The sequence below is a fragment of the Dendrobates tinctorius genome, unplaced genomic scaffold (assembly GCF_039654945.1).
Source record: "Dendrobates tinctorius isolate UK_male_01 unplaced genomic scaffold, ASM3965494v1 ptg000203l, whole genome shotgun sequence".
In the NCBI taxonomy this organism is placed as follows: Eukaryota; Metazoa; Chordata; class Amphibia; order Anura; family Dendrobatidae; genus Dendrobates; species Dendrobates tinctorius.
Window position 1 is genome coordinate 2480096 of NW_027361870.1, and position 72089 is coordinate 2552184.

The following is a 72089-nucleotide window of genomic DNA, read 5'->3' on the forward strand; positions in this document are numbered from 1 at the left end:
CTGCTGTGCTAACCGGTGGGCTTACAGTGGGGGAAACAATGTAGCGTTGCTGACTACCTTCGTTGTGATCAGTTGCACATGTGGCACTTGAGGTTTGGTGTTGTGTCCACGCTTGCAAGTGCATGCTGGTTAAATGTCTAAGCATGCAACTGGTATTCAAATTTTTCAGATTTTTCCCTCGGCTAAAGGTCTTTGCGCACTTCTTACAGATAACCTTGGCCTGATCATGAGGATTTTGTTCAAAAAAGTGCCACACTGCACTCTTCCTACTTTGGCAGACATTTTGCGGCCTAGCACGCTGTGATCTTTTGACCCTCTGGACAAGCTGTCCAGCAACTCTTTTGATGTTTGGAACCTGTCTTTGGAGTGCTCCGGGCCTGCCAGATAACAGCTGTTGCGATGTCGATGTCTGCTGTGGATGCTCCTCATCTGAGCTATTGGAAGCAGCACCCTCTTCCCCCAATGGATGCCAATCTGGGTCAACAACTGGGTCATCCATCACCTCCTCTTCTATGTCATGTGCACCTTCCTCTGTGTCACCGTGTATGGTGGTATAGTGTGCGGGAAGGGGCACCTGAGTCTCATCAGGGTCAGAATCTGGCTCTGTACACTGCGAGGACAATGTAGTGCTCTGAGTGAATGTACCAGCAGAATCATCCATCAGCGGCTGTGCATCAGTGCACTCCATGTCAGATTCATCTTGGCCTGGGTAATTCACCATTTGACTTGATAATCCAGGCATGGTATGTGAAAACAGCTCCATGGAGTAATCAGTAGTATGGCCTGCATCATCCTTCAATCTTGGTTGGGGTGAAGGACACAAGGAAAGGTGTGGTTCATGAACATGAGCCTCCAATGACGACTCAGTGCTTTTACTTTTTACAACTGAAGAAGAGGAGGCGATAGAGCTGGAGGCTGAGTCAGCAAAGTAAGACAAAACTTTTTCCTGATGCTCTGGCTTTAAAAGTGGTTTGCCAACTCCTAGAAAACTAAGCGTTCGAGGCCTTATGTAGCCAGACGATGACGCAGGCTCAACACCTCCTGCATTCGGTCCTATTTTGCTCTTGCCACTACCATCAGATCCACCACCAACACCATCATTACCAGCTGCCAACCCCCGCCCAATTCCACGGCCTCTTCCACCAGCCTTCCTCATTTTTGGTAGAAATGTAGACAAAATCCAACAAACTATATAGTATGTAAAACAAGGTGTCTATAGGACAGGGGAGATTTTGAATTTCTGCACACACTTTTGGACACTGGACACTTTTGGATTGTGTGAGGCCCACTGATATCTGAGCGCTATGTGACAGGCTCAATGGCACAGCTGTGACCTAAGTGACTAGAGAATAAGTGAGATTTTGAATCTCTGCACACACTTTTGGACACTGGACACTTTTGGTTTGTGTGATGCCCAATGAATATCTGAGCGCTATGTGACAGGCTCGATGGCACAGCTGTGACCTAAATGACTAGAGAATAAGTGAGAGTTTGAATCTCTGCACACACTTTTGGACACTGGACACTTTTGGATTGTGTGAGGCCCAATGAATATCTGAGCGCTATGTGACAAGCTCGATGGCACAGCTGTGACCTAAGTGACTAGAGGATAAGGGAGAGTTTGAATCTCTGCACACACTTTTGGACACTGGACACTTTTGGATTGTGTGAGGCCCAATGAATATCTGAGCGCTATGTGACAAGCTCGATGGCACAGCTGTGACCTAAGTGACTAGAGAATAAGTGAGATTTTGAATCTCTGCACACACTTTTGGATACTGGACACTTTTGGATTGTGTGAGGCCCAATGAATATCTGAGCGCTATGTGACAAGCTCGATGGCACAGCTGTGACCTAAGTGACTAGAGGATAAGTGAGAGTTTGAATCTCTGCACACACTTTTGGACACTGGACACTTTTGGATTGTGTGAGGCCCAATGAATATCTGAGCGCTATGTGACAAGCTCGATGGCACAGCTGTGACCTAAGTGACTAGAGAATAAGTGAGATTTTGAATCTCTGCACACACTTTTGGACAGTGGACACTGTTGGATTGTGTGAGGCCCAATGAATATCTGAGCGCTATGTGACAAGCTCGATGGCACAGCTGTGACCTAAGTGACTAGAGGATAAGTGAGAGTTTGAATCTCTGTACACACTTTTGGACACTGGACACTTTTGGATTGTGTGAGGCCCAATGAATATCTGAGCGCTATGTGACAAGCTCGATGGCACAGCTGTGACCTAAGTGACTAGAGGATAAGTGAGAGTTTGAATCTCTGCACACACTTTTGGACACTGGACACTTTTGGATTGTGTGAGGCCCAATGAATATCTGAGCGCTATGTGACAAGCTCGATGGCACAGCTGTGACCTAAGTGACTAGAGAATAAGTGAGATTTTGAATCTCTGCACACACTTTTGGACACTGGACACTTTTGGATTGTGTGAGGCCCAATGAATATCTGAGCGCTATGTGACAGGCTCGATGGCACAGCTGTGACCTAAGTGACTAGAGAATAAGTGAGATTTTGAATCTCTGCACACACTTTTGGACACTGGACACTTTTGGATTGTGTGAGGCCCAATGAATATCTGAGCGCTATGTGACAAGCTCGATGTCACAGCTGTGACCTAAGTGACTAGAGGATAAGTGAGAGTTTGAATCTCTGCACACACTTTTGGACACTGGACACTTTTGGATTGTGTGAGGCCCAATGAATATCTGAGCGCTATGTGACAAGCTCGATGGCACAGCTGTGACCTAAGTGACTAGAGGATAAGGGAGAGTTTGAATCTCTGCACACACTTTTGGACACTGGACACTTTTGGATTGTGTGAGGCCCAATGAATATCTGAGCGCTATGTGACAAGCTCGATGGCACAGCTGTGACCTAAGTGACTAGAGGATAAGTGAGAGTTTGAATCTCTGCACACACTTTTGGACACTGGACACTTTTGGATTGTGTGAGGCCCAATGAATATCTGAGCGCTATGTGACAAGCTCGATGGCACAGCTGTGACCTAAGTGACTAGAGAATAAGTGAGATTTTGAATCTCTGCACACACTTTTGGACACTGGACACTGTTGGATTGTGTGAGGCCCAATGAATATCTGAGCGCTATGTGACAAGCTCGATGGCACAGCTGTGACCTAAGTGACTAGAGGATAAGTGAGAGTTTGAATCTCTGTACACACTTTTGGACACTGGACACTTTTGGATTGTGTGAGGCCCAATGAATATCTGAGCGCTATGTGACAAGCTCGATGGCACAGCTGTGACCTAAGTGACTAGAGGATAAGTGAGAGTTTGAATCTCTGCACACACTTTTGGACACTGGACACTTTTGGATTGTGTGAGGCCCAATGAATATCTGAGCGCTATGTGACAAGCTCGATGGCACAGCTGTGACCTAAGTGACTAGAGAATAAGTGAGATTTTGAATCTCTGCACACACTTTTGGACACTGGACACTTTTGGATTGTGTGAGGCCCAATGAATATCTGAGCGCTATGTGACAGGCTCGATGGCACAGCTGTGACCTAAGTGACTAGAGAATAAGTGAGATTTTGAATCTCTGCACACACTTTTGGACACTGGACACTTTTGGATTGTGTGAGGCCCAATGAATATCTGAGCGCTATGTGACAAGCTCGATGGCACAGCTGTGACCTAAGTGACTAGAGGATAAGTGAGAGTTTGAATCTCTGCACACACTTTTGGACACTGGACACTTTTGGATTGTGTGAGGCCCAATGAATATCTGAGCGCTATGTGACAAGCTCGATGGCACAGCTGTGACCTAAGTGACTAGAGGATAAGGGAGATTGGATTGCTTTTAAAAAAGCAGTTTGCGGAGCAGTGGGTAAACAGCAATGCCAGCCTGTCAGGAAGCCTTAAAAGGCAGCCCAACAACCAACACCACTGATACACCACTATATAGCCTCCCCTTGCACTGCACACAGTGACTGGTGTGTTGTGCAGGCCAAATTGCTATCAGCAGCAGAAGCAGTTTTTTTTTCTTCTCAGCAGGACAAAAAAAAAAAATTGGGATTGCTTTTAAAAAAGCAGTTTGAGGCCCAATGAATATCTGAGCGCTATGTGACAGGCTCGATGGCACAGCTGTGACCAAAGTGACTAGAGGATAAGGGAGATTGGATTGCTTTTAAAAAAGCAGTTTGCGGAGCAGTGGGTAAACAGCAATGCCAGCCTGTCAGGAAGCCTTAGAAGGCAGCCCAACAACCAACACCACTGATACACCACTATATAACCTCCCCTTGCACTGCACACACAGTGACTGGTGTGTTGTGCAGGCCAAATCGCTAGCAGCAGAAGCAGTTTTTTGGTCTTCTTCCCTGCCTAACGCTCTCCCTACAGAATCAGCAGCAACCTCTCCCTATACTGAGATCGGCAGAAGTAAGATGGCGGTCGGCGTGCACGCCCTTTTATACCCCCTGTGATGCCCACCAAAGCAAGCCAATCACTTGCATGCCCTTCTGAAAGATGGTGGTGACCCGTGCCTATGTCATCACGTTGCCCACAGTGTCCGTGGATCCTGATTGGCTGAAAAAGAGCGCAAAACAAACTTTTGAAACGCGACTTTGGCGCGTAAGTCGCCGACCTCGTGGCCGACCTCATCCTAGGGTCGGGTTTCGTTTCATGAAACCCGACTTTGCCAAAAGTCGGTGACTTTTGAATTTTTTCGACCCGTTTCGCTCAACTCTAGTTGCTGCTGTTGGGAAGGTTGGGTAGGGGGAGGAAGGGGATGAGGTATAGGCCCACGTATTTGAGGATGTTCAGAACCTGCTTGACCAAGCATCTGTGTGGGTGGTCTCATGCGCATTAGATTTCTGGGGGAAAGCTGCCACCTCTCCAGATATTCGAAAAGCTCATATGGGGTATTGGGGGGGTACTTGCATCAAGCAGGATCTGAAAACATCCCCGAATACGGAGCCTGACCTCACGGGAAAGGGCACGGAGATAAAGGGCCAGGCTATGTGAGTAGGCCTCCTCCCCATCATCTTTAGTGACTCGAGATAAATAATTTAGGACCCCTGTGTCCACATTGGTCCTGCTATCTTGAACAGCGACCTGGCGCCTTCTTCGGCCTCGCCGGGATGTAACAGCAGCCTGTGGGGAGCCCCGGATCTGGGCAGTTGGGCTGCTGCTCAAGTTGCCCTGCTCCTCCAGGATGGGTGATGGGGCAACAGCAAACGGTCCTAGTGGTGTGGTTTGTTGGGCAGCCAATGGGTTCTCCTGTGATGACTCATCTTCACCCATGCTTCTTGTAGGGGGAGAAGATGGGCCAGCCACCTCATCTCCTACAGGATCAATTATGGGCTCTGTCTCTGAGCCCGTTCCTCGATCCGTAAGGTTGGAATGAGTTCTGTTATGAAATAGAACAGAGACAAAAATACATCAACATTTTTGGCCCTTTAAAGTATCGGTGTAATGTGGTGTGAGGTATGTACTTACGGTCTCAGATCCAGAATAGGGGCGAGGGAGGAGAGGCAGTCATAATACACATATTTGCGTTTCACGTAGCCCGCATCCCCACTCCAGGACCGCTGCTGACGTTCCCGGCGGTATTGGTCCCGGATGCTTCGCCAGCGTTTCATCACATCTTCCACAGCAATGTGACAGGAAATATTCTCACATATTTGATCGGTCACATTTGCTACCAGTAGTCTAGGCATGTGGCCTTCTGGGGTGTGCTTTCTAGCCAGGCTGGCATATCTAATTGGCCCATCCAGGCCAGATACCCAGGGTCAGAATAGTTTATGTATCAAGTAACTACACTTAATACCTTGGTTGGCTAAGAGGAAGAGGAGCTTGTGGCCTGGGCAAAATTATGGCAGTGTGAAACTATGTGTCACATCAAAATCTACCCGCCTCATGAGGCAAAAAGGAGGACAGGAAGGGGAGGGGGCAGAATCTGTAATCATTATTGTTTGTGAGGTAATTTAAATCATTTTTGGGCCTTGTACTTACTCAGTTTCTGCTGCTCCTCACGTGGCCGATCACCAAAGTCATGGAACATCTGGCGACATATGCGCCTCCTTTCTTGCCCGGTTGGCATAATTGGCATCCCTTTGGTCCCAAAGTTCTGGCCGCTCCTGCACTAATACTAAAAGCATCTCTCCACATTAAGGAAATATGGCGCCATGACGCTGCTGTACTCCATGGAGGCTGACTTCCTGGATGTCTGGAGCGCTATTTGAGCTCATTTGCATGTCTAGGCTTCCTGATGATGGATTGGGGCATTTCCTGTCACCAGCCAAAAGACCTGTGTATTTCTCGCAAGTCACACGTGTGGTCCGTGTGTAATCCGTATTTTTTGCGCACCCATAGACTTGCATTGGCGTATTACGGGCGTAGTACGCTGGCAATCACAGCATGCTGCGATTGGCACGGACCGTAGAATACGGACGAGAAATATACGGCTGTTGGGAGCAAACCCATAGAGAATCATTTGTCCGTGTGTAATGCGTGCTTTTAACGCCTCTCACTAGTCCGTATTCCTCGCTAGTGTGACCCCGGCCTAAGTACCAGAAACAGCAACACTGGCCAGATTTAAAAAATTTGGCCTGGTCATTACGGTCAAAATTAACTCCATCACTTAGAGCAGGGTTTCCCAACTCCAGTCCTCAAGGCACACCAACAGATCATGTTTTCAGGATTTCCTTTGTATTGCACAGGTGAAGCAATTATCACCTGAGCAATACTAAGGAAATCCTGAAAACATGATCTGTTGGTGTGCCTTGAGGACTGGAGTTGGGAAACCCTGACTTAGAGGTTAAATTATTTGGACGACTCTTTTGCCATCCCAAGAATATTAGTGAACTGAAGATCTTTACCAATAAGTAATGGACTAAGATTCCTTAAGAACACTGCCAGAAACCAGTGTTTGGCTACGCATCACATTTCCAGCAGGTCATAACAGTCAAAGGTGTTCTACCTCTTACTAAAGGTACCTTCTACTAAAAGTGCTTGTTATAAAGGGGTTGAATAATTCTAAGATTGCAGTTGTCATTGGAAGTGTCACTTTGTGGTGAGTTTGGATAAACCACTTGTTATTCAAGTTCTTTCAAACTCTTAAAATTGTTCTTGTGTCAGTGGTTAAGCTTATTCATTTTGCTAATAATAAAACTAATTTTCAATGGGGTTTGAATAATTTTGATTGCAAATGAATATTGATGGAGAAAATTCCAATTTATCATGCATTATTAAGTTTTTCCTATAACGTTAAGATAGTGTACTGGGGAAATGATGGTGTAGATTGAAAAAAATTAAACTTGTGATTAAATTACTAACGCTCATAGATACAGGTGATTCTCACAAAATTTGAATATCGTCAAAAAGTTAATTTATTTCAGTTCTTCAATACTCATATATTATATAGCATTATTACAAGCAGAGTGATCTATTCAAGTGTTTATTTCTGTTAATGTTGATTATTATGGCTTACAGTCAATGAAAACCCAAAAGTCATTATTTCAGTTTGTTAGAATACTTTATAACACCAGCTTGAAAAATGATTTTAAAATCCAAAATATTGGCTTACTAAAATGTATGTTCAGTAAATGCACTCAATACTTGGTCGGGGCTCCTTTTTTTGCATCATTTACTGCATCAATGCAGCGTGGAATGGATGCGATCAGCCTGTGGCACTGTGTTATGGAAGCCCAGGTTGCTTTGACTACAGCCTTCAGCTCATCTGCATTGTTGGGTCTGGTGTCTATCATCTTCCTCCTGACAATACCCAATATATTCTCTATAGGGTTAAGATCAGGCGAGTTTGCTGGCCAATCAAGCACAGTGATACTGTTGTTTTTAAACCAGGTATTGGTACTTTTGGCAGTGTGGGCAGGTGCCAAGTCCTGCTGGAGAATGACAAATCCATCTCCAAAAAGCTTCTTGGCAGAGGGAAGCATGAAGTACTCTAAAATTTCCTGGTAGACGGCTGTGCTGACTTTTGTCTTGATAAAACACAGTGAACCTACACCAGCAAATGACATGGCTCCCCAAACCATCACTGATTGTGGACACTTCACACTAGACCTCAAGCAGCTTGGATTGTGTGCCTCTCCACTCTGCCTCCAAACTCTAGGACCTTGATTTTAGAATGTAATGCAAAATTTACTTTCATCTGAAAACAACACCTTGGACTGCTAAGCAACAGTCCAGTTCGTTTTCTCCTTGGCCCAGGTAAGATGATTTTGGCATCTATTGGTCATGAGTGGCTTGACACAAGGAATGCGACACTTGTAGCCCTTGTCTTGGATACGTCTATGTGTGGTGGCTCTTGAAGCAATGACTCCAGCACCACTCCACTCCTTGTGAATCTCGCCCAAATTTTTGAATGGACTTTTCTAAACAATCCTTTCAAGACTGCGGTTATCCTGATTGCTTGTGCACCTTTTTCTAATACACTTTTTCCTTCCACTCAGCTTTCCATTAATAAGCTTGGATACAGCACTCTGTGTACAGCCAGCTTCTTTAGCAATGACCTTTTGTGGCATAGCCTTCTTGTGGAGTGTGTCAGTGACTGCCTTCTGGACATCTGTCAAGTCATCAGTCTTCCACATGATTGTGGAGCCTACTGAAACAGACTAATGGACCTTTTTAAACACTTAGAAAGCTTTTGCAGGTGTTTTTTGTTAATTATTCTAATTTACTAAGATAATGACTTTTGGGTTTTCATTGGTTGTTAACCTTAGTTAAACAACATAAACAGAAATAAACACTTGAAATAGATCACTCTGTTTGTAATGACTCTATATAATATAAGGTGTTTCACTTTTTGTATTGAAGAATTGAAATAAATGAACCTTTTCATGATATTCTAATTTTATGAGAAACACCTGTATATGGCTTTTTCATATCTGACAGATAAGAAAAGAGAATGACCCAAGTCTATTTATGTTGAAATTTGGCAGCTAGCCATTCAGTCTTACATTTTTACTTAAATCTTCTATTTTTAAATGCAGCAGTTTCAGCTTTATGCTTATTTTTTACAACAGTAATGTCCCATATCAGATTTATTGTGCATGACATCACTTTCAAAACCCCCAATATTGTTCCCGTAGCTTCACTTCTGCATGTTCCTTACTTACAGCCAGAATCTCACCAGTTGATTGTAAATATATGTCATTCGGTCATAAATTTAAAATATGACTTTAAAATAAATTTACGTTTATTGAAAAAAATGCTGTAAAATAAGTTTTGGGTGAATGTTGCTTTTTCATGTTTAAGCACTTTGTCGTAATGTTATTTTTAAGTTTATGAAAGGTTTCCCATTATTTATTGCGTTACGGTAAACAATATATTTTTAAGCCTATTTTTATATTTTTTGCTTACTTTATATGGTTTCTATAATATATCTATATTTAGCCATGCTGTAGTTTATTTCTCTTGCAGAAGGTCCCAGATCAGCATTTGTGTTTCTGTCATCTGGGTAGTATTAACCAGTTCACATTATGCCATTAAACACATTTATGGTTTCTTTTTCTTTTGTATTCACTAAGCGCTAAGATGGAAATTGATGTATGTCTTGGTAAAAAAGGTGCTAAAGTGGTCAGCAATGTTATCTCAAGAACTGGTGTCTTTCATGAGTTACATGAGTTTCTGGTCTTCTTCAATTTTTTTTCTATTTTCCTTGTATTCATGTTTTCTCCTAGGCAATCATCAATCATATACAGTGGCATGTAAAATTTGGACACCCCTGGTCAAAATTACTGTTATTGTGAACAGTTAAGCAAGTTGAAGATGAAATAATCTCTAAATGGTCTAAAGTTAAAGATGACACATTTCCTTTGTATTTTAGTCAAAAAATATATATCTTTTACATTTTACAAAATGGATAATGGGCCGATGCAAATGTTTTGGCACCCTCCATGGTTAGTATCCAGTAGCACCCCCTTTTGAAAGTGTCACAGCTTCTAAAGGGGACTGTGAAGGCCATTGTAGAACTTTCAGCTTGTGCCTTTTGAGGTACTCTATTGTGGATTTTTACGTGTGTTTAGGATCATTATCCATTTTTAGAAGTCATCCTCTTTTCAACTTCAACTCTTTTACAGATGGTACAGATGGTGTTATCTTTGCATTAAGAATTTATTGAAATTTTATTGAATCCTGTCTTCCCTCTAATCTTGAAATGTTCCCCGTGCCATTGACTGCAACACAACTCCAAAGCATGATTGATCCACCCCCATGCTTAATGGTTGGCGAGATGTTCTTTTTCTGAAATTCTATGCCTTTTTTTCTTCATACATATCTATGATCATTGTGGCCAAAGAGTTCTTCTTCAACCTCATTGGTCCATAGGACTTGTCTCAATAATGCATCAGGCTTGTTTAGATATTCTTTTACATACTTCTGATGCTGAATTTTATGCTGAGGATGCATGAGAGGTTTTCTTCTGATGACTCTTCCTTCAAGGCCATCAAGTTGTGGTACAGAGCAATGTGGTACAGGACAATGTACCACAACTCCAGAGTCTGCTCAACTTTTTTGAAGGTGTTTTGCAGTCAAGCAGGGGTTTTGATTTCCTTCTCTAGCAATCCATTGAGTAGCTCTCATATTAAATTTTGTTTGGTCTTCCAGACCTTAGCCAAGCTGAGCCATAATCCTAGCAGACTACATATTGTTATCGCTCATAAAATTACAATTCTAAAAACTCTGTGGCCGATTCATTAAGACTGCTGTTACACATGCCATTCTTAAGGAGGGGCGTAGTTGAGTAGAGTTTTTCCAAATGCCAGCACAGGCACATGTCACTTAATACATTCACTGCATCTTCTCACTGACATGTGCCTCTGTTTGCCTTCGTGAGAAATGCTACTCCTCTCAGGGACTGGTATAACATTTCTGGCATAAGTAATGGGGCAATTGTCTGCCCTCATGCAGTTATGCACTAAAATGCATGAGGGCAAACAATAAAGATTGGCTTAGCTCAGGCGCTCTAAGGGGGAATTTCAGATGTGGCCATTGTTCTTTTTGTTCTCAACATGTCACGGGAAACACTCTTAAAATAGGTTCCATTTTTCATAAAATACATGATTTTATATCGTGCAGAACGAATTATGTGATGAATGTGTTGTTTTGCCAGTGTGGTTTTTCTACATTGGTAAAACGATTTGGCCCTTTTTTGTTCGATTCAGAGAACATGTTAATTCTACAAGGATTAGTAAGGTGGTTCCACGTCTTATTAATCATTTCAAAGAAATTCATGGAGGGAATCCCAATGTTTTATGTTTTGCTGGTTTAGAAAAGGTAACCTTACCACCACAAGGAGGTGATTTACATAAATCACTTCTCAGAAGAGAAGCTAGGAGGATAATGCGTTCTCACGCAGTAGGGCCAACAGGTTTCAATGATAAATTGGACATGTTGGTGTTTTTGTGATTTCTTTTTTTTTTGTTAGAGTCTTGTTGATGTATAATCTTGTAGTGTTACAAATTAAGATTTGTTTTTATTCATTTTTTAATTTTGTTGAGTCCTCTAAATATAGCTGTCTGTGCATGCTTAGAGGTTGATAGCCATTTAGACAGGAGGTGGGTGAGGATAGGGGGAGGTATTCGACTTTATATTAAGTACATCTACCTTGTATATATGTAAAAACTTAGGAGGGCACTACTGAATAAGATATGCGGATCAACCAGCAGTCAGTATAAACACAAACTGAGAAAATGGAGAAAAAGCTACTGACCAAATTGCAGGGATCACTGCAAAATTACAAATTTTATTGGTAACAAAATGACAACATCCATGTAAAAACATTTAAAAAGTCATACAATGACATGAAACTATCACAAAGGCTTATAATAAAGCCCAAAGAGCTCCCTCCAGTAAATGGACATATATAAAAAAGGCTCTAGAATATATCACATACAATAGCATACCTGCAATGAAGAAATGTTCAGAGATGAAATACTAAACATAATGATCCATTGAATAATCCATCCAAATAGACTATAGTACAATAATGAATGCAAGTGATAACAAATGTAAGCAACTGAGCCATGAAAATAAACACCATAGGGTGCTGAGCATAGATGAAAAGTATAGCAATCATGGTGTAGCCAAGAGGCTAAAATGACCAAGATTAAATCCTGCCTGCATAGTCCCTATATAATGCCACTTACAAGGGGGAGCTTGTGGAGTGCCCTACGCGTGTCGCACACCAAAAGGTGGCTTCATCAGGGGCTAGAGAGTCAGTCTGTTACACTTATTTAAATATGCTAAACAATCAGTACATATGTGCGGCAGCTGCAGCCACGTACCTAATTAGCTGCAATGGAGGCCTGAATGCACATGCACACCAGAGGAAAGAGAATAGTCCATGACTCACAGGTTATTTCCGGGTTTGGAGCAGTGTGACGAAACACTACACACTGCAGGTGCAGACAGGAATGACTCATCACATAATATAGGTTTAGAGCAGTGTGAACGTCACACCGCCCACTGCACCAATGCAAGCAAAGTAACGGAATACAAAAAGGTTGTGTGACATAATGAATGCCAAATGCACAAGTGCGGTAGGCGCAAGATAAAATAAGCGCGATTCCACTGTTTGCCATGTCATTTAGCATATAAGCGGGCATACCTAAACATATAAGTGAGTAAAGTACATCAAAGGGAAACATATGCTATAATAAATCCCCATATGTAGGCGCCGTGGCACTGATCATCACAGTCTCAACAAATGGAAATTTCACAAAGTGTAAAAATGAGTGCAACTAATACAGACTATGCACCCATAACCAAGTAGAGATATACAGTGCTCCCAGCCCACGGACACGCAGCCCTTACAAAGTATATGGCTAAATGCAATGTCAGATCGCACTATGCTAAACGCACCAACTAAGCACAGTATAACACTGGTAACGGAATTAGGTCAAATTTAGTGTTGCAAACACAAAGAGAACAAACAATATACCATTTTAAATCCACTGATTGAATGAGATTGAAACAGGCCAGAAAGATCAAGCCTGTGCAGAAAAAAAAACAAAAAACAAAAAAAAAAACTTACTATATAACCTGTCATTTAGTATGTGTGCAGGCATACCTATAAATAAATAGAGGGCATCAAAGGGAGACATATGATATAATAAATCCCCATATGTAAGCTCCGCGGCACTGATTATCACAATCTCAACAAGTAGATATTATAAAACATACAAAATGAGCGCAACTGATACAAAACTGTGTACCATATCAATAGATACTATATAGATGCAAGCACGCATGGCTCATAGCGAAATAGAGATATAAAATGAAAAATGATATCAGCCCGCAGACACGCAATCACACTATGCAAACGCGCCCACTGAACACAGTGGAATACTGATGCCAGAATTGGTTAATTTGGTATTGAAGACGCAGCAGGAACATGTAATGTACCAAAAAAAAAAAAAAAAAGTAGATTGCAGCTTTATATTAGTGGTTATACTAACGAAATTTCTTCCCCGATTGGTAAATAAACCAAGCGAAGGAAGATAACGCTCCACAAGCATCACCCCTAATTAAGTATGCACTATAACTAAGTATTTTAATGTATTAGAAAGATGGATCAGAGAAAATTAATTAAAACTCAACAAGCTCCACCTCAGGGTCCACTGGACTTCAAAAAAGTAACCATTATAGACATACAACATGGATAGAACATAAAGCAAATCCAGAAATTGGAACAAAAAAATCAAATCTAAGTCCATGTTAAAGTCCGAATATCTTCCAGGGTACTGTTTTATTATTTGAGTCCAGCGAGGGATAGAGTGAAGGATGAAATCCAAGGTGGGCGATCCAAGAATAGACTATTCCAAAAGTTGCTAGAGAAGTAGACTCCCATAGTGGACAAGTCAGACCTTGAGAAGCTGCCAAAAAATGGAGATCTAAGCTACTATGTTCAAAAAGATATGAGTCGATCAACCTATGAATGGAAAAAGAAGGGAAGAAGAACTTGATTATCCAATCGGTCAGATTTGTTTATAATAGCCAGTGAATAAAAGCTCCTCATTTAATCCCAAAGGGGATCGACTCCGAAGATCATAAATCCACCTAGATTCACGCCTCAGTAATTCCAATGAAACGTTCCCCCCTCTTATGTTAGTCTGTACTGCCTCAAGACCCAAAACCCCATTGTGTTCGCACAAAAAATGCATGGCTACTGAAGTGAGGGGTTTACCTTTTTCACGATCTGCTCTTGCAGTATTAATATTCGAAAGGTGCTGTTGGATCCTCTTCCGTAATTCCTGTGTAGTTTGTCCTACATAGAATTTTGGACATTGGCAGATAAGAGCATACACAAGATTCCTGGACCTACAATTAAAGAATGCCTTAGAATCTACAGGAAAGTTAAGAGTAGGGATATTAACCCCTTCACTGCCTGAAGTTAGATGACAGATGTTGCAATGGCCGTAAGCAAAGGTTCCAAGCACACGTACACCCCTGTTAAGATTGCATACAGGTCGGTTAAAATGGCTGTGGCACAAAGAATCTTTAAGAGATTGGGCCTTTCTAGCAATAAGAGTGGGATATGGCGCTAAATGGGGTGCAAGTTTAGGCTCATTGGCCAGCATACCCCAGTATTTTGTCAAAATGCCCCGTAAATCACGCCACTGATTATTGTAAGTGGTTATCAGACCCAGGGTTTTGTTAACTTTAGGAAGTCGAGGACCAAGTAGGTCTACACGATCCCTATCTCTGGCTGACTGGAAGGCACGAGATATTACCTTACGTGGGTATCCCCTGTTTTGAAAGCGTCTTGTCAGATCCTTGGCTTGTAGCAAAAAATCTTGCTGTTTTGAACAATTTCTTTTTAATCTGAAGAATTGTCCTTTCGGAATTCCGTTTCTCAGATGTTCTGGATGGAAACTCGTATAGTGTAAAATACTGTTAGTAGAGGTCGGCTTCCGATATAAAGTAGTTGTGATAGACGATCCCTCAATAACCAAATTTAAATCCAAAAATTCTGTCACCAAACCTGCAAAATTAGTCGTAAGATGTATGTTTAAAGTGTTGTCATTAAGGCCATCTACAAATTCCTTACACTTATCCAAAGGTCCCGTCCATAGCAACAGGACATCATCAATATAGCGCCACCATCTAAACACATGATCTTTAAATTCAGGTGACACATATACTCGAGTCAACTCCCACCACCCCAAAAATAAATTTGCATACAAGGGTGCACGACGTGCACCCATCGCAGTCCCAGACACCTGTCTATAAAATACCCGATCAAACACAAAATAGTTTTTATCCAAAATGAAGTGCAATAAATCCACTATAAAGGAATCATGATGTCGATCACCCGTGGAGTGTTGCTCCAGAAAAAAAGCAACCGCTTGAATCCTCAAATCGTGTCGGATATTGGTGTACAAGGATTCAACATCCAGGGTAACTAAAAAAGTGTCAGGGGGAATGATCAAATCTTTCAACAAAACCAATAAATGTGAGGTATCCTTGACATAAGAATGCAAGATGGAGACCAAAGGCTGAAGAAAGAAATCAACATAAACACAAGGCTTTTCAAAAATCCCACCAATACCCGACACGATTGGACGACCCGGTGGGTCCACAATGGACTTGTGCACTTTGGGTAGCATGTAGAAAGTGGGAATTCTGGGATGGTGGGAGGTCAAAAACTCTCTTTCTTGTTTAGGACATGATGGGTATGTGCCAAATTCAAAAGATGGTCTAATTTGGAGTTGAATATTGCAGTGGGATCAGATGGAAGTACCTGATAAAAGGAGGAATTGCTGAGCTGTCTTTTAGCTTCTTTGACATATAGATCAACCGGCCAAATCACAATATTACCTCCTTTATCAGCCTCTCTGATCACTAGCTCCTTATTCCTACCAAGTGCCTTAATGGCAATCCTTTCAGAGTTTGTTACATTACTAAAAGCACTGGGTTTGCTATCTAGGGTCTGTAAATCTCTACATACCGCATCAAAGAAGATTTGGACCACCGGAAATAAGGAAAACTTAGGAGTTGCTTGAGAAGGTAAACGTCCAGTAAAATGTGTTCTCGTGGAGGGGTTCGCATTCTCCTCCAGGAGTGAGAGAAGGTCTCTAAATATTTGTCTGTCCTCAATAGGCATAGTATCGACAATGGAAGGTTGATGATACATAAGTTTAAACGTTAATTGTCTGCAAAATAAATAAAGATATTTAACAAAAATGAATTTGTCAAGAGTATTTGTAGGACAAAACGATAAGCCACACTGCAAAATAGACACTTCAGTAGGCGATAATTCATAAGTGGACAGATTGATAATGGAAAGCTTACCCCCTTCATTCCGAGAGCAGTCCAACGAACCAAATTGAGAATCAGTAGGGTAAATCAATATCTGCGGTTCTGTCTCGTGTTCCTCCGTTGTCTGGGGGACCACTGACGAAACCTCCTGGCTCTCCTTAGGGGCTCTTGTACCACGTCTACCCCTCCTGCCGCGCCTTCTGGGTCGCTTTGATTCTGGCATCAGTATTCCACTGTGTTCAGTGGGCGCGTTTGCATAGTGTGATTGCGTGTCTGCAGGCTGATATCATTTTTCATTTTATATCTCTATTTCGCTATGAGCCATGCGTGCTTGCATCTATATAGTATCTATTGATATGGTACACAGTTTTGTATCAGTTGCGCTCATTTTGTATGTTTTATAATATCTACTTGTTGAGATTGTGATAATCAGTGCCGCGGAGCTTACATATGGGGATTTATTATATCATATGTCTCCCTTTGATGCCCTCTATTTATTTATAGGTATGCCTGCACACATGCTAAATGACAGGTTATATAGTGTTTTTTTTTTTTTTTTTTTCTGCACAGGCTTGATCTTTCTGACCTGTTTCAATCTCATTCAATCAGTGGATTTAAAATGGTATATTGTTTGTTCTCTTTGTGTTTGCAACACTAAATTTGACCTAATTCCGTTACCAGTGTTATACTGTGCTTAGTTGGTGCGTTTAGCATAGTGCGATCTGACATTGCATTTAGCCATATACTTTGTAAGGGCTGCGTGTCCGCGGGCTGGGAGCACTGTATATCTTTACTTGGTTATGGGTGCATAGTCTGTATTAGTTGCACTCATTTTTACACTTTGTGAAATTTCCATTTGTTGAGACTGTGATGATCAGTGCCACGGCGCCTACATATGGGGATTTATTATAGCATATGTTTCCCTTTGATGTACTTTACTCACTTATATGTTTAGGTATGCCCGCTTATATGCTAAATTACATGGCACACAGTGGAATCGCGCTTATTTTATCTTGCGCCTACCGCACTTGTGCATTTGGCATTCATTATGTCACACAACCTTTTTGTATTCCGTTACTTTGCTTGCATTGGTGCAGTGGGCGGTGTGACGTTCACACTGCTCTAAACCTATATTATGTGATGAGTCATTCCTGTCTGCACCTGCAGTGTGTAGTGTTTCGTCACACTGCTCCAAACCCGGAAATAACCTGTGAGTCATGGACTATTCTCTTTCCTCTGGTGTGCATGTGCATTCAGGCCTCCATTGCAGCTAATTAGGTACGTGGCTGCAGCTGCCGCACATATGTACTGATTGTTTAGCATATTTAAATAAGTGTAACAGACTGACTCTCTAGCCCCTGATGAAGCCACCTTTTGGTGTGCGACACACGTAGGGCACTCCACAAGCTCCCCCTTGTAAGTGGCATTATATAGGGACTATGCAGGCAGGATTTAATCTTGGTCATTTTAGCCTCTTGGCTACACCATGATTGCTATACTTTTCATCTATGCTCAGCACCCTATGGTGTTTATTTTCATGGCTCAGTTGCTTACATTTGTTATCACTTGCATTCATTATTGTACTATAGTCTATTTGGATGGATTATTCAATGGATCATTATGTTTAGTATTACATCTCTGAACATTTCTTCATTGCAGGTATGCTATTGTATGTGATATATTCTAGAGCCTTTTTTATATATGTCCATTTACTGGAGGGAGCTCTTTGGGCTTTATTATAAGCCTTTGTGATAGTTTCATGTCATTGTATGACTTTTTATATGTTTTTACATGGATGTTGTCTTTTTGTTACCAATAAAATTTGTAATTTTGCAGTGATCCCTGCATTTTGGTCAGTAGCTTTTTCTCCATTTTCTCAGGTACATCTACCTTGTCAGTTCACAGGACCCATAGAAGTGCAGGTGCGTGAAACGGCCGTCATCCGATTCTTATTCACTTGTTCTCGCCCTTACTGTTTGAAGATATTTTAAGGTTGTACTAATAAAAGACTGGATTTTAAGAACAGTGAGTGCCACCTTTTTTCTTTTTTGTTTTGTATGGATTTCCTGGACTGTTCGCATTGGGTTGGCACCTGTAAGTTCACGTGCTAATGCTCTGAGTGAGGTGATTCAATATTGTGGACACGGGGCTCTGGCGAGATAGTACTGCGGATTTTTTTCTGTGTGATATACACAAAAATATAGACATATAGACAAATGGAAAAACCGTGGCTATCACCTGTGTTGCTGTAACAATGATCCAGGCAAATAAATGATGAACGATGGCTATTTATTTCTCATTTCTCTACGCATTTCGAAGTCAGAGCGACTTCTTCCTCAAGAGATGTACCTATCCATTTTTCTGATTTGTGAGCTCTGATGTCCTCTCATTATCCTAAATTACCCTAAAATTGGTTCTGCATTCCCTACCTTGGTTTTTATACAGGTTACAATAGAGCCTCCCTATTGGCTATGATACACCATGGGATTTGCAAGGTTTTATGGAGAAACCTGTGAGGTCATGTCAGCCATCCTTGGTTGATGCAGTCTTTTTTAATGTGTAAAAGAGAGCAAGCATGCAAATTCTACAAAATTTGACAAATTTGATTCTGGTCAAATCGGTTCACTCATCTTTATAAATTTCATCTTGGTATAAATTTTAGTACATGTACATACAGTTTAATACATATTTCTGGGCAGAACTCATAAGAGAATAACTACATAAAGAAAGTCTAATCAATTATTATCAGTTATTTAAATTGTGGGAAGCAATGAGACTAGTGTATTGCATTAATGTTAAGTTATCTCTGGTAAATCCTTCTAAAGCTTCTGTATGCACTGTAATTTCCACCATTCATAATCAATCGCTGCTGTGCTCCAGCGGTGATCACACTGACACATCTTCTGTTCCTGTTTGATTACCGTGATGTATATACTGTATAACATGATGCCTTAAGACATTACTGGAGTTAATGACATAAAAAAGGTGTGAGCCAGCTCACCCCGATTGAAGCTTACAGGATACCTCAGCATGGAAACAGCACTCCTGCCCAATGTGGCCAAAAAGCTAATCAAAGATTAAAAAACTTTATTTGAAAAGTAATAAAAATGACAATCCTGATACATCCAAGAAATATGCGATTATTTACTATCTCTGGCAATAAAGCTTCCTGAATGATGCCATAGCAAGGAAAAAGCCACAAACTTGCTCCACATTGGGGCAGGGCAAATATTGCTCCACATGTGGGGTAGCAAGGTGGCTCAGTGGTTAGCATTGCAGCCTTGCAGTGCTGGGCTCCTGGGTTCAAATCTCACCAAGAACAACATCTCCAAGGAGCTTGTATGTTCTTCCCATGTTTGCGTGGGTTTTCTCTGGGTTCTCCAGTTTCCTCCCACACTCCGAAGACATACTGATAGGGAATCTAGATTATGAGCCCCAATGGGGACAGTGTCAATAATATCTGTAAAGTGCTGTGGAATTAGTTGCGCTGTATAAGTGAGTAAAATAAATAAATTAATAATTAATATTAGAGGTGATGGGTTTGAATGCACATCTAGTGTCACACAGTTAAAATATAGGATATCGCAGTTCAGCCTCCTGACTATACATTGACTTAAGAAAATATAGATAAGAAGATAATCATCCTGTTACCACAGCAGGTAGAGGCGCTAAATGGTCTTGTGATGTGCTGATGCATCAAGAATTGACAGCAGAGCAGAGAGTGGAAAGAAGAAAAGTAAAATTTGAAATTTCAGAAGGAATGTTAAGAGACAGGGCTTTAAAGTGCATAAAGAGAAGTTTAAAGTATGATAGGTTCAAGGATGAAAAAAAAACAAAACTCAAAGTGCTTTTAAAAATTTTATCAGTTAATCCCAATGTTAATACAGTATATATTGTAAGCGCTGTACAGATAATTTGCTTGATGTTTTGCTTTCATCAAGCATTGAAATGTATGCATTTTTAAAAACATTTGGTTGTGACTTTCTCTTAATGAGTCACATAATTTTTCAGAATTCACTGAAATCAATAAAAACTAGTTGATAAAATTTTAAACAATCGCTTATAATATTTAAAATGCATATTGTCATATGCAACTTACATGTTTAGATTTGTTGCATTATGAAATCACATTTAGTATTTCATTTATCAAATAATCTACTTTTTCTAATACAACAAATGGCATAATTTAAAAAACCCGAGTTTCAGCTAAGTGTGGCTCCAGGTTTTATTGCCTCATATTTTGTTAATAACATGGCCTTTTGAAGGCATCCATTAAGATCAGAAGAATTAAATTACCAGGAATATAATGTAACACAGTTGGAAATTTCCTGTTAAATTAGCTTTACTTACTTTTAATGGATGCTCTAATTGCCTATAGTTATCAATGAAAATATGACTGAGAGAACTTATATCTCTCTGTAATGCTTGCTCATCTCAGCTTTAATTTTTTTTTATGTAAACTTTTCAGAAAACTTACACTTTTTTATGACAAGAGTAATATGTTCATTAAAACCTTTGATAATTTGCTTTTATTATACAATTAATTACTCTCCATGTATATTTAGTTGTTTTGTTATTTTGTATTAATTTCTAAGAAGTTATATATTGGGGAGTAATTTACTAATGTTGAAAAAAATAAACATCCATTTTGTTTTTATGGCTAATATTAAATTAATTTGTCACTGCAAAAAATTTCCAATAACATTGTCAATGACTACTATCCAGCAGACACCTATCGCACTAATTGAAATGTACTAACTGATAAAAATGACTGATTAAGATCCAGATCACCCACTTCTAAGAAGCATCATTGTCAGAAGCTCCATGTTCTGTCCAACAGCTTCAGGAACCCTTCACTGCTACCAGAAAAATTGTAAAACCTGTTAATTTCTAATTACCACCAAGCAATGGAAAACTAGAAGGCTTATAAACCAGTCAATGACGTGGATCACATTATGAAAGAAGTATGGCAGTGAACCACCTCATTGACTGGTTTATAAGCCTTCTAGTTTTCCATTGCTTAGATCAGAGTACCTTTCTATGCCTCACATTGTGTCCCATTGGACATTCTCTATCAATTTGGGTATTGCCATTAGCTGTGCACTTCATCACTTGCACATATATTTTTTGTAATTCTTATGACTTGGTTCGTATTTCTTTATTTTGTTAGCAATACATGAGACATGGGATCAACACCATGTTACTTTATTTTGTTGGCATTATATGGGGCATAGGTCTGCTGGTGATCATTTTTTAATGCATTTATTATATGCTACATGCACATTTCTTTACCTCGGTTTCTTTACCAGGCCATTACTTACAGCTTTGCATCTCATTCTTACTTAGATTTATGCTATCAAATTATTAGGTAATTGTATGTATTCAGATTTTTGTAGTTTACAAACTGGAGGTGTCTATTTTGTTCCATTGCCTATTTTTACATATTTTTTGCTAGCACAATGGAGGAGGTTAGCTTTAGGTCCTTACATGGATCTTTTGGGGTGTGGTATATGGCCAATTTTTGGCCTTTTTTAACTGTTTTTAATTTTTGTCTTTGTGTGTCTTTTTGCATTAATAAAAATTATTGTTTTTCTATGAGACAGTGTGGTTTTCACTGTAGGGGTGATCGTGACCTTTCATACTCACTACTTTTTCTAAGTCTTATGTTCATGTACAATAGGATAGGACCCATCAGTGGTAGGTCACCTTTCCATGGTTGATGGGCACCCATGAATAGGCAAATTTATGTGCTAAGAACCTTCATTTTTGTAAGTACTTCTTTCTAAGTAGTAACATAGTTTAGATTTAATGTATTTAGTGTTCACATATATCTTGGCTCATGCAGAGTGCTTCTGTGTTTTCCTTTTCTATATAAATGCAGTCATCGTAGTTTCTACCTATTCACACTTAGGAGATGCTGGTCTATATCTATCCATATATCTACCCATCTATAAGATTGTTTTATTAGTTACAACACTAGCTTGAAATGACAGAGAAATACTGTATGTAAAAGCTGATGTAAAAAATGCATTGCATATGGATTGCATACGCATGTCATACAGATGTCATATGGATGGTACGTGATAAAAAATGCATTGTACTCACATGTCACTCGTATGAGACTCATCCTACTTTTCAGGAACAGCATCTCACCATTTTTATTTACGCAGATGAGTGTGAGTCGTAATAGTCACTGCTACGCATAAAAGGTTTCCATAGCTAACAGACTCAGAACTTGAAATGAGCAAACCTTTCAAGGTTTGGTTTGGTTCGATTTGCCAAACATTTAGGCATTCGCCGAACATGTTCGCCAAACGGTTTGATGAACGTATCCAAACTCCATTAGATTCAATGGGAGGTCAAACCAAATGAATACACGACACCTTAAGCAGAAACAAAAAGCTTCCCAAACAACTAAAATTAGGGACAGACACCAGGAATAGTGGCATCAATTCACCCACAGAAGAAATTTGCAAATGGCACAGCAGCAGTCAGTCTTGGGCCATGCATGAGGTATCAGGGTCTGGGCCAGTATTTATAGCCTGGAATTATTATTGTTTATTTATATAGCACCAATGATACCATGGTGCTGTACATGAGAATGGGTTACATACAAATTACAGATATCACTTGCAGTAAGCCACCTAACAGTAACAGACTGACACAGAGGGGAGAGAACCCTGCCCTTGTGGGCTTGGATTCTATAGGATGGTGGGGAAGGAGACAGCAGGTTGAAGGGTTGCAGCCGCATCGGTGTTGGTGAGGCGGTAGCTACAGTAGTGGTGAACAGGCAGTGTGGTCATTGCAGGCTGTAAGCTTTCTTCAAGAGGTGGGTTTTCAGGTTCTGTCTGAAGGATTCGAATGTGGTTGATAGTCGGACATGTTGGGGCACAGAATTCCAGAGGGTGGGGGATATTCGGGAGAAGTCTTTTAAGGTTATTACTGTTGTGGCCAAAAGTATTAACACCCCTGCAATTCTGTCAGATAATACTCAGTTTCGTCCTGAAAATGATTGCAAACACAAATTCTTTGGTATTATTATCTTCATTTAATTTGTCTTAAATGAAAAAACACAAAAAGAACTGTCCTAAAGCCAAATTGGATATAATTCCACACCAAACATAAAAAAGAGGGTGGACAAAAGTATTGGCACTGTTCGAAAAATCATGTGATGCTTCTCTAATTTGTGTAATTAACAGCACCTGTAACTTACCTGTGGCACCTAACAGGTGTTGGCAATAACTAAATCACACTTGCAGCAGGTTGACATGGATTAAAGTTGACTCAACCTCTGTCCTGTGTCCTTGTGTGTACCACATTGAGCATGGAGAAGACCAAAGAACTGTCTGAGGACTTTAGAAACCAAATTGAGAGGAAGCATGAGCAATCTCAAGGCTACAAGTCCATCTCCAAAGACCTGAATGTTCCTGTGTCTACCGTGCGCAGTGTCATCAAGAAGTTTAAAGCCCATGGCACTGTGGCTAACCTCCCTAGATGTGGACGGAAAAGAAAAATTGACAAGAGATTTCAACGCATGATTGTGCGGATGCTGGATAAAGAACCTCGACTAACATCCAAACAAGTTCAAGCTGCCCTGCAGTACGAGGGTACAACAGTGTCAACCCGTACTATCCGTCGGCGTCTGAATGAAAAGGGACTGTATGGTAGGAGACCCAGGAAGACCCCACTTCTTACCCCAAGACATAAAAAAGCCAGGCTGGAGTTTGCTAAAACTTACCTGAAAAAGCCTAAAACGTTTTGGAAGAATGTTCTCTGGTCAGATGAGACAAAAGTAGAGCTTTTTGGGCAAAGGCATCAACATAGAGTTTACAGGAAAAAAAGAGGCATTCAAAGAAAAGAACACGGTCCCTACAGTCAAACATGGCGGAGGTTCCCTGATGTTTTGGGGTTGCTTTGCTGCCTCTGGCACTGGACTGCTTGACCGTGTGCATGGCATTATGAATTCAGAAGACTACCAACAAATTTTGCAGCATAATGTAGGGCCCAGTGTGAGAAAGCTGGGTCTCCCTCAGAGGTCATGGGTCTTCCAGCAGGACAATGACCCAAAACACACTTCTAAAAGCACTAGAAAATAGTTTGAGAGAAAGCACTGGAGACTTCTAAGGTGGCCAGCAATGAGTCCAGACTTGAATCCCATAGAACACCTGTGGAGAGATCTAAAAATGGCAGTTTGGAGAAGGCACTCTTCAAATATCAGGGACCTGGAGCAGTTTGCCGAAGAAGAATGGTCTAAAATTCCAGCAGAGCATTGTAAGAAACTCATTGATGGTTACCGGAAGCGGTTGGTCGCAGTTATTTTGGCTAAAGGTTGTGCAACCAAGTATTAGGCTGAGGGTGCCAATACTTTTGTCTGGCCCATTTTTGGAGTTTTGTGTGAAATGATCAATGTTTTGCTTTTTGCTTCATTCTCTTTTGTGTTTTTTTCATTTAAGACAAATTAAATGAAGATAATAATACCAAAGAATTTGTGTTTGCAATCATTTTCAGGAAGAAACTGAGTATTATCTGACAGAATTGCAGGGGTGTCAATACATTTGGCCACAACTGTAGGTGCGGAGTGAACAAGTGTGGAGGAGAGAAGGAAGTCATGGGAGGACCTGAGATTACGTGAGGGAAGATATCGGGAGATTAGTTCAGAGATACACTATATGGAGGAGAAAGGTTATTGATGGCTTTGTAGCTGGATACTCTGAGGTGAAAAGATTTGCAGAGGAGAGAAGCAGAGGAGTAATGAGTAGAGAGATGAATTAGTCAGGCAGCAGAGTTAAGGAAGGACTGGAGAGGTGCGAGAATGTTAGCAGGGAGGTGACAGAAAAGGATGCTGCAGTAAAGGTGAGAGATGATGAAGGCATGCACAAGCATTTTAGTAGATTGACGGCTGAGGAAAGGACGGATTTGGGAGATATTTTTGAGCTGGAGGCAACAGGTGGTGGAAAGGGCTTGGCTGTGCGGTTTGAAGGACAGTGCAGAGTCAAGGGTTACTCCGAGGCAGTTGACTTCCGGTACGGGGGAAAGCGTGATGTCATTAACTGTGATAGATCAGGTATGAAAGATCTGTAAGATGGAAGAAAGATGATGAGTTCCGATTTATCCACATTGAGTTTGAGGAAGCGAGAGGAGAAGAAGGAGGATATGGCTGATAGACACTCAGGAATTCTGGACAGAAGAGAGGTGACGTCTGGGACAGAGAGGTAAATCTGAGTGTAAATCTGAGTGTCATCAGCATAAAGGTGGTACTGGAATCCATGAGACTTTATGAGTTGTCAAAGTGAACATATAATCCCTATAAAAACTATTTTATTTCATAGATATAAAAAACACCAATTTCCCAGTGAAACCATGGCAAATGCCACAATAAAAGACCTGAACTGAGATGCTGCAAAGCCCTGCAATAAGTCTTTCTGATACCTTCCTAACTGTGGAGGCTGGCACCCTAGGGATCCCGATTTTGGCACCCCCACTCAGCAAGGACTGTCCCTTACTGCCCTACCTGTCCCTGATATCACAGGTATGAAAACAATGACCAATAGTGCAGAGAAGATTGGTAAAAAATGCACTAAACTAATGCAGACAATCCCAGAAATATAGAATAACAATTACCACATCATGACATCAGGGTCCACAATAAATGTAGAAAGACATACCCTCACAATGGAGCATATATATAAATAAATAAAGTGACCACTTATTATTTGTGGAGTACCCCAACGCGTTTCCCCGCAACAGCGGTTCATCAGGAGGCAAGAAAGATAGAAACGGTGTCCATCATGTCAGATGTCAAGATGACTTTATGAGTTGTCCCAGGCTAAGTGTATTGATTGAGAAGAGTAGGGGTCCTAGAACAGAGCCTTGGGGGACTCCAACAGAGAGAAGGTGGGATAATAATAATAATAAAAAATTTTATTTCTATAGCGCCGACATATTCCGCAGCACTTTACATTTCAGAGGGGACTTGTACAGACAATAGTCACTACAGCATAACAATAATCACATAGCTCATAACAGATACCAAGAGGAATGAGGGCCCTGTTCGCAAGCTTACAATCTGTGAGGAAAAAAGGGAGACACGAAAGGTGGGTGTTAACAGTTGCCCTGATTGTATGGACCAGCCATAATGTTAAGTGTGTAACAGTACAGACACAGAGGGCTAATGGATGCATAAAGCATGTGGGAAAATGATACGGGGAACCTGGTTATGGTAAAACTTTTGGCTGTGCCACCCAGGGATAGATTAGGCTAATGTGTTTAGGCGGTAGGACAGTCTGAATAAATGAGTTTTCGGGGCACGCTTAAAATTGTGGGGATTGGGGACTAATCGTATTGACCAGGGAAGTGCATTCCAAAGAATTGGCGCAGCACGTGTATTGTCTTGGAGACGGAAGTGGGAGGTTCTGATTTTTGTGGATGCTAACCTCAGGTCATCAGCAGAACGGAGGGTGTGGGTAGGATGGTATACTGAAGCAAGGGAGGAGATGTAGGGTGGTGCTGAGCCATGAAGAGCTTTGTGGGTGAGGGTAATAAGTTTGTACTGGATTCTGGAGTGGATGGGTAGCCAGTGTAATGACTGGCACAAGGTAGAGGCATCGGTGTAACAATTGGCGAGGAATATGATCCTGGCAGCAGCATTCAAGACAGATTGGAGGGGGGAGAGTTTGGTAAGAGGGAGACTGATTAGAAGAGAGTTACAATAGTTGAGACGAGAATGAATAAGAGAAACAGTAAGAGTTTTTGCGGAGTCAAAAGTAAGAAAAGGTTGAATTCTAGAAATGTTTTTGAGGTGCAGATAACAAGAGCGAGCCAGTGATTGTATGTGGGGGACAAAGGAAAGCTCAGAGTTAAGTATGACCCCAAGGCAGCAGGCATGTTGCTGGGGAGTAACAGTGGAACCACACACGGAAATGGCAATGTCGGGTATAGGAACATTAGTAGCAGGAGGAAACACAAGGAGTTCAGTCTTTGACAGGTTCAGTTTCAGATATAGTGAGGACATGATGTTAGACACAGCGTTTAGACAATCGCTGGTGTTTTCTAGAAAGGCAGGCATGATGTCAGGAGAGGAAGCATATAATTGGGTGTCATCAGCATAGAGATGGTACTGGAAACCAAATCTACTGATTGTTTGACCAATAGGGGCAGTGTGCAAAGAGAAGAGGAGGGGGCCTAGGACTGATCCTTGAGGAACCCCAACACTAAGGGGAAGATGAGAGGAGGAGGAGCCAGCAAAAGATACAGAAAAGGAGCGGTCAGAGAGATAGGAGGAGAACCAGGAGAAAACGGTGTCCTTGAGGCCAATGGAACGGAGCATAGTGAGGAGGAGCTGATGATCCACAGTGTGCTGCAGAGAGATCCAAGAGAATTAGCATGGAGTAATGACCATTTGATTTAGCTGTTAGTAGATGATTAGAGACATTGGTGAGAGCAATTTCAGTAGAGGGTAAACAGCGGAAACCGGATTGGAGAGGGTCGAGAAGAGAGTTATCAAAGAGATAGCGGATAAGACGGGAGTGGATCAGGCGTTCCAGGAGTTTAGAGATGAAGGGAAGATTAAAGACAGGTCTATAGTTCGCGGCACAGTTTTTGTCGATGGAACGTTTTTTAAGTAGTGGATGTATGATGGCATGCTTAAATGAGGAGGGAAAGATACCAGAAGAGAGAGAGAGGTTAAATATTGTAGTTAGGTGAGTGGTGACAGCAGGGGAAAGGGACTGGAGGAGATGTGACGGAAATGGGTCACTGGTGCAAGTGGTTGGGCGAGAAGAAGCAAGGAGCCTGCTTACTTCTTCTTCTGTGACTGGTTCAAAATCAGAGAGTGAGCTAGATGCAGTGGGGGAGGGAGGACAGTGCATTGTATGAGGTGATTGGGAGATAATTTCCTGTCGGATCTGGTCAATTTTTTCTTTGAAGTAATTAGCCAGATCGTCAGCTAGAAGCTCCATGGTTGGGGTCTGTATTCTTGGGTTGAGTAGAGAATGAAAAGTGTCAAAGAGACATTTAGGGTTATTGGACAGTGATGTGATGAGGGTGTTGAAATAGGTTTGTTTTGAGAGGTGAAGGGCAGTGTTGTATGTTCGAAGCATAAACTTATAATGGATGAAATCTTCGGATAGGTTGGATTTTCTCCACAGACATTCGGCGCACCTGGAGCGCCGCTGCAGGAAACGTGTTTGCAGGGTGTGCCAGGGTTGTCACCAACTGTGTTGTGGTGTTCTATGTATAGGAGGTGCAAATTCATCCAGGGCACTTTGAAGTGTTTCATTGTAATGCTTCAATGCAGAATCAGGACATGAAAGGGAGGAGCAATGAAGATTGCAAGTTCTTCATAAGTTTCTGGGTGCTAATGGCCTATATGTTTCTATAAATATGGACAGTGGGGGTGACCTGAGCGACCTGGCAGCCTGGGATGAGGAGGTAGTGTGAGAGTGGGAGACGCTGAATGTGCGGTTGGAAAGGTATGAGGAGATCCAAGATAGGGCAAGGTCTTTGATGCCAAAGGAGGGGAGGATCTGTAGTATGAGACAGTGGTCAACTGTGTCGAAAGCAGAGGACAGGTCTAGAAGGAGGAGTACAGAGTATTGTCCGCTAACTTTGGCTGTAAGTAGGTTGTTAGTAATTTTGGCCACCACAGTCTCAGTGGAATGATGGGACGGAAACCAGATTGTAGATTGTCAAAGAGCAAGATAGATGAGAGGTGGGAGGAAAGTTCAGTGTGGACATGCTGCTCCAGGAGTTTGGAAGCGAATGGGAGCAGCGATATTGGGTGATAGCTAGACATAGCGGTTGGGTCAAGGGTTGGCCTTTTAAGGATAGGCATGAATGTGGCATGTTTGAAAGCAGAAGGGAAGGTACCAGAAGTTAGTGATAGATTGAAGAGGTGGATTAAGGATGGGATAAGTATGGTGGCGAGGTTGGGGAGGAAGTGGGATGGGGTCTAGTGCAAAAGTGGTGAGGTGTGATTTGGAGAGGAGACCATTAAGCTCCCGTTCAATGATGTTGGAGAGGGAGGTTAAGGGGTTTGGGCATTGGTCTGGTATACAAAGGGTTGTGGCAAAGTCCTCAGCAGAGATGAAGGAGGTTGGAGGGGCAGTGGTGGGTGGACCAGGGAGTTAACAGTTTTGAATAACTGAGGTTGTAGGATAGGGAAGATACAAGGGTTGTGTAGTAGGTCTGTTTAGGAGAGATGAGGGAAAATTTGAAAGCAAGGGTTGTCTGTTTTAATGCAGTGAAATCATCTTGCAAATTTGTTTAATTCCAAAGTTGCTCTGTAACTCTGGACAATTACCGGAGCTTTTCAATGATGTTATTGTGCCAGGGTTGTCTGTTGATACGTCACACTCTGCCATGAACAAGAGGGACATCCGTGTCAATAACTGATGTGAGAGTGGCATTGTAGAAAGCAGTGATACGGTCTGTGTCATGGAGTGAGGATATGGATGTCAGTGGTAGAATAGAGTCAGAGAGTGTCTGGGTGTCTAGGTGTGCGAGGTTTCTGTGTGGCGAGTATGTTGCTGGACAGGGCGACAACCCTGGCACACGCTGCAAACACGTTTCCTACAGCGGTGCTCCAGGTGCGCCGGACGTCTGTGGAGAAAATCCAATCTACCCGAAGATTTCATCCGTTATAAGTTTATGCTTAAAGGGAACCTGTCACCCCCTGGGTGTTTTTAAGTTAAAGAGCCACCTTCAGCAGCACTAAGGCTGCATTCTGTGAAGGTGGCTCTTCTGTTTCTGACCCCTAGTAACGCTGAAATATCGACTTTTATAAATAGGTCCTCATACCTGTAATGTGTCCCATAGGTTTAGTGTGTTCCCCTGTATCAGCCGCCTACCAACTGCGATGTCAGTTCTTGGGCAGCGCACGCTGCGCATGCCCGAGAACTCTTGTCACAGCGCAGGCACCGGAATACAAAACAGGAGGAGGCAACGGCGCACAGGGGCATGATGGACGGATGGTAGGTGACTGATACAGGGGGACACACCATACATATGGGACACATTACAGGTATGAGGACCTATTTATAAAAGTCGATATTTGCGTGTTACTATGGGTCAGAGACAGAAGAGCCACCTTCACAGAATAAAGCCATAGTGCTGCTGAAGGTGGCTCTTTAACTTCTAACAGCTAAATCTAATGGTCACTACTCCTTGCTAAATCTCTTGGATCTCTCTGCAGCATTTGACAGCTCCTCCGCTGTTATGAATTGGTCACCGAGGAGAAAAAACAAAGCAAGCTAAGTCACAGAAAACCAGAGAGGTTGGTAACTATGCAAATTGCAGATCCCTGATCCTAACCACACAACTAGCAGCAGCCGTGGAGCGTACCTACGATGGTCCTAGACGCTTCGTCACAGCCGGAGGACTAAATAAGCCTGAAGCAAGAAAAGGGGAAAACTAACTGCCCCAGAGCAGACCCCAAAGGAAAGACAGCCCCCTGTGAAGCAAGATGAAAGCACAAACACAGGCAGGAAAATAGGCTGAGCAAATGATGGGGCCCAAACTAACTAGAAAGGATAGGAAAGGAAAGACACTGTCTGCAATCTGCAAAAAACCCTACAAAAATAAAGTCCAACACTTCTGATAGCAAAATTAACCCTGAAGTCACTAGACTTCTCCCACTATATCAGCACTCTGAAATATTCTGAGACAGAGCAAAAAGAGGCCAATCTAATAAGGGACAAAAAGCAAATTGGCAAATACAGATAAATAAGAGTGGAAATTTAGCGCAGCCCCAGCCGGGGCTGGCTGACTACACAAAAAACTGAATAGACCAACAAAATCAAGTGTGAACATTAGCAGAAAAAACTTAGCTTTAGATGACTGGAACAGAGCTGAAAACAAAGACCTGACAAGCCAGAAGGAATCACCAGCACCAGACTAGGGCGTCGGCTGTCTTAAATCCAGTCTGAGATCCCTGAGGACCAATCGTCATCCTCATTAACAGGTGGCAGATTTCTACTGATTAAATCAGCCTCACTACCTCCAGTTACCACCAGAGGGAGCCTGGAAGGAGAACTCACAACTGGTGGACCGGAAAATGAACTCACAACACTCCGCTCCATAGGCCTCAAGGACACCATTCTCTCCTAGTTCTCCTCCTATCTCTCTGACCGCTCCTTCACTGTATCTTTTGCTGGTTCCTCCTCCTCTCATCTTTCCCTTGCTGTTAGGGCTCCTCAAGGACCGGTTCTAGGCCCCCTCCTCTTCTCTTTGTATACTGCCCCAATTGGACAAGTAATCAGTAGATTTGGGTTCCAGTACCATCTCTATGCTGATGACATCCAATTATACACTTCTCCTGATATCACGCCTGCCTTTTTAGAAAACACCAATGATTGTCTTACCGCTGTCTCTAACATCATTTCCTCCCTCTATCTGAAGCTGACCCTGTCAAAAACTGAACTCCTCATGTTTGCTCCCTCTACTATCCTACCTTTGCCACACATTGCCATTTCCGTGTGTGGTTCCACCATTACTCCCCAGCAACATGCCCGTTGTCTTTGGGTCATACTTGATTTTGACCTTTCATTCACCCCCCCACATCCAATCACTGGCTCACTCTTGTTATCTGCACCTCAAAAATATTTCTAGAATTTAACCTTCTCTTACTTTCGACTCTGCAAAAACTGTTTCTCTATTCATTCTTGTCTGGACTATTGTAACTCTCTACTAATCGGTCTCCCTCTTACCAAACTCTCCCTTCTCCAATCTGTCTTGAATGCTCCAGAATCATGTTCCTCACCAATCATTATACCGATGCCTCTACCTTGTGCCAGTCATTACACTGTTTACTCATCCACTCCAGTATCCAGTACAAACTTATTACCCTCACACACAAAGCACTCCATGGCTCAGCACCACCCTACATCCCCTCCCTCATCTCAGCCTACCACCCTACCCATTCCCTTCATTCTGCTAATCACCTGAGGTTAACATCCTCAATAATCAGAACCTCCCATTCCCATTTCCAAGATTTTTCACGTGCAGTACCAATTCTTTGGAATGCACTACCCAGGTTAAAACTATTAATCCCCAATCCTTACAGTTTTAATCGTGCCCTAAAAAGGCATTTGTATAGACTGGCCTACTGCCTCAACGCATTAACCTAACTATCCCTGTGTGGCCCATTCAAAATTTTTACCATAACCAGGTTCCTCGCATCATGTTCTCACATGCTTTAGGCATTTAATAGCCCTCTCTGTCTGTACTGTTAACTGATTCATGCAGCATTACATGAACACCCGATTCCTACACTATGGCTGGTCCAAACAACGAAAGCAATTGTTACCATCCACCTTTCGTGTGTCCCCTTTTTTCTCATAGATTGTAAGCTTGCAAGCAGGGCCCTCATTCCTCTTGGTATCTGTTTCGACCTATGTGTTTATTTTTAGGCTTCATTGTCTATTGTCTGTACAAGTCACCTCTATAATGTAGAGTGCTGCAGAATATGTTGGCGCAATAGAAATAAAATTATTATTATGGGTGATAGGTGAGGAGGACAGGGATGAGAAAGTGAGTAGGGAGAGGGGAGGTTGTGAAGTTAGATAGAGAGGTATTAGGGTCTGGCCTAGCATTTCCAGCTTGGAATTTAAGTTTCAATGAGGACCTGGTGGTTAAGGGAGCAGAGTAAGCCTTCTTACCTAGGAACCCTGATACCTCATGCAACACCTCCAATTTTTTTTGTGTCTTCCAGCCATACTCAGATGGCTCAAACATCAGTTTCATACAGTAATATTGGTATAAAAATGTAAGGAAAGTAACACAGATAGTTGAGTGAAAGTAAGTGCAGGCCTGCTTGTCTTGGAGCCCTACTTCTACAGGCAACATACATGAAGGAGACCTAACTTGGAGTCTCCACATTTTAAAAAATCATTGTCACACGCAACTAATGTGGCATCAATTTCCACAGAGTATAAATAGTATAATGGCCCTTTGACACCCCTTCCACTACATGCAACCCACCTGATAGAGACTCAACTTGGATTCTCCATATTTCAAAAAAATATTGACACACAACACTAAAGTGGCATCAATTTCCACAGAGTAGAAATAGTATAATGGCCCTCTCTACCCCTTCCACTACAGGCACCCCACCAGATGCAGACATAATTTGGATTCTCCAAATTTCAAAAAAATATTGTCACACATCACTAAAATGGCATCAATTTCCACAGAGTAGAAATAGTATAATGGCCCTCTGACACCCTTTCCACTACAGGCAACCTTCCAGATGGAGACACAATGTGGATTCTCCACATTTCAAAAAAGTTATTGTCACACACCAGTAAAGTGGTATCAATTTCCATAGAGTAGAAACAGGATAGTAAGCCTCTGACACCCCTTCCACTACAGGCAACACACCAGATGGAAACCCAACTTGGAATCTCCACATTTCAAAAAATTATTGTCACACACCACTAAAGTGGCATCAAGTTCCACAGAGTAGAAACAATATAATAGGCCTCTGACACACCTTCTACTACAGGCAAACCACCAGATGGAAACTGAACTTAGAATCTCCACATTTCAAAAATTGTTTGTAACATCAGCAGCCGTAGCAACAGCAGACAACAGAAGCCACAACAAAGATGACACAGACTGCAATAATGCAAGATCATTGCATGACAGTAAAAATGACACCATTGCCCAGTCTTCCACTTGGGTGCAAAAGTTACTGGAGGTCCATGACTTGTTCATTTTGTTGAAAGTTATGCAGTCTACACTTTCAGAGACAGCCGGATGCTCTTATCCATCAGGACACCACCAGCAGCCGAACACTAATTCTAATGTGCTATGTTTGTGCCGAATTTGAGATTGCTGAACGTTTTCCGAACAAGTTTGCTAATCTCTAGCCTCAGAAGCTTCAGATTGCCATGATAATAATTGGCATGCTGTGATAACATTGCATTTGGTGAGGAATTGAGGGGATGGATAGCGGTAGCCCTCTCTCTCTCTCTCAAAACCATTTAGAAGCAGCAGTTGCTATTGACTGCGACACTTAAATGGTTAAAGTGTCTGGATCAGTACTAGCACCAATTCTGGCAGTTGCAGCAGGATGTCAGCTTCATGTCACAGCTCACATCCTCTCTTCAATGTGAGGGCTCAGCTCCTTAGGTCACATTCACACTGTCAATTTGTGGTCATTATTTGTAATCCAAAATCAGGAGTGGAGCAATCAGAGGAAAATTATAATAGAAACACGTCACCACTTCTGTATTTTCCACCCACTCTTTGTTTTTGCTTACAAATGCTGATGCAAAACTCTGACCAAATACTGAATGTGTGAATGTGGCCTTAACCAGTACAATGAGACTGCAGTAATAGTATGGCAGTTGGCATTAAATCCCACCTGTCAATGATCTAATAGGACATGTTAGGTTGACAAAGGTTTAATTTACATTGGCCAATCATTGTTATTTTTAACAGCTTATAATTTTAATATTTGAACACAGACTTGTACTGGCGCTTGTCACTGACTTCTACTGGCGCTGGTCACAGACTATTGCTGGTGCAGTGCACGGATCTTCCTCACAGCTAAGGCCTTCTCTGCCATCTGACTGCTCTCAGACCCTTCTGTGGTGATAGTGGCTGTAAGCCTACCAAACAGCCACACAACCTGTCCTGGTACAGATTCTAGTGCCAACTGCCTCTTCACGGCCTGTGAAGGCCTTTTATAATTAGTAACTGCGACACATGTGTCAGCTGACCTGGTGTCATCTTTAAACTGTTCCTGTCAGAAAAAAGGTGCCCACTATTAAGTTCCTACTACTGTAATTCTTCTTTTACTTTCACTTTCACCTTTGACCAGCTGATGGTGGTGTTCATTTGCAATTCCTTAGCTATGCACCAACTGTACTCATCTTCTCTCTTAGCTACTTTCTTACAGCAGGGAGAAGAAGTGGCTCACAAGTGGAGAAAGAGGCATTTTCTCTAATACAATATATTACAAAACTTCCTTTATCTGCTGCTATTCCTGCAATTTAAGTCTGATATATTATTAATAATATTCTCTAAAATAAATCTCATAATTATGGTAAAATAATTACTTATACATACAAGTACAATACTAAGTACTGTAATAAAAGTATGAAAAAAAGAAAAACTACATATTATGCTGAAGTATAATTCTGTACTCTGTAATAGGCTGCAATTAATTTTCACTGTCGTCTTTTTACTCCATATATCTAGGATTTGGTTCAGAAGGAACCAATTTTCCTACACGGTTAGAAATCAGTTCTTTGACCAAACAACTATTTGATGAGGCCGGTAAGAGCACATACCTCTGAGACAGTCTTGATAGATGGAAACGACAAACGCCATTGCTTTTGTTTCATGTACAGCCTTATGGAAAAACTAATTACATTTTCTTCTGGGTAAATTCAAAGTCCCCTTACTAGTGCAGCACTGGTACATGACAAGGAACACGGACAATTAGGTTGAATGTGAAACCTGGTTATTCCTTAGATCTCATTACATCTTACTTAGAAAAGCTATAATTTGATTGGTGGAAAATTAAGGCATCTTCTCATGGGTCATTTTATCTTTCTGCAACAATAATTCTTGTCTTAATTAAAAATTGATCTGGTGTCTTAAAGCAAATTTATTATTGCTGCAATCTATCACCTACAGACAGATAATCTGGTTCTTACCCCTACCTGATTAAAAAAAAGTCTGTCACGCATTGTGTTCTTTTTTTGCCATTGATTTGAATTAATAGTTATTCAGGCATTTCAACTGTAGGATCATTTTCTGAAAGTAAAATGAATAGAGACTATATAATACAAATACATAGTATTTATATGCACAAAATATATTAATAATATGTGTGAACTTTTTTACTTTCCCTGTTTTAACCTTATTTAGAAAAAATAAATATGCTTTTTGTTAACCCTTAATGAATGCAGCTAATTTTGTTGTGCGGCGTCTTGTTTTTTTTAATTTTTTTTTTTACGCATCAGAATTTATCCTAACATTGTCAATGATATGCAACTTATGAAAAAATGGAAACAGAATTTTCAGAACATCTCAATTCATCCAGTATTGAGCATGAACCCAATACATAGAAATACATGTACACGTACTTACGCACTTAGGTCATTTCTCCAGAGTCCCATGAGCCGTTTTTTCAACATGACAACTCTAGGCCACATGTTACTCGTGCTGGTGGGAGCAGTCTTCCTGGCCTAAACCAAGATGACCTGCCGCATCCCCGGACATGTCTATTGTCAAGCACATTTGGGATGTCATTAATTAGAAATTACAAAGGGAGCTGCCAGCAGCGGATCTTGATGATTTGCCCAAGTGCATTCATAGTGGCAGAATATTTCTCGGGCAACCATTAATAACCTTGAAGATAGCAATCAAGGCATGTGAGCGCACGTCTATATCTAAAATATATATATACACATAGCGCAAACATTCTCAGTTTTTTTACCATCTTTGAACACCTTAAATATTCTTTTAGATTATGTTTTTATGAAATGTAATTAAAGTGACTATCTGAACAAAACAAGGTATCGCCTATCTACAGAATTTATTTTATTTACAAGGATATAGGTTAGGAACTAAATTGGTGGCCCGACCGCTGGGAGCTAAATAATTGGCAGAAAGAGGCTCTTTTATCCCCGTTAGAATGGAGAAGCATTGTGCATGCTCCATTCATTACCCATGGGGTGACTAAGCTGTGCTCTCGGATTTCCCCTGCAGACTCATAGAGAATGAATGGAGTGGCAATAAGACATCTGACATGCCACTGCATTTTGTAAAATGGACGATAAAAGTGCCCCATTGGGAATAAAATTTGTAGTCTGTGGAAAGGTGATCACAACCCCTGTAATTATCTTATAATTCTCTAAATAATGTGGCTCATGCTGACCTGTAAACTGTAGAGAATATTTTTATTTTTCTCAACACATACATTTTTTTCATTTTTTAAATAATTTTGTTGTGTAAGGTCTTAATTTTATGTTTGTTTCTTACATCATCGTTCTCTGAACACACAGAATTTTATAGGTTGCACCCAACAAGAGAATACCTAACTTATTTTTTATGAGGTTTTTATTGTAATAATCACTCTATTTTGTTTGTCTTTTAAACTAATTATTTTATTAATCTTTATGCTATATTTTTTGGGTGTCAAATGGGAACTTACAGTTCTTTAAAACCATCTTACCATCATGGATGATAATCATGAGGCAAATGGAGCTTCTCTACATTTTGATGGCACCATTTCTATTGATCACAACATCTTAAAGATTAAACAGCCAGTATTGGACTTTTTCTCTGATTCCACCCATTGACCAGAGATAGTAGCTGTCAAACACAGAGTTTACAGCACTGGGTATTAAGTACCCAGCCTATTTTTTACATCAATTTCTGTCAGATACAGAAATATATTGTTTTTGGCAACTCATTTTGCAGTGTAAGGGTGTGTGCACACGCTGCGGATTGTCCTGCTGATTTTTCCGCGCGGATTTGTCAAAAACCGCAGGTAAATCCACAGGTCAAAAGACCTGCGGTTTATCTGCAGTTTTTTGTGGTTTAGCCTGCGGGTTTCCCCTGCGGTTTGACACCTGTCATGGAGCAGGTGTCAAACCGTAGCGAAATCCGCACAAAGAATTGACATTCTGCGGTTTTGAAACCACAGCAAATCCGCACTGAAAAATCTGCACTGTCTGCACAGGGGTTTTCATTTTGCATTTATTTTAATGGTACTGTACAACGCAGTATAAACTACCGCGGATCCGCAGCAGAATCCGCAGTGTGTGCACACACCCTAACAAAACCTATAAATGTCTCTCCCAAATAAAAATGTGGCTTCAAAAGCATCAATAGATATCGATATTATTTAAACTATAGAAATGTAGTCAAAAATCATGATATACTTAAAAATAATTGTGTACTTGTATGTAAAAGACTATATGGCTCATCAGAAGCAACAAAAATAAGAAGATAAATATATATATATATACTAGATGGTGGCCCGATTCTATCGCATCGGGTATTCTAGAGTCTCTGTTAAAATAAAAAATAGTTATATACTCACCTTCCGACGGCCCCCGGACTCTGTCCCACCTCTCACCACGCTCCCGGTATCTTCCGGTTCCAGTAATCTTTGCGCGAAACACCGCTGATGATGTCGCACTCACGTGAGAGTGACGTCATCTCCAGCCCTTCTCGCTAAGCATTACTGGGACCGGAAGATGCCGGGAGCGTGGTGAGAGGTGGGACAGAGTCCGGGGGCCATCGGAAGGTGAGTATATAACTATTTTTTATTTTAACAGAGACTCTAGAATACCCGATGCGATAGAATCGGGCCACCATCTAGTGTATTATGCTCCTGTTACACCAGGAGCTGCTATCACTGTTCTGCTGTTACCTAATGTATTGTACTCCAGTTACAGCCAGAGCTGCAGTCACTGTTCTGCTGTTACCTAATGTATTGTACTCCAGTTATACCCAGAGCTGCTGTCACTGTTCTGCTGTTATCTAATGTATTGTACTCCAGTTACTCCCAGAGCTGCAGTTACTGTTCTGCTTTTACCTAATGTTCTGTAGTCCAGTTACACAGAGCTGCAGTCACTGTTCAGATCTTACCAAATGTATTGTACTCGTTATACCCAGAGCTGCAGTGAGTGTTACGCTCTTACCTAATGTATTGTACGCAAGTTACACCCAGAGCTGCAGTCACTGTTCTGCTGTTACCTTATGTACTCCTGTTACACCCAGAACTGCAGTCACTGTTCTGCTGTTAACTAATGTAGTGTACTCCAGTTACACCCAGATCTGCAGTCACTGTTCTGCTGTTTCCTAATGTATTGTTCTCCAGTTACAGCCAGAGCTGCAGTCACTGCTCTGCTGTTACCTAATGTAGTGTACTCCAGTTACACCCAGATCTGCATTCACTGTTCTGCTGTTACCTAATGTATTGTATTCTAGTTACACTCAGAGCTGCTGTCACTGTTCTGCTGTTATCTAATGTATTGTACTCCAGTTACTCCCAGAGCTGCAGTCACTGTTCTGCTTTTACCTAATGTATTGTACTCCAGTTACAGCCAGAGCTGCAGTCACTGTTCTGCTGTTACCTAATGTATTGTACTCCAGTTACACCCAGAGCTGCTGTCACTGTTCTGCTGTTATCTAATGTATTGTACTCCAGTTACTCCCAGAGCTGCAGTTACTGTTCTGCTTTTACCTAATGTTCTGTAGTCCAGTTACACAGAGCTGCAGTCACTGTTCAGATCTTACCAAATGTATTGTACTCATTATACCCAGAGCTGCAGTGAGTGTTACGCTCTTACCTAATGTATTGTACGCAAGTTACACCCAGAGCTGCAGTCACTGTTCTGCTGTTACCTTATGTACTCCTGTTACACCCAGAGCTGCAGTCACTGTTCTGCTGTTAACTAATGTAGTGTACTCTAGTTACACCCAGATCTGCAGTCACTGTTCTGCTGTTTCCTAATGTATTGTTCTCCAGTTACAGCCAGAGCTGCAGTCACTGCTCTGCTGTTACCTAATGTAGTGTACTCCAGTTACACCCAGATCTGCATTCACTGTTCTGCTGTTACCTAATGTATTGTACTCCAGTTACACTCAGAGCTGCTGTCACTGTTCTGCTGTTATCTAATGTATTGTACTCCAGTTACTCCCAGAGCTGCAGTCACTGTTCTGCTTTTACCTAATGTATTGTAGTCCAGTTACACCCAGAGCTGCAGTCACCGTTCTGCTCTTACCTAATGTATTATACTCCTGTTATAGCCAGAGCTGCAGTCACTGTTCAGATCTTACCTAATATATTGTTCTCCAGTTACACCCAAGGCTGCAGTCACTTTTCTGCTGTTACCTAATGTATTGTACTCCAGAATATGTAAAGGACTGTGCCTGTGTAATGAGCGATGCAGCAGTGATGCCTTTAATGGCTGCAATGTAGCCGTGTTGCCACGATGACTAAGCAACTGTCGCTGATTGGTCGCTGCCTAACTGCCGCGACCAATCAGCAAGGCGGGATTTCCATGACAGACAGACAGACAGAATTAGACAATTATATAGTAGATATGTATATATCAAAAAGATCAAATTTTATTAGGTATACCATACAATAATGACTAGAATAACAATATCATACATGAAAATACGTGAGACACACAGAGGACAATCAGAGACAAAAAAGGACTAAAACAGCAGGGATGAACAAAGACATCAGCACCCCTATAGATCCTAATAAAGGCATCTAAAAGGAGCTTCGATGTGAGTGAACAAATATCTATGAAGAGGCATACACATGATCACTATTCAGATAAGGTCCAATCAGAAATGGGAAGAAAAGAAACTACCATGTAGTGTTAGGTAAATCATAGAGTAACACTTGAAGAGGATATACTAACATGTAACCAAATATACCAACTTAGATCACTTATGTGAGAAAATGATATCTATGGCTAGTTTAAATAACCAAATGGTTCATATAATACCTGTGGCCATGGCTCCTAAATAGGGGCAGATGTTCTCTGCTGCCATGCTGCCAAGCACCTCGATGCACATTTTGCTCACTAGGCTTCGTCAGGTGTGGTGCCTGCACCACAGTATTATCCCAAATGATTTTGATTCTGAAACGAGGGCAGGTGCCTGCACCAGACTATTATCAAAAACAAGTTTGAATATGAAATGAATTCTGGTACCTGCGCCAGATTATTATCCCAAAGGATTGCTATTATGAAATGAGCCCTGGTGCCTGCACCAGAGTATTAGCCTAAACACTTTTAATTAGGAAATGTGGCCTTCTGATTCCACCCTGCAACACAGTTTTACCACAAACGATTTGGGTCAGCAAATAGGGTCTCCTGGCTGAACCCCTATATTAGGCCTAACGATTATTAAGAGTAAATGTGGCCTTCTGATTTTTCACTGCAGCACAGTTTTATCACAAATGATTTGGAATAGCAAATAGGGCCTCCTGGCTGAACTCCTATATTAGGCTTAACAATTTTTAAGAGGAAATGTGTCTTTCTGATTCCTCAATGCGACACAGTTTTATCACAAATGATTTATATTAGCAAATAGGGCATCCTGGCTGGACACCTATATTAGGCCTAATGATTTTTAAGAGGAAATCTGGCATTCTGATTCCTCACTGCAACAGTTTTTGCCTAAGTGATTTTGATTAGCAAATGCTGCCTCCTGAGACTGCAACACAGTTTTAGCACAATCTAGTTAGATGCTGGAAGATCAATTCACACAGGACAGGATCCTATCTAACTAACTGACAAGTTCATTTTCAGCAGCAGCACTAGCTTCTCTGCAGTGTGACACTGAGAAAATGGTGACAGCAAAACAAGATGTCTGCTTTTTAGATGGAATGGGACATGTGACTTTGGCAGTTAATCCCAGAAGACCTTGACCAATGACATTGTGGATGGTTTCTGTGCCCTGATTGGCTGCCGGAATATACACACATTACGTTATTAACTCCTTAACATTCAATAACCGACACAGTCGGTCATTGGACGTCTCCCCCGCTTTGATGAGGGCTCCGGCAGTGAGTGGACATAACTATCCATGCGCCACCCAGTTCCCTAGCAAGGGATAGGTGTAGGGTGTGCTAGGGCGACAGGTTCCTGAACGGCACCCGGTGCGGAACCGGCATAGGGAACGTTAGGAGCGTTAGGGACACTGACTCATGGGAGTGCAGGAGGTCTCCACGTCCCCTTTCCCTATCACAGGGCCCACCATTGTAACTGTTTCCCTACCCCTTATCTTGTTGTTTTAGTTACCGGCCTGCAAGTTGTGTCACACAGGACAGTATCACGTGCCGCGTCCTGTTGTTTTAGTTACCGGCCTGCGAGCCGTGTCACACAGGACAGTATCACGTGCCACGTCCTGTTGTTTTAGTTACCGGCCTGCTGGTCACGTCACACAGGATGGGTCCACGTGATAATCCTGTGTGATACTGGCTGCTGAGCTGCGTATCTAATCTTATCCTGTGTGATACTGCCTGCTGAGCCATGTGTCTAATCCTCTCCTGTGTGATACTGACTGCTGAGCTGTGTATCTAATCCTATTCTGTGTGATACTGACTGCTGAGCCGTGTATCTAATCCTATTCTGTGTGATACTGTCTGCTGAGCCGTTTATCTATTCCTATCCTGTGTGATACTGACTGCTGAGCTGTGTATGTAATCTTATCCTGTGTGATACTGCCTGCTGAGCCGTGTGTCTTATCCTCTCCTGTTTGATACTGACTGCTGAGTAGAGTTGAGCGATACCGTCCGATACTTCAAAGTATCGGATCGGAATGGATCGGCCGATCTTAAAAAAAGTATCGGTATCGCCGATTCCGATACCGGAAGTCCCATTCAAGTCTATGGGACTTCCGGTATTGGAATAAGAAAAATCCTGTTTTTCCCTTGTACAGCCTCTCTGGGGTCTGTACGGGCCTTTCGGGGGGCTGTGCCGGCCTGCCAGGGGGTCTGTGCAGGCTCCGGTGGTCTGTGCCGGCCTGCCGGGGGGCTGTGCCGGCCTGCCAGGGGGGCTGTGCAGGCTCCGGTGGGCTGTGCCGGCCTGCCGGGGGGCTGTGCAGGCTTCGGGGGTCTGTGCAGGCATCGTCCGATGGGACTACAAGTCCCATCGGGCGATGCCTGCTACCATGACAGTGATTGACACATTAGCCAATGATGGGACAGTAGTAGTCCCATCATCCGGCTAATGTGTTGAATGTAAAAAAAAAAAAAAAAATACATGCTACATACATACAACACGCATACTACATACATGCTACATTCATACTACATACTACATACATGCTACATTCATACTACATATATACTACATGCAACATACATACTACATACATACTACATGCAACATACATACTACATATATACTACATGCATGCAACATGCATACTACATGCATACTACATGCTACATACATACTACATATATGCTACATACATACTACATATATACTACATGCATGCTACATACATACTACATGCTACATACATACTACATATATACTACATACATACCACATACATACTACATACATACTACATACATACTACATGCTACATACATACTACATATATACTACATGCATGCTACATACATACTACATGCTACATACATACTACATATATACTACATACATACTACATACATACTACATGCATGCTACATACATACTACATGCTACATACATACTACATATATACTACATGCATGCTACATACATACTACATGCTACATACATACTACATGCTACATACATACTACATATATACTACATGCATGCTACATACATACTGCATGCTACATGCATGCTACATACATACTACATACATACTACATGCTACATACATACCACATATATACTACATACATACTACATACAATACATTCATACAATACATACATAGACATACAGTACATATAACATAGAGTAACATACTTACCAATACTTGTCACATTGTTCCCCGAAGCCATTGTCTTTTACGGAATAAATATTAACATAACAAACCACAAAAATACTCACCCACGATCCGAAGCAGTCCACGAGTGTGTCCCACGACGATCTTGGGTAGAGAACTGCAGCATCAGCTGTTGCTGCCGTTCTCTACGGGCTGCAGGAATCCAATGACGGAAGGTAGGTATCCTTCCGCACTGTATTCCTCCGCCACTTAAAAAAAAAAAAAGTCCCTAGTCTCACTTTATGCCATTGCTGTGTGGGAAATTCCCACGCAGCAATGGCATAAAGTGAGACTAGGGACTTTTTTTTTTTAAGTGGCGGAGGAATACAGTGCGGAAGGATACCTACCTTCCGTCATTGGATTCCTGCAGCCCGTAGAGAACGGCAGTAACAGCTGATGCTGCAGTTCTCTACCCAAGATCGTTGTGGGACACACTCGTGGACTGCTTCGGATCGTGGGTGAGTATTTTTGTGGTTTGTTATGTTAATATTTATTCCGTAAAAGACAATGGCTTCGGGGAACAATGTGACAAGTATTGGTAAGTATGTTACTCTATGTTATATGTACTGTATGTCTATGTATGTATTGTATGAATGTATTGTATGTAGTATGTATGTAGTATATATGTGGTATGTATGTAGCATGTAGTATGTATGTAGTATGTATGTAGCATGCATGTAGCATGCAGTATGTATGTAGCATGCATGTAGTATATATGTAGTATGTATGTAGCATGTAGTATGTATGTAGTATGTATGAGGGCATGGACTAGGGTTTTTGCAGATTCTTGGGTGAGGAATGAACGGATGCGTGAAATATTTTTGAGTTGAAGTCGGCAGGAAGTGGAAAGGGTTTGGATATGTGGTTTGAAGGAGAGATCAGCATCAAGGATTACTCCGAGGCAGCGAGCTTGTGGGACTGGGGAGAGTGGGCAGTCATTTACTGTAATTGATAGGTTCGTAGGGGGGGTCACGTGAGATGGGGGAAAGATGATGAATTCTGTTTTGTCCATGTTGAGTTTCAGATATCTAGTGGAGAAGAAGGATGAAATAGTGGACAGACATTGAGGGATTCTGGTTAGTAGGGAGGTGATATCTGGTCCAGAGATGTAGATCTGTGTGTCATCAGCATAAAGATGATACTGAAAGCCATGAGATTCTATGAGCTGTCCCAGGCCAAAGGTGTAAATAGAGAACAGCAGGGGCCCTAGGACTGAACATTGTGGGACTCCGACAGATAGGGGGCGAGGTGAGGAGGTGGTGTGTGAGTGGGAGACGCTGAATGTCCGGTCTGTTAGGTATGATGAGATCCAGGAGAGGGCCAAGTCTGTGATGCCGAGGGATGAGAGGGTCTGTAATAATAGGGAATGGTCCACTGTGTCAAAGGCAGCCGACAGGTCCAGGAGGAGGAGGACAGAGTAGTGTCGCTTGCTCTTGGCAGTTAAGAGGTCATTGGTGACCTTAGTAAGGGCAGTTTCAGTGGAGTGGTGTGACCAGAAGCCAGATTGTAAGCGGTCGAAGAGGGAGCAAGAAGAGAGATGGGAGGACAGTTCAAGGTAGACGTGTTGTTCCAGTAGCTTGGAGGCGTATGGGAGAAGTGATATAGGGCGATAGCTAGATACAGAGGATGGGTCAAGAGAGGGCTTTTTGAGGATAGGTGTGATGGAGGCATGTTTAAAGCTTGAGGGGAAAACACCAGTTGTTAGTGATAGGTTGAAGAGATGGGTTAGGGTTGGGATGAAGACTGTGGTGAGGTTTGGGATGAAGTGGGATGGGATTGGGTCGAGTGCACAGGTGGTGAGATGTGATCTTGAGAGTAGAGTGGAGAGTCGATCTTCTGTAATGGTGGAGAAGTTGGTTTTGAAGGTGGAGGGCTGGGAAGTCGGGAGGAAGGGCTCTGGGGGTTGTTGACCAAAACTGTCCCTGATGTTATCAATTTTCTGCTTGAAAAATGAGGCAAAGTCTTCAGCTGAGATGAGTGGGGAGGGAGGAGGTGCTGGGGGGCGGAGGAGAGAATTGAAGGTGTTGAATAACTGTTTAGGGTTGTGAGACAGGGAGGATATGAGAGATGAGAAGTAGGTTTGTTTAGCTGTGGCGAGTGTGGTCTTGAAAGTAGTGAGGGACTGTTTGAATGCGATGAAATGCTCGTTGGAGTGGGATCTTTTCCATCTGCGCTCAGCAGCCCTGGAAGCTCGCCTCAGCTCTTTGGTCAGGCTGGTGTGCCAGGGCTGTCTGTTGATTTTGCGAGTTTTGGTATGTGTAAGTGGGGCAGCGGATTCCAAAGCTACAGCTATTGTGGTGTTATATAGAGCGGCAGCGTCATCCGCATTGTGTAAGGAACTTATATCTGTAAGAGGGAGGAGGGATTCGGAGAATGAGTGTAGGTCAAGGTGTTTAAGATTCCTGCGAGGGTGTGAAAGTTTGTGGGGTGGGGATTGTAGACATGGAGTGAAGAGGGAAGAGAATGTGAGCAGGTTGTGGTCAGAGAGAGGAAGAGGTGAGTTAGAGAGGTTAGATAGGGAGCAGAGGCGGGTGAAGATGAGGTCCAGTGTGTGGCCATCTTTGTGGGTGGCTGTAGAAGACCATTGAGTGAGGCCGAAGGAGGAAGTGAGAGATAGAAGTTTAGTGGCAGCTGAGAGGGAAGTGTCAATGGGGATGTTGAAGTCGCCCATGATGATAGTAGGGATGTCCGCGGAAAGGAAATGAAGTAACCAGGTGGTGAAGTGGTCAAAGAAGGTGGTGGCTGGCCCTGGGGGGCGGTAGATGACAGCCAGTTGGAGGTTGGAGGGGGAGTAGATGCGCACAGAGTGCACCTCAAAGGAAGGGAGGGTAACAGAGGGTGGCAGTGGGATTGGGGTGAAGGAGCAGGTATCTGACAGGAGAAAACCAACTCCTCCACCATGTTTGCTGCTGGGGCGGGGGGTGTGAGAAAGGTGGAAGCCGCCATACGAAAGTGCAGCAGGAGAGGCTGTGTCAGAAGGGGTGAGCCAGGTTTCGGTGATGGCGAGGAAGGAGAGTTTGGTAGTAACAAAAAGATCATGGATGTAGGAAAGCTTGTTGCAGACAGAGCGAGCGTTCCACAGAGCTCCTGTTAGTGGGACTGGGGAAGCGGGGGCTGGGTGAATGGGTCTAAGGTTGGAGAGGTTACGGAAGGTTGTGATAGAGCGTGGATGGGAGGTAGAAATGACTGTGGGAATGTGGTGAGGAGGACCAGGATTTGGAGAGATATCACCAGCAGTGAGAAGGAGCAGAGAAAGTGTTACCAGGTGGGAGCAGGAGAGGGCATGAGGGGGCTGTCTGTGTTTGGAGACAGAGGATTGTATGTTAAGGAACAGTTTTGAGGCGGAGGTGAGGTGGATGGGGAGGATTGAAGAAGAGATGAACAGTTGTATGTATGTAGTATGTATGTAGTATATATGTAGTATGTATGTAGCATGTAGCATGTATGTAGCATGCATGTAGTATATATGTAGTATGTATGTAGCATGTAGTATGTATGTAGCATGCATGTAGTATGTATGTAGTATGTATGTAGTATATATGTAGTATGTATGTAGCATGTAGTATGTATGTAGCATGCATGTAGTATATATGTAGTATGTATGTAGCATGTAGTATGTATGTAGCATGCATGTAGTATGTATGTAGTATGTATGTAGTATATATGTAGTATGTATGTAGCATGTAGTATGTATGTAGCATGCATGTAGTATATATGTAGTTTGTATGTAGCATGTAGTATGTATGTAGCATGCATGTAGTATGTATGTAGTATGTATGTAGTATATATGTAGTATGTATGTAGCATGTAGTATGTATGTAGCATGCATGTAGTATATATGTAGTATGTTTGTAGCATGTAGTATGTATGTAGCATGCATGTAGTATGTATGTAGTATGTATGTAGTATATATGTAGTATGTATGTAGCATGTAGTATGTATGTAGCATGCATGTAGTATATATGTAGTATGTATGTAGCATGTAGTATGTATGTAGCATGCATGTAGTATGTATGTAGTATGTATGTAGCATGTAGTATGTATGTAGCATGCATGTAGTATATATGTAGTATGTATGTAGTATGTATGTAGTATGTATGTAGTATATATGTGTTATGTATGTAGTATGTATGTAGTATATATGTGGTATGTATGTAGTATGTATGTAGTATGTATGTAGCATGTAGTATGTATGTAGCATGCATGTAGTATGTATGTAGTATGTATGTAGTATATATGTAGTATGTATGTAGCATGTAGTATGTATGTAGCATGCATGTAGTATATATGTAGTATGTATGTAGCATGTAGTATGTATGTAGCATGCATGTAGTATGTATGTAGTATGTATGTAGTATATATGTAGTATGTATGTAGCATGTAGTATGTATGTAGCATGCATGTAGTATATATGTAGTATGTATGTAGCATGTAGTATGTATGTAGCATGCATGTAGTATGTATGTAGTATATATGTAGTATGTATGTAGCATGTAGTATGTATGTAGCATGCATGTAGTATATATGTAGTATGTATGTAGCATGTAGTATGTATGTAGCATGCATGTAGTATGTATGTAGTATGTATGTAGCATGTAGTATGTATGTAGCATGCATGTAGTATATATGTAGTATGTATGTAGTATGTATGTAGTATGTATGTAGTATATATGTGTTATGTATGTAGTATGTATGTAGTATATATGTGGTATGTATGTAGTATGTATGTAGTATGTATGTAGCATGTAGTATGTATGTAGCATGCATGTAGTATGTATGTAGTATGTATGTAGTATATATGTAGTATGTATGTAGCATGTAGTATGTATGTAGCATGCATGTAGTATATATGTAGTATGTATGTAGCATGTAGTATGTATGTAGCATGCATGTAGTATGTATGTAGTATGTATGTAGTATATATGTAGTATGTATGTAGCATGTAGTATGTATGTAGCATGCATGTAGTATATATGTAGTATGTATGTAGCATGTAGTATGTATGTAGCATGCATGTAGTATGTATGTAGTATATATGTAGTATGTATGTAGCATGTAGTATGTATGTAGCATGCATGTAGTATATATGTAGTATGTATGTAGCATGTAGTATGTATGTAGCATGCATGTAGTATGTATGTAGTATGTATGTAGCATGTAGTATGTATGTAGCATGCATGTAGTATATATGTAGTATGTATGTAGTATGTATGTAGTATATATGTGTTATGTATGTAGTATGTATGTAGTATATATGTGGTATGTATGTAGTATGTATGTAGTATGTATGTAGCATGTAGTATGTATGTAGCATGCATGTAGTATGTATGTAGTATTTTTTTTTTTTTTTTTAACATTTAACACATTAGCCGGATGATGGGACTACTACTGTCCCATCATTGGCTAATGTGTCAATCACTGTCATGGTAGCAGGCATCGCCAGATGGGACTTGTAGTCCCATCGGACGATGCTTGCACAGACCCCCGGACATCAGCACAGCCCCCCGGCAGGTCGGCACAGCCCCCCGGCAGGCCGGTACAGACCCCCACAGGGTGCACAGACCACCGGCAGGCCGGCACAGCCCCCCGGCAGGCCGGTACAGACCCCCACAGGGTGCACAGACCACCGGCAGGCCGGCACAGCCCCCCGGCAGGCCGGCACAGCCCCCCGGCAGGCCGGCAGAGACCCCCGGAAGGCCCGAAATGACGGCGCATCATGATGCGCACACACCGCGCATCATGATGACGTCAGGCTGTCAATCAACTTTGAACTTCCGATTCCGATACCGACTTCCGATATTGAAAAAATATTGGAAGTCGGTATCGGAATTCCGATACAGCAAGTATCGGCCGATACCCGATACTTGCGGTATCGGAATGCTCAACACTACTGCTGAGCCATGTATCTAATCCTATCCTGTGTAATACTGGGCTCCCCCTGCAGTCTGTGTCAGAGGGTGGTCTGTGTTGGCACGGTAATAAATTGTGTTATTTCCAGCTTTACAGAAGGATGATAGCACCATAGAAATGATAAGAATAATATGCCTCAGTTACCACAACTGTCTACAAAGAAAACTGTTGCTGATAGCAACCAATAACAGCTCATTTTTCATCTTTTAAACAGCTCTGGGACAGCGTGGCGAGTTTTGAGTGGTGACTTTTGTGTTTCGACTTTTGTGAGGCGAGGTTGGTGTATGTGTGGTGAAATGTGTGCTGGGGGGGTATATGTGTTGAAGCATGTGGTAGTGTGTGGCGCATTTTGTGTGTGTGTTCATATCCCCGTGTGTGGTGAGTATTCTATGTCAGGGCCCCACCTTAGCAACTGTACGGTATATACTCTTTGGTGCCATCGCTCTCATTCTTTAAGTCCCCCTTGTTCACATCTGGCAGCTGTCAATTTGCCTCCAACACTTTTCCTTTCACTTTTTCCCCATTATGTAGATAGGGGCAAAATTGTTTGGTGAATTGGAACGCGCGGGGTTAAAATTTTGCCTCACAACATAGTCTATGATGCTCTCGGGGTCCAGACGTGTGACTGTGCCAAATTTTGTGGCTGTAGCTGCGACGATGCGGAAGCCAATCCCGGACATACTTGCATACATACACACAAACCCACATTGAGCTTTATATATTACATTATAATTATATAATATATATACCGCAATATATAATTATATTATATAGCTCATAGCAAAACATATGTCCAAAAAATGAATCACTTTAGGATGAATATTGACTCTGCCCAAGTTTGCACAGAAAAGCTTTTCAAAACCATGCTTATCATTCAGCAAATTAAAAAGTACAAATTTTATGAAAGTGAATTGAAACAGGGATGATGCGATAGGGTAATTGAAGTCTACAAAAAACTTCATATTGTACATTCATGACCAGGTCAATCTAAGGTTATGCAAAGATGGAAATGTTTGAAAGAGAGATGAGCAATTAGTTACATGGTTTATGCTTTACGACAAATTGTGAACATGTGAACAATTTAAAGTACACTGGTGGCTCATAAAATCCTGACATAAAAGTGAGATCAATAAATTCCACAGATCAGTCACTATAACAAAACAAATGATGTTTGCAGTTTTGCTGTTCTTGGAATCACATGGTTTCATTTGGATATCCTGTTAAATTAAAACAATCAATTACTTTTAATTAAAACATTGTTCTATGCAATTTCCTTTGAAACATCTACACTGCAGAAAGGCAGACTGCCAGCCGTAATAATCAATTTCAATGGAAAAAAATGTAGTACTAAACAGAGTGAATACATAGAGGGATGAAAAAATCTTGCTTGAATTATATTATATAAAATATTGGAATGATGATATCTATGATAAGAATTTTCCCAAAGCCCACCGCCAGGAAATCAATGGGAAGGGTATTCCACTTACAGCCAACATTTTATGAAAGCCCAGGTCCCGCAGCATTGGCCCACTCGTGCTGTTCTCCTGCAGCAGTGACCTTGCCTCCTGTGGCCACACTCCACAACAGCCACCTCCTCATAAGCTACCATTAGATTCTAGGACGCAAACCATTTTCCTCCCAAATTTGTGGGAAAAAAGTGTGTTTTATAATTCGAAAAATACGAATAGTGTGGGTAATGGTTGCATAGTCGATGGGAGATATGTGTTGCAGAGATGGCTTGCCGGTGTTGTAACCCGGAGTATATCAGATTGCGGGTAGCTGTGAGAGACGGGTGGGTCTGGCTACCCACATACCTCACATCTGGGTGTGACTAAGGCTAGGTTCACATTAGCGTTTGAGTCCACAGCATATCATCCGCATCCCCAAATGAATGCAAAAATGCATTGGGCATTTCGTTTGCCTGATCTAAAGGCTGTTTGCTTTCTGGGGTTTATGAAGCAATAAACCCACATGAACTTTTAAAAGAACGCGCCTCCTGTTTTCCTAATGTAGCACCCAAGTGAAGAAAAGCCCTACAATATATATATATGAAACATATCGATGTACTACTGGTTACCACATTTGGTCTTATTTTTTACTAGATACAATTTAATTTTTGAAGGGTTCAGACTGGTTTAAAAAATTAGTAGAAGTGATACTCAGCCTTGCCAATCCTAGGCAGTTTTGATGCTTATTCAGTCTTTTCAGTACTCTATGTCCTTCTCGACACACCAGAAATGGCTGAGGTGTGGCAAGTGATCTGCTGAATAGATGTCTTCTGTTGTGAGTTCATTCTCCCCTTCACCTTTGATGTCTGATGAACTCCCTCTGCTGGTGAAGAGAGGTAGTGAAATTGATTGGGATGGGAAGAACCTGTCATCTGAACAGGCGGAGTGTGATTGGACATCTGGAATTTCTGAGTGGATATAAGGCAACCGACGCCCTGCAGGGCTGCTGGTGATGCTTTCTGCTCTGAGCTCTTGCATCCAGCTTAGTTCCTCTCTACTAAAAGCTAAGTTTTTGCCCTGCTTTTATTCCATGAGATTTTGTCTGGTTTCCTTAGTGTTTGTATTCAGCCAGTCCTGGTTGGGACTGGCTGAATTCCATTTTTGTCTCTGATAAGTTGATCTCTTTGCTCTGTTTTCAGAATATACCTGAGTGCTGATATAGTGATTTTGAAGTCTAGCGACTTCAGGGCCTTTTTCCCTATCAGACGGTTGGGACATTTTTGGTAGGGTTTTTTGCGGATTGCAGCCAGCATCTTTTCTGTCCTGTTCTGTCTAGTTAGTTGGGACCCATCGTTTGCTCAGCCTGTCTTTCTGACTGTGTTTGTGTTTTCTTCTGTTTTTCACCGACAATACATGTTGGGGGCTGTCTATTGCTTTGGGGTCTGCTCTGGGGCAGTTTAGATTTCCCCTTTCCTTCTTTAGGCTTATGTAGTTCTCCGGCTGTGACGAGGGGTCTAGGGCACGGTAGGAACCCCCCACGGCTACTGTTAGTTGTGGTGTATAGGATCAGGGGTCCGCAATCCGATAGCTAACAACCTCTCCGGTTTTCTGGACTTAGCTTATATTTTTGTTTTCTCCTCCTCCGGTGACTCATTCATAACAGTCTTCTATCATTTCCTATATGTCGAGATAGATAGTAGAGACCAACAAGGATCAAGTAACATCGACTCAGGAGTTGCAGGCATGAAATAAGTAAATATATCAGTTATTACAATTTTTTAATCCAGTCTGAGCCCCCTAAAATTATTTTTTATTCTCTGGAGAATTCACTAAGGGTATGGTTCCATAGAAAAATGGCATCACATGCAAATCATAATACAATCCCAATATTGCTGCAACTTTTACCTTCACCCCAATGTTGCCCAATGGGAAAAAATATTTTTGCACTCAGTACTAACCTTTGTAGGTCAGATTGGAATCATACTAAATAGATAACTTTGCGCCATCCCAATCCAAGGTCCAGGTTAGTGCTCTCTGGTCATGGACAGGAGCTAATGGAAGCAAGGTTGGCTGGGCTGGTGAGCCATCACACCAGGCAAGTGACTCAAATGCAGCACTGGGGAACCCAGAGGCTCAGGAAATTCATGCAGCTCCTGTCCACGGCCAGATTGCACTGGGCTAGGGTTGCATGAAATTATCTATTCTTCTCTACTACTAAGTATCAATGTTTTCTGCTCTGAGGAACCCAGTTGGTTCATTTATTACATAAATGATCATTCAATGAAGCACTGCATTTTTTTTACAACTTCCATCATTGATAAAAGCTACCGGTAGTCATAATATAATAGCTGGTCACCAGGGTGTCTAGTGTCTTCTTATTTGCCTTGCCAGAGGGGTCTTTGTCCAATTATAGACACCTATGCTCATATGTGACTGCTACCTTTTTTGTTTCTACTGTACCTTGTGGTGCTACCTGTAGTTATAACTTTGCGTCGTCTAATCATATTTTACATTACTGGAAAACAGGCAGTGCCCAATTATTCCACAGTGCAGGAAATGTTTTAAAACTTTTTAGTTAGAGAACCCTTTGTGTTTAACTATATAAGAAAATAAATACATTTCTGCCCAGACGATATCAAGTCCCCTGCACTAAATGTGACTGCATATTTCACAGCAAGAACATTATTCATATGCACACCCCTTTAAACACCTATCATGGGAACGAGAAAATGAGATTACATACATACATCTCCAAGCTGTAAGATTATAAGGCTCTTATCTTCTTACAATTATAAACTGAAATGAGCAACAACAAGTAATATTCTTATGGTTGCCCCAGAGAAAGAAGGAAAACTGTTTCACAAGCCTAATGAGGTGTGTATGCATTAGGAAAGCAGTTACCATTTTTCTTCCAGTGTTTCATATTATTTTGTGAGACACCAAAAAGATTCTGTAAGATTAAAAATACTTCCAGTGATGCCTTATCTGAAAATATGTGAATGTTGTGAAATTGAAGCCCCAGCAGCTAACAGTGCTTTGGTATATTAAGTGTAATCTCTCTCTAGTAAATATCATTTTTTTACAAGGTAGAAGCTTGAATAAAATTAAATAAATATTTCTGTAATGGGACTTTAAATAGCTTCAGAATTTATTTAAATTTCCAAGAAGATGAAGGTAAAAATTAGAAGTAGAAAAATTTAAATTATTTCACCAGGATTCTGCAGTGGATAGGAAAGATTCACAAGTCACTGAACATGGGCTAAAAGTTATTTCATACGAATGCTAGAGAAAAACAACTAACTGATGCAAAAATGCTAGTCCCCAGCAAAGTGGGGTAAGCTTCAATGCTAAATAGGGGCATACGTATGGAATAATGATAAAAAGCCAACAACACACTTACAGTACCAATTAGTGCTGGAAGCTTAGTATTATACTTGCAAAGTAAGTACTGACCAATATCTCACATCTATTAGGGCTACCATCACCACCAGATAAACCTTGGCTGATGCTAAGCTCCAGTGAATAAGTGGGGTTTCATAGTTATCTGGGCGAACATTCTCTAAATTTATTAAGGTGAACCTGCCAGCATGATATTGCAAGTTAAGGTAAAGATATGGCTGTAATAGCGCTATAATAAAGATTAAATTTATACCTTTGGTGAAGAAATCTTTGTGATTCTTCTTTAATCACCATATGAAGTTTTCTGCTAATTAGATTTTGGTGCACAGGGGCTGGACTGTGCACTGGGTCTTCTCCTCCTTGTTTGTGATTCCCCAGCCCATCTTCCTGCCACCATTCTTTGAATGACTTGCCTCCTCTTTATGAAATCTCAGCAGTGTCCTGTCATTCACAGACAGGCCGATCAGTGGGGTCAGGCAATCACCGACAAGGAGAAGACCCAGTGCACAGTCTGGCCTCTGTGCACCAAAATTTAAGTTGCAAAACACTTCAAATAGTGATAAAGAGCAACAGCAAAGCGGATTTCTTCATCAAATGTATCAATGTTATGTGTATTACAGCACCATTACAGCTGTGTCTTTACTTTACATTGCAAAATTGTGCTGACATGTTCTCTTAGAGTCAAGAAATAGTGGCAACCATGCCTTTCTTTGTTGTCCAAGGTATGATCTGTGGAAACCTCTTACATTGATACTATTAGATAATGGGGACTGCCAAGAACATGCTAAAAGAAACCTGGCAGCACAGGTAATCCCTTCATCAGCCATGTCATGATCACATTTTATTGCATGTATTTACCACCTTATATAAACATGGTCAGTGTAGATACACCTGGCAAGTTCCTCACACAGCACAGTATGATTTAATTATATAATTTATCATAGGATACTGTACCCATTGTGGACTTGTATACTGTGCATTGTTATAACCTCTTATTTCTCACTTGGCGACATATACTGTACATCTACCCCTACACTACCTTCTTATTTATTTTTTGTCATGCCTTGGTTTTTTCCATACAAACCTCTGATTATATTTTTATACAACTTCCAATTTTTTTTCTTAGGCAGGGTTCAGATTGCGTTATGGCAGTCCGTCTAATGGACTGTGTTACACTGCATCATTAACTCGATGTAACGCATCCGTTATCGCTGCCATAGACTGCCATAACGCGGCACATCTCTAACGTATGTCTTAATCGGCATGCATTAGCGATGTGCAGTCATTCTGTGACGGACCCTCGGACGCGGTCTGCAGCTATGCGTTGAACGGACTGCATTAACGCTATGTGAACCTCGCCTTACCAATACCATGAATAATCATGCCTTCAGCACAATGTTGATTATTTGCACTTGTAATTTTTGACATCACTATTATTTTTTCACATATGATTTTTTACTTTGCGCTTACCATGTTTTTTTCATGTCCCTTTTTTTGTGCCATTCTTTGTTGTCTTTTTGTGGTCATTCAGTGGTTGCAGGTACTTTTTGTGTGCTGTAAGTGCCATTACTTACATATATTTTATGGTTTATCTCAATAAACATTATATTTTATATCTTCACTTTTTTTTTTCTAAATTTACATTTTTACTATGACCTTTAAGTTCGGCAATTTCCTACTTAGTTATCAAGAACATGCTAAGTATAACATGTTAAGTACTGACATGCCATCCTTCTCTAACTTCCTACATAAATTCTAAAAAGTGATCAAGTTAAAAATATATGTTTAAAAATAATAGAATAATAATCACTCATCTCTACTATGAGGTCAGTAAAAGCACAATTAGTGTGACTTTTCATTAGTAACATGAATATTTTAATTTGAAAATAATAAGCAGTGCTGGGACAACCAACTTAATTATACAAAAATTAAATTCAAGATACATTTCTTTTACCCAGTATCAGTTCCCAGCAGGTTGCAAGCAAGATACAATGTATATAGTGGAATCAGCATAATGTGGCTTGTCTGCTACCTGCTGAGAAGTGTTTTTTACTAACCTCTTTTTGTGAGTGAGTCACTTTTGGAGAAGATAATTTATGATTTATTTATCCTAGTAATAACTGCACAGTAGGCAGTGAGCAATTCCAGCACAAAACAATATGGCGCTGAATTTTAATGTGAAAAAAATCTTTGCAAATAATCAAAAAAATTCAATAATGTATAAAGCTGTAACATCTGAGTCTGTCCCTTCTACTCTGGCATTAATCATCGGTCACTGCAGGATTACTATTCAGTAGCTCATGTTTTACTCCTGGAACTTGTGTCTCTGGCCAGTCCAGAAGCTTTGGGGTTAAATCCTTGTTAGTTTGCGCTGATGCTGTCAGCCCTGACTGCTCACTATTTAAACTCCTGAAAAAAAACCTAATGCCAGTTATATCTTATACCTCCTGGTTTAAATCCTTGTAGTGGGGTAAAGCCGGGGTCACACTTGCGAGTGCAATGCGAGAAACTCGCGCAAGTCTCTTGCCTCAAAACCCGACACTGCCGCCAGCAGTTTGGACCAGAGCATTTGGACTGGAGCGTTCAGCTGCATAGAAAGACAAGCAGCCACACTCTCCGGTGAGAGTGCCGGTGGCAGTGCTGGGTATTGAGGCGAGAGACTCGCACTCGCAAGTGTGACCCTGGCCTAAGAGTGAAGATCAGGACAACCCCTGGGATATGGGAAAACAATGTAGCTAGTGCCAAGTCTGTTCATGGTAGCCACCTTTAGAGCTGCCTGATGGCCACAGTACCCCCATGACAATACTTCCGACAGGTATGTCCATCCACCCAGCTCTCCTGCTCTCCTGCTGTCTGTCTATGAAGGACACACAGTGCGTCACCCAGCTTTGCACATAGACTTGCCTCTGCACCTAGCATTCACATGGTATGTCCATCCACCCAGCTCTCCTGCTCTCCTGCTGTCTGTCTATGAAGGACACACAGTGCGTCACCCAGCTTTGCACATAGACTTGCCTCTGCACCTAGCATTCACATGGTATGCCTTTCAGCTAACCCCAGCTTACCCCAGTGTTATTTATGACCTTGTTTACTCTGGCTTGATCATATACATCTGGTCCACTCTTAATTGTCTGGCCAAGATGAGCAGAGACCACTCCTCTCTGCTTCACACCTGACTGCACTTAGTTGTACATATATTGCAGAGTACAAGTCTGCATAGACTTCAGTCTGCATTGTGATTGCTATAAGTGTGTGCTAGAAGTGTGAAGATTAATTTAAGAATTAAAACCAGAATTGAACCAGAAGGGAACTGAAGGTAACTGGACACATTCACTGTAAACAATGTTTCTGTTTGTTTTCACTTTCACCCCAATAATCCTTCACTTTCTGCTAATTCCCCTAATCCCTACTCCTAGTAAGGAACTGTTCATCTCTTCTTCAATCCTCCCCATCCACCTCACCTCCGCCTCAAAACTGTTCCTTAACATACAATCCTCTGTCTCCAAACACAGACAGCCCCCTCATGCCCTCTCCTGCTCCCACCTGCTAACACTTTCTCTGCTCCTTCTCACTGCTGGTGATATCTCTCCAAATCCTGGTCCTCCTCACCACATTCCCACAGTCATTTCTACCTCCCATCCACGCTCTATCACAACCTTCCGTAACCTCTCCAACCTTATACCCATTCACCCAGCCCCCGCTTCCCCAGTCCCACTAACAGGAGCTCTGTGGAACGCTCGCTCTGTCTGCAACAAGCTTTCCTACATCCATGATCTTTTCGTTACTACCAAACTCTCCTTCCTCGCCATCACCGAAACCTGGCTCACCCCTTCTGACACAGCCTCTCCTGCTGCACTTTCGTATGGCGGCTTCCACCTTTCTCACACCCCCCGCCCCAGCAGCAAACATGGTGGAGGAGTTGGTTTTCTCCTGTCAGATACCTGCTCCTTCACCCCAATCCCACTGCCACCCTCTGTTACCCTCCCTTCCTTTGAGGTGCACTCTGTGCGCATCTACTCCCCCTCCAACCTCCAACTGGCTGTCATCTACCGCCCCCCAGGGCCAGCCACCACCTTCTTTGACCACTTCACCACCTGGTTACTTCATTTCCTTTCCGCGGACATCCCTACTATCATCATGGGCGACTTCAACATCCCCATTGACACTTCCCTCTCAGCTGCCACTAAACTTCTATCTCTCACTTCCTCCTTCGGCCTCACTCAATGGTCTTCTACAGCCACCCACAAAGATGGCCACACACTGGACCTCATCTTCACCCGCCTCTGCTCCCTATCTAACCTCTCTAACTCACCTCTTCCTCTCTCTGACCACAACCTGCTCACATTCTCTTCCCTCTTCACTCCATGTCTACAATCCCCACCCCACAAACTTTCACACCCTCGCAGGAATCTTAAACACCTTGACCTACACTCATTCTCCGAATCCCTCCTCCCTCTTACAGATATAAGTTCCTTACACAATGCGGATGACGCTGCCGCTCTATATAACACCACAATAGCTGTAGCTTTGGAATCCGCTGCCCCACTTACACATACCAAAACTCGCAAAATCAACAGACAGCCCTGGCACACCAGCCTGACCAAAGAGCTGAGGCGAGCTTCCAGGGCTGCTGAGCACAGATGGAAAAGATCCCACTCCAACGAGCATTTCATCGCATTCAAACAGTCCCTCACTACTTTCAAGACCACACTCGCCACAGCTAAACAAACCTACTTCTCATCTCTCATATCCTCCCTGTCTCACAACCCTAAACAGTTATTCAACACCTTCAATTCTCTCCTCCGCCCCCAGCACCTCCTCCCTCCCCACTCATCTCAGCTGAAGACTTTGCCTCATTTTTCAAGCAGAAAATTGATAACATCAGGGACAGTTTTGGTCAACAACCCCCAGAGCCCTTCCTCCCGACTTCCCAGCCCTCCACCTTCAAAACCAACTTCTCCACCATTACAGAAGATCGACTCTCCACTCTACTCTCAAGATCACATCTCACCACCTGTGCACTCGACCCAATCCCATCCCACTTCATCCCAAACCTCACCACAGTCTTCATCCCAACCCTAACCCATCTCTTCAACCTATCACTAACAACTGGTGTTTTCCCCTCAAGCTTTAAACATGCCTCCATCACACCTATCCTCAAAAAGCCCTCTCTTGACCCATCCTCTGTATCTAGCTATCGCCCTATATCACTTCTCCCATACGCCTCCAAGCTACTGGAACAACACGTCTACCTTGAACTGTCCTCCCATCTCTCTTCTTGCTCCCTCTTCGACCGCTTACAATCTGGCTTCCGGTCACACCACTCCACTGAAACTGCCCTTACTAAGGTCACCAATGACCTCTTAACTGCCAAGAGCAAGCGACACTACTCTGTCCTCCTCCTCCTGGACCTGTCGGCTGCCTTTGACACAGTGGACCATTCCCTATTATTACAGACCCTCTCATCCCTCGGCATCACAGACTTGGCCCTCTCCTGGATCTCATCATACCTAACAGACCGGACATTCAGCGTCTCCCACTCACACACCACCTCCTCACCTCGCCCCCTATCTGTCGGAGTCCCACAAGGTTCAGTCCTAGGGCCCCTGCTGTTCTCTATTTACACCTTTGGCCTGGGACAGCTCATAGAATCTCATGGCTTTCAGTATCATCTTTATGCTGATGACACACAGATCTACATCTCTGGACCAGATATCACCTCCCTACTAACCAGAATCCCTCAATGTCTGTCCACTATTTCATCCTTCTTCTCCACTAGATATCTGAAACTCAACATGGACAAAACAGAATTCATCATCTTTCCCCCATCTCACGTGACCCCCCCTACGAACCTATCAATTACAGTAAATGACTGCCCACTCTCCCCAGTCCCACAAGCTCGCTGCCTCGGAGTAATCCTTGATGCTGATCTCTCCTTCAAACCACATATCCAAACCCTTTCCACTTCCTGCCGACTTCAACTCAAAAATATTTCACGCATCCGTTCATTCCTCACCCAAGAATCTGCAAAAACCCTAGTCCATGCCCTCATCATCTCTCGCCTTGACTACTGCAACCTCATGCTCTGCGGCCTCCCCTCAAACACTCTCGCACCCCTCCAATCTATTCTAAACTCTGCTGCCCGACTAATCCACCTGTCCCCCCGCTATTCCCCAGCTTCTCCCCTCTGTCAATCCCTTCACTGGCTCCCAATTGCCCAGAGACTCCATTACAAAACCCTAACCATGACATACAAAGCCATCCACAACTTGTCTCCTCCATACATCTGTGACCTCGTCTCCCGGTACTTTCCTGCACGCAACCTCCGATCCTCACAAGATCTCCTTCTCTACTCCCCTCTTATCTCCTCTTCCCACAATCGCATACAAGATTTCTCTCGCGCATCTCCCCTACTCTGGAACTCTCTACCACAACATATCAGACTCTCACCTACCATCGAAACCTTCAAAAAGAGCCTGAAGACCCACCTCTTCCGACAAGCCTATAACCTGCAGTAACCACCGATCGACCAAACCGCTGCACGACCAGCTCTACCCTCGCCTACTGTATTATCACCCATCCCTTGAAGATTGTGAGCCCTCGCGGGCAGGGTCCTCTCTCCTCCTGTACCAGTTATGACTTGTATTGTTTAAGACTATTGTACTTGTTTTTATGTATACCCCCCTCACATGTAAAGCGCCATGGAATAAATGGCGCTATAACAATAAATAATAATAATAATAATAATAATATGTCCTAGCCAGGTATCCAGATGCCCAGAGAAGAGAGGCAACATAAACTAGCTCCAACATTGGTTTCACCTAAGCTGATTAGGGTAAAATCAGACCATAAAAAGATTCAAACGACTGTATGAGAAAAATGGGTTTGCTACTGATATCATTGAATCTTTGCACTGCTCCATGTGCTTGTACGCATAGTGGATAGGTGCAAGAGCTGCCTGCTTTTACAAGTGCCAGTCTGGTCTGTATTACAAATCAGCTGTAAAACAGACTAGACTAAGGCTTGCCGTCATTTCTTTCACACAATTGCTCAAGGTAAAACACTGTGGATGTGTATGGCCACGTTTATTATTATTTCATTAGTTTGCTGTCCATTAAGCACACAGAGAACACATTGAATATAGCGAAGACTGTGCCTCTCTTGTTATTATCCATTTTGAGGCCACATGGAAGTTGAAGTATAAGGCTGTGTACCCACGATGAGTTTTTGGTGAATTTTTGATGCTGTATATTTTTACTGTGTCAAAAACGCAGCATTTTTCAGTTCCAGCAAAGTGGATGGGAATTATGGAAATCTCATGCCCAAAATGCTTTTTTTACTCAACGTGAATATGCACTCCACGCCTATGGGAGTGGAGACACGTGCGTAATTAATTTCCTTAATGAGCGGTACCATGTGACTGCTCTGCACAGCAAGAAGCTACCAGCGCCTGACAATGGAGATGCGGGTATAGAGATCTTGAGACGGAGGGTGAGTATTGATGTCTGACTTGTGTAAAAGCCGAGGGGGTGTTTTCAGCACAAAAAAGTGCTGAAAATCTCAGGTTATACACGAGTTTATACAGTAATTACATAATAAGTGCCGAAATGCTGCAGAAAATCTGCAACTTCAAAAACTCATCAAATGCTCATCGTGGGAACATAGCCTAAAGCTATTATGTTGAAGTATGCTCATATGGCATTTTTTTGTGTCACTTTTGGTGTGAATTCTACTCCAAAATCTGTATGAGAACCATTTTAAATACTATTTGAATATGTTTTCATTACAATTCACTTTTAGCGATTTTTTTATCCTAAAAATATTTGAAAAATCTTCAGTGGTGAAAGCAGGTGATTACTGGGCAACTAGCTAACTAACTGTCACTCCATCAGTGGTCGTAACCATGGAAACCTAAGGTCCTGCAATGCCTGCACATGAGGAAAGAGACATAGCAAATCAGAAAAACTATTCTACATTTCTAATTGAAGGCATTTGCTATTATTATTATTACACCTGCTACATATTGGAATTGGATCTTGGAGATGGGAATACCCCTTTAACTGTTTCCCACCAATGATAAAGTTTGTAAGTTTGGCTCTGCAGTAATCACATTGACCAGAATAATTATGTTCCCAGGTTAATTCAAACCCCCAAAATAATAGTGTAATTGAATTTTTTTCACCTTTTTACCGAGCTTGTTTTTTTTACCCCTTCTTAGCACATTAGATGGCAAACTGAATATGCCTTTCAAAGCTACAACTTGTCTTCTAAAACACAAGTACTCGTGCGGCTTTGTCAATGGAAAAATAAAAAGTTATGGCTGTTGGAAGAAACGGAGGAAAAAATGAAATTGTAAAAACAAAAATGAACTGCGTCACGAAGAGGTTAATTGAATTCATAATGAACATCTAATTATAGTACAGATGTTTTTATCAAAGTTTTCCAATAATCAAGAAAATAATAAACTTGTGTTAAATACAGTATTAGAGTATTTGCACATAGAGTTTTTAAAGAGGCTTCGGAGCAGAAACTTAGCGGACACTGGGCAGAAACTCTCCAAATCCTCCTCAAAATCTGAAAATGTTTCAAAAACTTGGAGACGCTGCTCAGTTTCTTCTCCAAATATTCTGCAAGAAGACTTAGAGATTTATTTATAAAAATAAACTCCAGAATTCTGTGGAAAAAGCTTTGAAGCAGTATCATTTTGGCACTACTCAAGACTGCTAAAAATGTGCAACTTTTGTCGTTCTCACAGCATTTTTGCCCTCCTACGACAAAGTGTGTGAAGCTGGGTGGGTCTAAGGTGTGGCAACTCATCAAATTCATGACATTTTCTATGACACAAATTATAGTCAAGAAGGAACTGATGTAGGATTTGTGAAGATGTGTAAGCGCATCGCCTCATCAAGACTGGTGTGAACAATGAATTGGGACCTATGTGTGCACATGTGTTCACATGATATCTTTAGGACCCCGGTGCACTTGTTGAGTTTTTTCTAGCCGAAGCCGCTTCAGGAAAAAGCCGGTGGTCTTTCTACTGAAGTGGCTTTGCCTTTTATTTTTGTGTGTGCCATCTTTTTTCTAAAATTTAAACTATAACTAGAAAATATGAAGAACGAACATGCTATTGTTAATCTCTTCACAAGTTTCCAAAGAAAAAGCAAAAGATTGAACAATGTCATTTTACGTTTATGTGCATTATGTTCTTATTTTTGCAATAGTTTTGGAGTGTTTTATCAGGTGGGTTCCAAGCAGAATGTGTTTGAAAAAGACATTGTGTGCACATACCCTAACTGTAAACTTTTTTTTTTAATTAAACACTTTTGAGGCTTTTTCAAAAACATTTTTTTGTATTTAAGAAATAAAGTATCTCAAAAGAGTAACTTAACATGACACATTAATGTTAATGTGCAGTATGCATTACATAAAAATATAAAAGTTATAAATATGCATGGTAATTAAATATACATATTTAAAATATGTGTTGCAATTATACATTTCTTCTGATCACAATTACCTCAATAGAAATCTGCATATAATCAAGCGGGAACAGTAATCAGTTGTCAATCTAGAGCTGATTTTAGTTTTCAATCACACAGGCATATTCCATTCTTCTGGTACTGGAATCTCTCTTTTAAAATAAAGACTTTCAAAAAGTCCAGACAATTTTACAGAAAAATTAACTTTATGTGATCTGCTGCAAATATTGAAATATTTATCCTCATTTATTGGCTTACTAACAAAACCTGATTCAGAATTATTCCTTCACAGGTTTATCACATCCTGAGATCAAAAAGAATTCCCTTTAAAAAGAATTCCCCAATACAATCTTAGAACTGAATTTTTTTTCAGAATTTCAACATATTTGCATTTTTTTCATGTTTTCCAGTACACTATGTGGTAAAAAGAGAGGTGTCTTTTTAAAAAGACACCTTGTCCCATTAAAAACAAACCATTATAAATCTACAGTAGCATGTAAAAGTTAAGGTACTTATGGCCAAAATTACTGTTATTGTGAACAGTTAAGCAAGCTAAAGATGAAATGATCTCTAAAAGAGCTTAAGTTAAAGATGACACATTTCCTTTGTATTTTAAAAAAAAAAATATATTTTCATTTTTATTATTTAAAAATTACAAAAAGGATGATGGGCCAATGCAAAAGTTTGAACTCCCTGAATGGTTAGTACCAAGTAGCACCACCCTTTGAAAGTATCACAGCTTATAAACGCTTTTTGCAGCCTGACAATTCCTGTCTGAGTGATTTTCATCTATTCTTCGTTGGAAAATTCTTCCAGTTCTGTGAAATTCCTGGGTCGTCTTGCATCTTCTGCTAGTAGCATTTATGTAAATTTAATCGAAGTACATTTATCAAAGTACTTGGCAGTTAAACATGGCTGAATCTAACACACATCTCTCTTCTTTTCATACAGGTATTTAATCTCATTCAATCTCTGTACCGAATCCTGCATGCTACCAACCATAACTATTCATTTTAGCCAGCATATTTAATCATTTAATCTCATTCAATCTCTGCACCGAATCCTGCATGCTACCAGCCAAAACTATTCATTTTAGCCAGCATATTTAATGGTATTTAATCTCATTCAATCTCTGCACCGAATCCTGCATGCTACCAGCCATAGCTATTCATTTAGCCAGCTAATTTTATGGTATATTGCTATTTTAACTTATTCTGCTTGTCCCCTTATGCCATGAGGTCAAGTAACTTTTTCAAAGTGATCCATGTAGGCCTGGACACTTGTTTATCTGCTCACTACATTTATTTGTCCTGCTGTATCAACTTAGTTTGATTGCTAATGAGAGAAAAAAACAAAACAAATAACTAAGATCTTAGAACTAGGTTCCTATATATTGAGACATAGTCTGGAGATGCATTTATGCTGGGGTAGCATTTATGAACATTTATTTGAAGTACATTTATCAAAGTACTAGGCAGTTAAACATGGCAGTTAGACAGGGCAGGAGACAGGTAAGACAAATAACTAAATCTGTTCAATGTACATTTGGATTACAAGACATATTCACCATATGCATTTTTATAATTTATATCCTGGCTGCTGCATTCACTCACATCCACCGTCCTTGCATTAACTCATTACACTCCATCCATATTGGCCCTTCTGTCCTTTCCTCTCCTATGTATAGCACTCATGCTCTTTACACATTGCTAAACAGCACAGATCCACTTAGTCCCACCATCCAACACACGAGATGCTCTCGCAAATCACTTAATCATCTTATCACTCTTTCTATCCTCCTCCTAGTTGCAGGAGATATCGCTCAAAACCCTGGCCCCTCATGTTATAGCAAGTCAAACCACCCAACTGCTACATTCAGAAACCCCTCTAATCTTATTAATATTCACTGCATGCCTTCTGTCTCTTTCAATTGTACCTTTGGAATTCTCGCTCAGTGTGTAATAAACTCCCCTTCATCCATGACTTCTTCCTTTCTAATTCTCTTAACCTTTTAGCTCTTACTGAACCCTGGATCCAGCAGTCTGACACCACCGCTGCTGCTGCTCTCTCATTTGGTGGGCTACACTTTTCTCATACCCCAAGATTGGACAACAGAGCAGGTGGAGGTGTTGGTCTACTCCTATCACCCAAATGTACCTTTCAGGTTATCCCTCAAGTACCCTCACTTGTCTTCCCTTCTTTTGAGGTCCATTCTGTCAGACTCTACATCCCCTTCTCCATGCGAGTGGCAGTGGTGTATCGTCCTCCCGGCCCCTCTCATCAGTTCCTGAATCACTTTACCACCTGGCTTCCACATTTTCTCTCCTGTGACATCCCCACCCTCATCATGGGTGATTTCAACATCCCCATTACTTTTCCCCTCTCCCCATCTGCTTCTCACCATTTATCTATAACCTCCTCTTGCAGCATACTAACTCCCCCACGCATGAAGATGGAAACTCCCTCAACTTGGTCTTCTCCCGGCTTTGCTCAGTGGATGATTTCACAAACTCCCCTCTCCCACTCTCTGACCACAACCTTGTTTCATTCTGTATTAAGAACTTTCACCTCGCTCAGGTCACCCCGACTTTCCACACTTATAGAAACATACAAGCCATTAACACCCTGAAACTTTTGAAGAACTTGCAGTCATCATTGGCCCTATCTCCTCCCTTTCATCTCCTGATTCTGCACTATAGCATTACAATGAAACACTTCAAAGTGCCTTGGATGAAATTGCACTTCCTATACATAAAACAATATGACACAGATGGCGACAACTGTGGCACACGCTGCAAACGCTTACTGCAGCGGTGCTCCAGGTGCGCCGAACGTCTGTGGAGAAAATCTAATCTACCCAAAGATTTCATCCATTATAAGTTTATGCTTAAAACTACATCTCTACCATTCACCTCTCCAAACAAATCTATTTCAACACCCTCATCACCTCACTATCCAATAACCGTAAACGTCTCTTTGACACTTTTCATTCCCTAATCAACCCAAAAGTGCAGGCCCCAACCACAGATCTTCACGCTGATGATCTGGCCAATTATTTCAAAGAAACAATTGACCATATCCGACAGGAAATTATCTCCCAATCCCCTCATACCATGCACTGTCCTCCCTCCCCCACTGCATCTTACTCACTCTCTGATTTTGAACCAGTCACAAAAGAAGAAGCTGTCACGGTTGGCTGGAGAGTAAACTGGGACCAGGGGCACCTTTCCCGGCCCTGACACTAGGGGGCACCCTAACTCGCCCTGTTCCCTGGGATACCTCAGATGGCGAGAATGCCAGGGCTCTGCCCTAGCCCTTTCTCCTAGCTTTAGCCCTGCATTTGTCCCTTTCCCCCCTCCCAGGGAAGAGAGGCGCTACCATGTACCGAAGTACACCAACCCGACAGACAGGGGAATGAGACAAGGGTAAAAGAAAATTCCACTCACAAATAATACTCTCACAAACAACAGAGGTATATACCAGGGTGTGAAGGACAGGGGGAGAAAGTAAAGCAGGAATGGATGAGGAATCTTCAAGCGTACAAACCAAGCAGCGGTCGCACAATAAACTCCTCCAGCACTCCAAACACCAGCTTCTCTCTCTCCAGATCTTTGTAGCAAATGTTAACGCAGACAACAATTTCGCCTGCAGACCTAGTTTTTATAGGAGAGAGGAATGGTTAACCAAGCACAACTGCAAGCAGGGATTTCCACATGGCCTATTAACTCCTGTCCTGCTGAAAGAAAACAAACACACTTAATACGCCGGAGAAGTGCTTCTTCTCAGCGGCAAAGCAGGAGCCATCAGACGCTGCGATCTTTCTGGCTCTGTTCTGTCACGGTAACTTTGTGACAGAAGTAATCAGGCTCCTTGCATCTTCTCACCCTACCACTCACACCAGTGACCCCATTCCATCACATCTCCTCCAGTCCCTTTCCCCTGCTGTCACCTCTCACCTAACAAAAATATTAAACCTCTCTCTCTTTCGGTATCTTCCCCTCCTCATTTAAGCATGCCATCATACATCCATTACTTAAAAAAAACATCCCTCGACCAAAACTGTGCCGCTAACTATAGACCTGTCTCTAATCTTCCCTTCATCTCTAAACTCCTGGAACGCGTGGCCCACATCCATCTTATTCGCTATCTCTCAGATAACTCTCTTCTCGACCCTCTTCAATCTGGTTTCTGCTCTTTACACTTTACTGAAACTGGCCTCACTAAAGTCTCTAATGATCTACAAACTGCTAAATCTAATGGTCACTACTAATTGCTAATTCTCTTGGATCTCTCCGCAGCATTCAACACTGTGGATCATCAGCACCTCCTCACTATGCTACACTCCATCGGTCTCAAGGACACCGTTCTCTCCTGGTTCTCCTCCTATCTCTCTGACCGTTCTTTCACTGTATCTTTTGCTGGTTCCTCCTCCTCTCATCTTCCCCTTACTGTTGGGGCTCTTCAAGGATCAGTCCTAGGCCCCCTCCTCTTCTCTTTGTATACCGCCCATATTGGACAAACAATCATGCCTGCCTTTTTATAAAACACCAGTGATTGTCTTACCACTGTCTCTAACATCATGTCCTCCCTCTATCTGAAACTGAACCTGTCAAAAACTGAACTCCTCGTGTTTCCTCCCTCTACTAACCTACCTTTGCCCAACATTGCCATCTCTGTGTGTGGTTCCACCATTACTCCCCAGCAACATGCCCGCTGTCTGGGGTTATACTTGATTTTGAGTTTTCATTCACCCCCACATTCACTGGCTCGCTCTTGTTATCTGCACCTCAAAAACATTTCTAGAATTTAACCTTTTCTTACTTTTGACTCTGCAAAAACTCTTACTGTTTCTCTTATTCACTTATTGGCATGCTTGCCACCTGTTTTTCACACTGCTTCTGGTGCAAAATTTAAGCAGCTATTCTTTGTTTGATCGCTTGTGGCTATCCATTATCCTCTTAATTACAGTCCAGAGGTTTTCAATTGGGTTCGGGTTTGGAGAATTGGGCTTCCCATGTATGTCCACACAGTATATATATAATATGTATATATCTATATCCCACTGTATCTATCTATCTATCTGTCTGTCTGTCTGTCTGTCTATCTATCTATCTATCTATCTATCTATCTATCTATCTATCTATCTATCTATTTAACTAAGCCTTTTTTCCTTTGCTTTTTCAACTAGCTTTAAACAGCAACCATTGCTATACAAAAACACAGGTAAGAAGCATAACAAATAATGAGGTAAAAACAAAACATGTGCACATGGCATGGAAACTTTAACGTTACTGGAGTTCCCAGGTGCTGGGACATCTTGAGGCTGTGAATTAATGTTAACAGCATTCACAATCTCCAGGTTTTCCAGCAGCTGGGAACTGTAGTAACCTTAAAGGCTCCCTTAAGGTTACCGGGCCTCACAGTCGCTGGGTCATGCAGAGTTCAGTCCGGCAGTCTGCATGACCCACCAGAATAGCTGTAGTATGTCGGTGCAGTTCCACAGCTATTCTGCCAGGTCACCTGAATTGCTGGACTGCCCGTTACAATGCTCTGTGAGACCCAGGTGGTTGTGAACTGATGTAACAACACAGATGTCACTGAGGTTACATCAGGTTCATAGCTGTCCCATTTCGCAGAGTAGCGTGTCTAGCAGGGGTGGCTGCAAAATCATATGGAGCATCATTACAGCACTCCATACGCTTCAGACAACATGGGACATCGTGGGATCTTTGGACTACTCCGGAACTGCATGGGATTTGCTTTATTAATAAATGAGAGTACAAGGGCATTTGTGGGGGAGTGTTAATGTGAATAAAAGATTTTTGTGTGTGTTTTTTTTCCTTTTGTTTAATGGGTTAGATATGTGGGTGTCTGACAGACACCTCTCAATTAATAAACCCAAGGGGTTGTTTCCAGCTGTGATTTTTGACAAATTGGTGCATCTAATGTGCTGTGCCAGTTCTGGGGTGGCTGTGGGCTGGTATTTTTAGGCTTCGAAGTTGCCAATAGCCATGGAACTCATCAGCCTGATAGCCTGTCTGCTTTGCCTTAGCTGATTTTAAAAATAGGGTGGACCCCCACTTCATTTTTATTTTTAAATTATTTATTTATTGCTAAAAATTACAGGGAAATACAATGAGAGATGGCTTTTTTTTCTTCTCTTGTTTTATTTTGCCTTAAACACAAGTTCTTATACAGGAAAGAATGTTTCCTAACATTTTTCCTCCTGTAAAATCAATTTTCTCTTTTGTTTTGTATGTTTTAAAGTCACATAATACTCTGACAACATTGTTCCTAGCAGCAACCTGGAAGTCAGAGATGCTTCCAGGGGTCTTCCCTATGCTGTTCCCATTCCATTTCAGCAGTGTTTTAACCCATTTCAGCAATTTACGGCGCTTCCAGGCCTCCTGATAGGCTGTGCTGGAAAAATGCTTGAATTTCCCATTGACTTCCATTATACTCATCACTTGAATCAAGCACCCAAACATTACGATTTGTTCATCACTAGATCTGGATCAACGTTTCAATCTTCCAGTTTAACACTATGTTGCTTTCTTACTGCTGATCTGGAGCTGACATGAAGCTGTCTGTGCTCATTACTTCTAAATACCAACAAAAAGAAAATTGGTGCAATAAAGTTTCATAAAATATTCATCTTTATTGATAATTAAATAAAATTGCTAAATATAAATAAGACAGAGTATCCCACTGTCATGAAGCTGCGGGTGAAACGCACAAAAGGTTTTTTGCACCAGGCTACACACATAACCCTCTTGACACATCACCAGATTTAAGTACAGTCCTCGTCAACAGGTAGAACAGGTCTCATTGATAGTCTAGGCATGCAGCTGATAGACCTGGGGACATAAAAAATGCATATCTGCATTTTTCTCGAATCTTTTATGCTCAATTTTTTGTAGTCAACCTAAGTTGATTAGGTCTTCTGCCTTTTAATTTATGCAATATTTTCATAGTTCACAACTAGTATTTCCTGTCAGCCAAACCAAACTCTATGGGGAGTTAGTCTGATGCACATGCCACCTGGAAATTCCTTGGAAATGGGGACTTTATATAATAAGGCTATAAAGGCTGAGTAATAAAAGAATGGCTGAAAGTTCCTCAATAATAACTTGCATACATTAAAGATTATTATTATACAATGAATGCAGTGAAATTACAACCATTTTATAGTTTCAGATTGAGAACAAAATGGCTGAATGTAAATGCGCATGCCAGCAGAAGTTGCTAAAATGGCATCCCTTCTCTGACATCACTTCCTGCTATTCACTCATTTGCTGACATTCCTTATTTTACATTTGTTACTTTTTATTTGGGTAGAACGCAAAGGAACTCTATGAGCAGAAGTTGAGAAGAAAAATGCTAGCGGCAACCAGAAATATAGAATTGACTCACAGGCTATAGATATAATTTCATTATTCAGAGTTTTACAAAATTGATAAGCAATATTAATGCATAGGAGTGCTTCATAGGGGTTTCTGGCACTCTTAAAAAGGTTAGTCAACGTATACTAGTCCTAAATGTCCTATTTTGCATCTGTTTTCTCTCAGAAAGGAAATGTGACATCAACTGTTCTTCACTGTCCTATTAAGGGAATAGAAGAATCCAGGATATCTATAAACTGAAAGATAGTGAGGAAACACTTAGCTAACCTAAATGAATTCAAGTCTCCAGGTCCAGATGAATTACACCCCAGAGTACTGAAGGAGATAGCAGAAGATATTTTTGAACCCCTCTCCATAATATTTGAAAATTCTTGGAGAACAGGAGAAGTCCCAGAAGACTGGAGAAGAGCAAATGTTGTTCCTATCTTCAAAAAGGGGAAGAAGGTGGACCCAGGCAACTATAGGCCGGTGAGTCTGACTTCTATACCAGGAAAGATCTTTGAACAAATTATTAAACAACATGTATGTCAGTACCTGGATAAGAATGAAGTGATTAAACAGAGTCAGCATGGGTTTGTAACTAATAAGTCATGTCAGACTAACTTAATTTCCTTCTATGACAGAATCACTGATTGGGTGGATCAAGGAAATGCTGTAGATATAGTATATCTTGACTTCAGCAAAGCATTTGACAAAGTATCTCAT